At 36.7% G+C, this 72089-nt stretch overlaps 4 protein-coding genes and 1 long non-coding RNA gene across 5 annotated transcripts; 1 reads left to right on the forward strand and 4 right to left on the reverse strand.

Annotated features, from left to right (window-relative positions):
• Nucleotides 1-20239: 20239 nt before the first annotated feature.
• Nucleotides 20240-23320, reverse strand: LOC120009387 (SWI/SNF complex component SNF12 homolog). Its single transcript, XM_038859969.1, has 2 exons — nucleotides 21099-23320; nucleotides 20240-20621 (listed from the first exon to the last, which is right to left on the reverse strand). The coding sequence occupies exons 1-2, from the start codon at nucleotides 22643-22645 to the stop codon at nucleotides 20549-20551; spliced, it is 1620 nt and encodes a 539-aa protein (XP_038715897.1). The 5' UTR covers nucleotides 22646-23320; the 3' UTR covers nucleotides 20240-20548.
• Nucleotides 23321-24564: 1244 nt separating this feature from the next.
• On the reverse strand, nucleotides 24565-27379 carry LOC120009455 (F-box/kelch-repeat protein At3g27150). The gene is made up of 2 exons (XM_038860067.1): nucleotides 27023-27379; nucleotides 24565-26061 (listed from the first exon to the last, which is right to left on the reverse strand). Exon 2 carries the CDS (start codon nucleotides 26026-26028, stop codon nucleotides 24787-24789), a length of 1242 nt encoding a protein of 413 aa, XP_038715995.1. The 5' UTR covers nucleotides 26029-26061; nucleotides 27023-27379; the 3' UTR covers nucleotides 24565-24786.
• A 9846-nt stretch (nucleotides 27380-37225) lies between these two features.
• On the reverse strand, nucleotides 37226-39168 carry LOC120009929 (uncharacterized protein At4g15970). Its single transcript, XM_038860664.1, has 3 exons — nucleotides 38996-39168; nucleotides 38135-38479; nucleotides 37226-37886 (listed from the first exon to the last, which is right to left on the reverse strand). The coding sequence occupies exons 1-3, from the start codon at nucleotides 39128-39130 to the stop codon at nucleotides 37428-37430; spliced, it is 939 nt and encodes a 312-aa protein (XP_038716592.1). The 5' UTR covers nucleotides 39131-39168; the 3' UTR covers nucleotides 37226-37427.
• Nucleotides 39169-43512: 4344 nt separating this feature from the next.
• On the reverse strand, nucleotides 43513-47145 carry LOC120009601. The gene is made up of 2 exons (XR_005470707.1): nucleotides 46874-47145; nucleotides 43513-44324 (listed from the first exon to the last, which is right to left on the reverse strand). It is a non-coding gene; the product is annotated as an uncharacterized LOC120009601 (long non-coding RNA).
• Nucleotides 47146-63790: 16645 nt separating this feature from the next.
• On the forward strand, nucleotides 63791-64900 carry LOC120008721. The gene has a single exon (XM_038859101.1). It carries the CDS (start codon nucleotides 63791-63793, stop codon nucleotides 64898-64900), a length of 1110 nt encoding a protein of 369 aa, XP_038715029.1.
• The last annotated feature ends 7189 nt before the right edge of the window (nucleotides 64901-72089 follow it).

Consider the following 72089-nt stretch of genomic DNA (forward strand, 5'->3'; position numbering starts at 1 on the left):
GATTGAATACAACCCTCTTATTGTAATTTTTCCTCTCCCCCTTTATTATTTTGTGTGTCTTTGAAACAATGACAACGCTCTTGAAGCCTAGTGGAATACTCTTTGTGGACACAGAGTCACTATCGTGATGATTTTGGTCAAAACTTGTGGATGTGTCGTGTGTTTTGAGTATGGGCCGTATGTAGATATGGGCTATTATTAATCATCAAACCTATACTTAATAGCTCATCTTTTTTTTTCCTCAGGTCCATTATTAGAGCCTACAGGAAGCCCAACTCAATTTTTAGCTAAATCTCTTTCTTGGCCCACTCCTCCCTGAGCTTCCTCTTACAAGATTCCAGTGCCATTTAACCATATTTTAGGGATTACGGTCCCTAACAAGGTCTTTTCAGATGGATTCAAAATTTGAATTTTCCCCTCTACTAGGGCATGGTTGAATTTTGAATTTCAAGATCATTCCTCTATAGAGGTCGGCACCATCATGTTAACGTTTTGGGTTCCTACTTCGTTACAACTTTCAGAGGCGCTAGCTTCTTGCCTAGTCTTCTTCGTTTTATCCACCATAGGGATTATAGGTTCTTTATCGAGTGACAAGGAAAATAGATAGTGGTTGGGATCTTCAATTACTTTGATTGAGAATTCTTCTCCCTCAACTGTTAGCTTGATGGAATTGGTTATAAGGTCTTTGTCTGTGGTTGAGATTAAAACTCTACCGATGTTGAATCTTTTTTTGTAGGTTGTTTCCTCACTCGTTGTGATATAAATCCCTCATAGGCTGCCTAGTTCAATGAATAGTTCATTATTCCAAGCATGTAGCGGTACTCTTGAGAAATGTAGTCATGCAAATCTCTGATTGTTTGTTGCATCAGGTTGCCAAGGTTTAACCAGACATAACCATTCCCCTAACTACCCTGTTCAGTAGCATCTTGGTCATGACATCTTTTGATTCAAAATTTAATAGCACCTGATGTCTTCCCATGGGCCTAGAATCTATTCAATGTTTAATAAATCATCGAACTCTCGACATACCTAATTGCAGACCGACCAAGCCACTTTTTCTTCTCATCCTTGGCTTCTACTGTTAAAGTACGAGTGCTATCCATATTCGTACTTCATAGCACCTCTGCTGGGTGGGTACGGGCCATGGCCCTTTGTTGTTCTATTGCTTGGCAAACTTCGTAAAATTGGCCATGATCTTGTAGCTGCCAAACCATGTTTCATTAATGTCGACCAGCATATCTTCATCTCCATGGCCTTGGAATGTTATGAAACCGAAACGACAACCCCTTATGTTCAAACGTCGCAAAATATAGACATCTTGGACTGTTCCAAATTTGCTCATTACGTGTCGGATAATGTATTCGTCGATTCTTTTCAAAAAATTCTCAAAATATATATTGCAGCTAGTGGGGGTTTGTTTGAGGTTAGGTCTGGATTTGGGGACGTTGGGTGTATCTTTGGAGGTGGATGGTTGTAGGAGGCTTTTGCCATAGTGAGGATATGGCTGACTTTTGCTGATAATGGTGGTTGGGAAGGGATGCGATTTCGCATAGTGGGATTGGAGTGGGTATTTTTATTGGTTTTCGCAGTTGGTAGTGGTCGAAACGTGGTTTGGTTTGGGTAGACTAGGACAAAAAGGAGAGGGATAGAGAGGGGAGCCATTTGGTTATATATGTTTTCATTGTCACCATATCAGTAGTAGTTAGGTTATGACATGATCGCATAATCTGTTAGCAAGCGAAATCTGAAGTAAAAAAAATAGCACAACGACCATCAGACAAGTGATTGTAAATCAACAAAATAACACCAACTTTTTCAACAACATAAGTTCCAAAATTGAAAATCCATTACATTCACAACATTAAAAAGTTCATTCTTGCTTGTCAATCTCGCCTCAAGAAAAGTCACAACATGCATTGCAGAAGTTTCAACCAATTCAAATTCAAACTTAAAAGTAAAAATGCAAAATAAAACAATCTGTTATGTTCAACAGATACATAGGAGTTTTATAGGAGTGCAATTGCAATCATGGCGCAGCTAAACCACAACAATCTTATTTTGACGATTTCTTGGTCAGGGTGGAAAAGCATGATAAGGACAAAAGTAAAAGAAAGTGATGTTATATGCAACTAAAAATAAGAAAAAAAAGAACAGAGAATTAGAAAGCACAACTAATGAAGTAAGCAGAGGCACTAATAGAAATTTGAAGCCCATCATGAGATGAGCAAGACATTGATGTAGAATAAGTCAATAAGATCTAAACAAAAAATTAAGGAAGTAAAAAGAAACTGTTCCATTCGTGTTTGATGTAGAGGGAGAGACCAGAAGGGGCTGCGGGCTAAAGATTAACAGTCAATTTGGGTTGCAAGTGATGTAACAAGCGTGCACTGTATCGGCGACGATCAACTCCGTCGAAGAATCGAACGCCACTACAGGATGGTGATGAAGGCTATGGCTGAGAGTTTTTGAAAAGCATGTTCTTGAGAGTAGAGTCCTTTAGAATTTTAGTGATTTGAGTTCAATTTTTGGTAAAAAATTAGGTGTAATAATATCAACGATAGAGATCATTAGACATAAACTAAAATTAATGGTGTATATTAAAAGATATTAAATATAAAAAATATATATATATAACCGGTCTGGTCCGATAATCACTGGTTACAAGAATATAAAACAACTTATTGGATTGCCAGAGCTCGGTTTGATTCGATTTCTGAAACCGTTTGACTAGAAATGGTGAACCAATCGATTCGGGCCGACTGATCCGATTATCGATTTTGGTCCAATTTTTTGTTTAATTTGCACACCCCTAATTATTATAGTGATGCGTTTTTTCGACAATCTAATCTAATACATCAATGTAACTAAAGCTCAGAGAAATTTAAGACGAATTCTATGACGCCACATCAGCATAGTTATAGCATCACAACAAGACACGTGACATTATTATTTTTGTGAAAATAAGATATTATTTAATTTAATTTAATTTTTAAAGGCGGTTTAGTTGTGTGTATTTGTGATTTTGTAAATATAATGTGATAATTCATTTACCTATTCAAGACTGTTAAATTATCTAAAAGGTTATAAATTTATATTTAATATATTGGTTAATGCAATAGTTATAAAATGCTATTAAAGACGAAGAACATGGATATTTTAATGGTTTTAAAATGTTTTTATAATTATAAAATTTTAAATGGTCTTTAAAGGATATTTTAATCATAGCAATTTTTTGTCAATAGAAAGTTTGATGACTCACATCCTCTTTGGGTATAGTTAACATTAAATTCAATTGCATAAATTAGAAATGTGCAAAGACATGATTGCTCTAATCTTCATGGTGTTTATTTCAAATGTGTCTTGCAAACTATTTTTTAAAGGAGGAAAAAAAACAAAAGTCACAAACTAAACAACATGCCTCTCAATTACCTTGGGGAACCAAACTAATCTAGGCTTAACTTGCACATCCAAGTTAGGATTACACACATGTGGGATTCACTGAATGCAAAGAATAATGATGAGTTAATCAGCATTGACATGGTTCTCCTTGATGCAAAGGTAATTGTCCATAAGTTTGTTCAATAATATTAAGCATGTTGGGCCTTTTTAAATTTTTGATACGTTTTGTTTGAGGCACGCTCATGCATGCGGTTATATGGTATCAGCAAGAAAAAACATTTTGTAGCATATTGAATAAGTGACCACTTACCGAATTGAAAATTTCAGAGTTGTTGAAAGCAAAGTCGTATACAAGTGGCTAGGAGGTTCTCTATCGTGTTTTTGCCCACAAAAAAAGTGGAGATAACAGATCATGATATTGTAGTCATCGAAAAATACAAGTTCCAATTTCAATCAGCCAATGAAATCATTATCAGGATGAATAACAGTTGTATTTTGTCTAGTTTGTAATTTATGGATTTTTACCTTTACCGACTTTAAAATTAGCCAACAATATAGTAAACTAATTATGTCTACCTCTTCTAAATGTGTTGGATTTGCTAACAAGTATTGGTACAGTTGAGAATATATCTATTAATGATAATTTATTATTTTATGTTACATACCTGAATTTTTTTTTATTTTTTCTTAATTATAAGAATATAATTATTTATGTATCTCTCTTGATGCCTACGCGAGTGCGCTGCCGCATAGACTATAAGAAGCTTCATATGTACCATAACCACATGGATGATTGCTTTTTTGTCAAGTTCACATCATTCTATTTACAAGGTGAGGTGAATTATTACAATTTTTTGATCATGTCCTGTCAAATTAGCTAGACTTTCTTATGTATTTAGTTTTAAGATGATGGTTTTTGCAACGGATGATAGAAATGATGAAGAAGATGCGGTTGAGCTGTGGTGGTACGTAGAGATTTGGAGAAGCTTTTTCGGGACATCAACAATGTAGCAAAAATCAGTAAGGGTCATGAACAATAGTTCAAATTATTTTATGCTTTTTTGAACAATTTAGATTTCGGGTAAGTTATTTATAGGATTAATTATATTTTTCATCACTGAAAGATAGCGGTTGTTCGCTTCTAGCACTCGAAGATTTTTTGTTACAAAATCATCACCCATTGATTCAAAATGAGACAAATAAGGAACTCGATCAGATTTGCTTCAAAATCAGGCAGGGTTTCCGCTGATATGACATCTATTTAATTATTATTGGTCAAAAATGCTTATGTTGTAACAAACCTTATCTTTGACATATGACACGGAAATTCCAATTAGATAATTAATAAAAAAAATTTGCCATTAAAAAAATTCTCTGCAAGTCTCTCTCATCTCTCTCATAGAAGCGAGATCTTCAATAAAATCCCAGCTGTTCTTCATCTCCGCCGAAAATCTTACCCCAAGGAAAACTTTTCATCTCCGCCCGAAACCCCAATGGATTCATCATCTTCGTTCCTTTAATTTTCATTGAATTTGGTTTATTTTGGGAAGTTATTGTTGATGCCAATTTGTAAGTAAGCTTATTGAAGCCATGTCTAGCAAATAATTACCAATTGAGCATCGTTTTAGTGATTGCGTTGCCGAACAGTAAAGACAGATGAGAGGGTGGAAGGGAGGTAGATGAGAGAGAGGCAAAGAATTAATGATTTGTAATTAGGAAGATGGAAGTCAAGTGCCACATCATCATCCAATCATTGACTATTTGTCACCTAAGCATTGACCTTGCCCGTTATTGTAGCAATTCTGATCGAATTTCTTGAATGTCTCATTTTGAATCAATGGGTGATGACTTTGTAACAAAAAATGTTTCGGTGCTAAAAGTGAACGATGGTTATCTTTCAGTGACGAAAAATATAATTAACCCTTATTTATATCTATGTACTAAAATCTAAGGTAAAGGTGCCATGTATGGACAAATAGATATGCCAATGTGTAGACACACAAATTTTGATTTTATTGACCTAATTCGTAACCATTGAAATTGACAGTTAAAGAAAGTAAAAATCAGGTAGTTTAGTCTACGTGTCAGCTTCGTTGTCGTACTTTTCATTTGTTGGAACATTGTGAAATCGCTCATCCAAATAGGTTTTAAGTTGATCCGTGAATGTTTGTTTTACAATAGTTGGGAAGCAATTGGTTTAATCGGTTTAAGATAAATTTCAGTTTAGTGATTTGTATTAATTCAACATTATTTTCTACTATATTTTTTCATCCATGCTCATTAATGATTCAACTTAATTAAATCAATTGGTGTGAAGATGCACCTATATGCATGATCTATTAAAATTAATATTCTTTTGTGTTGCTGATCGATTTAACATATGGACCTTGAAAGTTGCTTATTTAGAAGATAATACTTCTTCATTAGTTGATTAAGTGCTAATAAATAAGGAACAAACAAAGTATTTCATATGTTCATTATTCATTTGTCTATACTGTGGATTTGTTCTTTAAAACAACATAGTATGTCGTTAATATTGGAAGTCATAAAAGGGTTATAAGGAAAATAAAAAAGTATATTGTGAACTTTGGTCAACAAACTTTACACATTGTTGATTGCTCAGTATGGTGTTTGTTAGTCCTTAAAATCAATTTACTTCATCTGAAAAATATAATAACGATAAGATGAGGTGCACAAAATTTTGAAAAACTTTTTCAAGACATCAATGAAAGTGCGGGAAGATTTTGAATAATAGTTCAAATTTTTTTATATTTTCGTGTACAATTTGGACTTTTTTTTATAAGTAATTGATTTGATAATAGTTGATTTGTTGATGGTTTTGATGAGAATCAACATTGTATTTTTTTGTTATAATGAAACAATCTTGAACCAGTTTCAAGAAATGTGATATTTTAAACAAAGGCACAACGAAAAAAAAATTATTTGTGCATTATTCCATTCCATTGAAGGCTTTAATGGTCGGATATATTATGAGGAGAGTGTCAAGACTTTTGCAGAGAATTGGAGGGAAATAATGAGAAGTGATCCTGGCTTGGAGTGCTATATGATACAAATGAGAATTTGTAACAACAAGGAAAATGAGAGAAATGTCAAGTATCATCATTTAGATCCTCGTGGTTGTGTAATGGGAAATGATTGAAGCATGGAAATTGAGAGAAAGGCTGACGTGGTACAATGTTTGACACGCATGAGAGACTTGTATGTACATGTTGTGAAGATAAAAGAAAAACCCTTGCATCGGGTAATTACTAGTATGTTTTGTTTTGTACAAGCAACTTCATTAGTACTTATTTTTATTAATTTATTTTTTTGTAGCCTACAGAGTTGAATGTGAAAAAGATTAACTCTATGGTGAACGTTTTCAACTGTATATTTCCAGGTCATATTGCCTATTTGGTGAAAGGATTTACGGCAAATTGTTAGCCTCTACTCATAGAATCATATAGGACTCCTTAGACTTGGGGGAAATCATTGTCCTCAAAGGATTATAAAAGTATTGTTCATAATAATAGAAATATTAAATATACTAGTCTATCAATTAATAAAAACAAAATCATCATTATCAAGGATCATCATTTTCTATGAAAAGAACTCCTATTCATCAAGGGAGAGGTTTGCAACCTCTAGGATATCTGGACCATCCATAAAAGTCAAAAGTATCTCCTCCAACATCCAACATCTTATGAAGATAAGTGTGCACAAATACTAAATCTTCAGCACGCTTTAACAATATTTTACTTCTATTTATGGAATGAATAAATAATATATGCTCCAATTTCTCTCCAAACAATATGAAGATAGGGTTTATCAAGTAATTTCAATGATAGTGTTTGTAAAGTAGAAGCGAAAGCCTCAAACATAACCCACCAAACTTTGTGATTAAGTGATGTATGATCTTTCAAAGAGTCATATGAAAAATAGTTATAAAACTATAGAAATTGACAAACTTCACAATTACATTCTTTTTTTCACAATTTCAACTACAGAAAGTAATTTCAATGCAATAAATTTGTTGGCCATTGCTAATCTCATAGAAAGATTAGTGATAAAATTCTTTACTAGCACCGCATCCTCTATAAGATCACTAATCCAATGACACTCTTAATCATAGTTTTTAAACCCGATCAACGCATCGAACCGTCAAGGCTGAAGGGTCAAGGGTTTCGAGGTCAACCGTTATGATGGAGGTTGAACCACGGGTTTTAAATAAATAATAAAATAATAAATATTTAGTTATATATTATATAATATATAAGTATATATATAGTTATATTTTCATTTAGCTATATTGTTTATAATACATTTCGTTTAACATTTCTACTATGGTATATAATTAAATAGTTATATACTATATCATATTATAATGGAGAGGTCCCAATAAGTACATGATATATTATAAAATATCTTAGATATTATAATGGAGTCTTCTAGACTCTAGATAGTAGAGAATCTCAAAGACCGAGAGGCGAGCCAAGCTTTCAGATCAAGTTGAAAGACAAAGATCAACAACTGGATCAATGGGAGCATGTTTCAAATCCTATCTCTACTAATTGAGTTAGTGCCCGAATCTGTGGCTTCTCTATTGCTTTCAATAGAAAAGGGTTCATACTCTTCTTTTTCTCCACCTTTCTACATGCCCAGATCTGTGGCTTCTCCATTGTCCATCTGCGGCTTTGGTTCGCCTCGCCTACCCACACGCTTATGCTTGCCCACCATCACTGAGTTGCACCCACCTTCGCCTACGCAGGTGGTTGCCTTGCAGGTTAGTGGTTGTAGCTGTGAGAAGTGGAGAGAGATCGGGAGAGGCATTGAGATGGCTTAGGACAATTTTGGGGTTGGAATTGAAGGTAAAATTACACATGGGGGCTTATAATTTCTTAACAAAAATAAAACGTCTTGTGTTTTTAAGTAATTTTACTGTCAAGCGGTTTTTCATTAAAACCGCCATGTCACGGGTTACACGGTTTCACAAGTTAATTTACGGTTCATCATGGGTCAATGCAAAAACAATCTTTTTCATACAAAAAACTGCGGAGGCTGCCAGTTCATGGGTTTCACGGTCGAACCAATGAGCCAGTTTGGGTTTAAAAACTATGCTCTTGATAAGCAATCTGGTTAGATTCAGAATTTTTGGCGGCACAAATATTCTTAACAGCAAAATTTAATGTGTGCACTACACAAGGTGTCCAAAACATGTGAGAAAATTGTGACTCAATAATCATACCTACAGCCTTGGCAATGTAAGACTTGTCCAACCTCTATAATAGCCTCTTTGAGCAGATTGGCAATGTAAGGCTTGTCCCTGATTTCACCTTCACAATTTACAGCTTTTAAAAATATTGGACCACTCTCTATACACAGATTATGTCATCTCGACGATAAAAGTCCTCCATAGGCACTTTCCTATCGGCACATCTCTTTGGCGACATACTGAAGGAACCGAGCAAAGCTCTGATACCAACTGATGCAGGGTAACAAAGTTAAAAGAACACTTACTTGAACCTGTTGATTCAACACACGAATATCAGGAACAAGTCTACTTAAATCCATTGATTCGACATACGAATACCATGTTTAAAGTTTCAATACTTTGTTAATTCAAATGAATACCAAAGAATTGGAAAAGAAGACTAGCCATCTCTTACTTTCATAAAATCCAAAAGCTTCTCTTTAATGAGAGTTTACATCCTTAAATAGTAGAAGTCAAACGAAAACCTAGGTTAAATCCTAATTTTAATAAAAGGAAACTCTAATTAAATAAAAAAATAAAAAATTAGAACAAAATCCTAATTAACGAAATAAAATAATAAATGAAATTCCAAATATATTGGTCTTCCTCGAGCTACCCTTGTAGCCTTCCTCTAGTAAGGGCAATCTGCCTTCAATGTACATCTTCCTTGAGGTACCCTGTGGTCTTCCTCCAAGAAAGGATATTGCCTTCCGCTCATATTTCTCCAAAAAGACACCAGCAATCTAATATGCATCACCAAATATTTGAAATCTTCACCAACCCCAATATGGCCATATCTTTGCAACATGAACCAGATTGTGGATTGAGCCAATACTTCTAAATAGCCTCATATAGTTGTGCTGGGTCCATTTTTTTGATAGGTTGGCCCATATGCCTAGATGGGCCCATATTTTTTAGATAGGATCATGTCTTCATCCCTACTGAACGAAAGGCGACTCTATACAAATTCATCGAGCCATTCATCAAAAGTTGCTACGCAACTCTGCTCCATGATTCTTTCTTGGGTTTTTGGAAAATTTAGAGTGCGTTTGGTTTGTTTTCTATTTTCATTTTCTATTTTCTATTTTCTATTTCTATTTTCTAAGGAAGAAAACATATTTGGTTTGAAGCTTTGAAAAACTGTTTCTATTTTCTGTTTTCATATCTGTTGTCACCAAAAAGTGGCCCAAAGTGGTGATGATTTGCAGGTGTGCCAAGGCTTATAGTTTCCCACACTAATTTGAATGAAATGCACCAAATGTAAATAAGACTTCTATCTAGACAATTGAACGAACTATCTTGGGACCTCAATAGTTCTAGGTTCCCCAACTCCACTGAAGTGCGCTTTGTTGAGATTGAAATGAAGAAACATAAATAGATACCAAGAACAATTTACACAACGACGGTTGGCATTGAAACTTGACAAGAAATAAATACAAGAGAATTTGGACTGAATGACATAATACTTGCTTGAAATTGACACGAATTTGGAAATGTAATTGAAATGCTAAGATGCTAGGAAGCTTGAAAGTGCCTTTAGGCTTGAGTTTTTGTTGTCAGTTTGATTGGTTGTGTGTGTGTGTCGATCTCTGTCTGTCTACCATCTTTGATACCTTCTGCTTTGCACGAAATCCTCCTCCATAAACCATGATCCTACTACAGTTATCCTTGATTTACTCCTTGTTCTGTAAGTTGGAAGTTACTACCACCTTCTCACAACAACTTGTCTCATCTCTCTCATGTGCTGCCACCTGGACCATCTTGTTATAACTGTCACCACTTCTTCCACTTTTCATGGGCCACTCTCAGCACAACTGCACCTGGGCAGTTACTCACCAACTGGGCTTCATTTTGTTCTCAATATAATGGGCTTATGGGCCGTGATAAAACATGATGGACCGTATGGGCTGCATCTTGGGCCTTGTATATGGACTAGGTTTATTAGGCCCAAGATATTTTTTGGTGCCAACAATTGCCCCCCGCCCCAGCTTGAATTTCAACTGTTCAAAGTTGAATTCCAAGCTTATTTTTCGGCCCTTCTCAACAATCCTTCAAAAATCAATTACTATCAAATAAAATTCATTTAAAATTCAAACTCTTCTCTTACCTCATTTAATTTGATCAGCTGCTGCTTCTAGGGCTTTTCCCACTCCCGCATGCCTTTTCATTCCTACAGTAGTTTGAGAAATCTCTCACATTTTCTTTTGTGTGTGGTCTTTGGCCATCTAATACTTTTATTCATAATATGCAGCCACTAAGGCCAGCTCATGGCTGTGGCTAAATAGCCTGCTTTTACATTCTTTATACCATTACAGATGTAGATTCCCAAATGCTTGGGAAATATGGTTTTAAGTATTTGCCATTAATAAATCTCTTATATGGTTGACCATCTAGGTCTGCCAACCAGTATGCATTGCCTTTGAGAATTCTGTGGACCTTGAAGGGTCCTTCCCAGTTTGGAGACCATTTGCCCAACTCTTTATCCTTGATTCCTGGTGGTAGGATCACCTTCCACACCATTTGACCTTCATGGAACACTTTCTTCTTTATTTTTTTGTTGTAGGCCTTTGCTATCTTCTTCTTTTGGATTATCATTTTGTTCAGAGCCTCCATCCTTCTTTCATCCAACTGTTCCAGCTCCATGTTCATTGCTTCTGAATATTATTCAGCAGATAGACCATGTTGTTTCATGATCCTCAAAGATGGAACTACCAACTCCATAGGTAGTACTGCATCATGCCCATAAGTGAGAGAAAAAGGACTGGTTGCAGTATTTGTTCTCTTGGATTTGCGGTAAGCCCATAATGTCTCTGGTAGTATCTTGTGTCATGCTCTAGGATTATCCTCAATAGTTTTCTGCAAGATAGAAATGATTACCTTATTTGAAGCCTCTGCCTGCTCATTGGCCTGAGCATAGTATGGAGTAGATGTGAGCAATTTGACTCCATAGTCTTCCAGACATGCTTTGACCTCCCCTCCAGTTAACATTGTCCCCTGGTCAGTTGTGATGGTTTCCGGAATGCCAAAACTGAAAATAAGGTGTTCTTTGATGAAATCTACCACCTCAGCTTGTTCGACCTTTTTCAGGGCTATTGCCTCTACCCATTTTGTAAAATAGTCAGTAGCCACCATGATAAAATGATGACCCTTAGATGAGGCAGGAAAGATTTTTCCAATGATATCAAGTGCCCACCCTCTGAATGGCCATGGTTTAATGATAGGCTGCATGTCCACCGTTAGTACTTTTTGAATGTTGCCAAATTTCTGGCATTGTTGACAGCCTTTTGCATATTTAATGCAATCTTTCAGGATGGTCGGCCAATAATAGCCATGCCTCCTAATTAACCATCTCATCTTTGGATCGGCTTGATGTGCACCACAGATACTTTCGTGTACCTGTTGCATTATTTTCACTTTCAATAAAACTAGGGCATCGAAGTAACAAACCATCAGCTCATTTTTTGAAGAGTTCACCCTCGATCATTACATAGCTCTGTGCCATCACTTTGACCTTTCTGGATGCTGGATCATTGAGATATGACAGATGGTTAATGATATCTCTCCTCCAATCTTCCATCTGATCGTCAAGAGCTAGGCATTCAACTGCCATGCTTCTTTCTCTGATAGATGGATGAGATCGTTTTTCCACTGTGATGATTTGTTGTATCAAACTTTCTGGAAGTATTAAACCAGAAGCTAGTTGGGCCAATCCATTGGCCTCATGATTTTGATCTCGTGGAACGTACTTCAACTCCACCTCCTGGAAGTCATCAAGCAATTGCAAGGCTGTACTGTAGTATGGTGCCAATGTAAAACTAGCACATTTGTATTCTCCAGCCAGTTGTTTTAGCACCAATTGAGAATCTCCAACCACCAGAATACTTTTGGCTTTTAATTCAAGCAAGATCTCCAAGCCAATGATGAACGCTTCATATTCTGCCTGGTTATTAGTGCAATCAAAATCCAAATTAAAAGCTAAGGTGGTTTTTGTACCTCTTCGTGATTGAATGACTACCCCAGCTCCAGCAGCCATCTCAGTGCTAGACCCATCGAATTTGAGCACCCATTCGCCTTCATCTTCAAAGTTTGGTGTAGTGTGCACATCTATCATGCCTTGTAAGGTCTCAGGAATTTCCAGACATGGGTGGTCAGCAAGGAAATTAGCAAGTACTTGCCATTTAACTGCCTGTTGTGGTCTCCATTTGAGGTTGAATTCTGTCAAGGCCAATGACCATCGACCTATCCTTCCTGTTAGCAATGGCTTGGTCAGCATGTGCTTGATCAAATCCATTTTTGAGATCACGTACACCTTAGTTTGAAGCAAGTAGTGTCTCAACTTGGTACATGCAAAATATAATGCAAGGCAGAGCTTCTCCATCACAGAATATCGTCCTTCAGTATCTGTCAGCAATCTACTCAGGTAGTAGACTACTCTTTCTCTTCCAACATCATCATCCTGGGCCAGTAAACACCCAATGGAATCATCAGTAGCTGATATATACAACTTCAATGGTTTGTGCCTGGTGGGTGGCATGAGAACTGAAGGCTTGCTTAGGTAGGCCTTGATGGTTTGAAAGACCTCTTCGTGTTTTGACTCTCATCTGAATGCCTCCTCCTTCTTTTACTTCAACAATTCTGAGAAGACCGTGGTCTTACCTGCAAGATTAGAAATAAATCTTCTAAGGTAATTTACCTTACCAAGGAAACTTTGGAGCTGTTGTTTGTTCTTCGGTGGTTAAGCTTGGCATATAGCTTTGGCTTTGTTTTGGTCAACCTCCATGCCTCTTTGATGGACCAAAAATCCCAGGAAGTTTCCAGCTTTAACTCCAAAGGCACATTTCAAAGGATTGAGCTTTAGTTGGTACTGCCTCATCCTTTCAAATGCAAGTTTGAGATCGGCCACATGGTCATTGGCCTTGACTGCCTTGACAATGATATCATCAATATAAACCTCTAGTTTCCTGCCTGTCATGTCATGGAAGATAGCATTCATTGCCCGTTGGTAGGTGGCTCCGACATTTTTTAGGCCAAAGGGCATCATTACCCATTCATAGGTACCCAATGCTCTTGGACATCTAAATGCCGTTTTTGAAACATCTTCTTCTACAATAAATATCTGGTTGTATCCAGAGTAACCATCCATCATAGATAGTATCTCATGTTGAGACACACTATCTATCAGCATATCAACAATTGGCATAACATGCACATCTTTAGATGTAGCAGTGTTTAAATCACGAAAATCTACACAAATACGAATTTTGCCATTTTTCTTAACTACCGGTACAATATTGGATAACCATTCAGTATACCTAGTTGGCCGTATGAAGCCGACCTTAACCAACTTCTGTGTTTCTTCTTTGACACACAACTCCACCTCTGAAGACATTCTTCTAGATGGTCGTTGGTATGATTTGTATCCTGGCTCAATAGGCAGTCTGTGTTCTACCACCTTTCTATTCAATCCTGGCATTTCCTGATAATCCCAAGCAAAACAATCACGAAACTCGTGAAGTAAAGCTATTAGTTTTACCTTGATAGATGGATCCAAGGTAGAACTTATATAGGTAACTCTGGACTCTTCTTGCCCTCCCCCCCCAAGTTCACTTCTTCCAAAGGATCTTGGGTTTCGGCCTTCAAATAATCTAATTTGGCCGGTGCTATTTGCAAATCATTCCAATTCAACTCCTCTTTATTATTCAAGGCTAAACAACCATCATCTTCTACTATCATCTCTTTTTCATTAATTTCTTCTGTTACAATTCTATCAATGGCAGCTTGTACTACAATCTTATTTATTGCGGCCGCCACTATCTTCTCTTCATCCTTCGACCACATCATGGAACTTCTTCAATGATTGGTTCTAACCCCCTCGGCCGTAAGGAGCAATGGCCGTTGGTTGCAATAATTGTCTTGCAATTTTCTGCATCTCTTCTTTCTTGGTTTCGAACTGGATTGGTCCACATTGAGCATGGTAATAGCGAGCTTCCACCTGGTCTGATGTAGTCTTGAATGGTTGGTTGTCTGCCCAAATGATTTCTACATCATTTCCTCTCCGGCACACCAAGAGCTGATGTAGTGAAAATGGAATGCACCAATTGGAATGAATTCAATCTCTTCCTAATAAAGCTTGATATTTGGCCTGACTGTCAATGACAAAGAAGGCAGTCATGGAAGATTTTTGCCCAACAGTCAGCTCCATTGGCAGTATACCAACTGCCTTAGTAACTTCACCTGTAAAACCTGCCATAGTCACGTCAGTTGGAAATAAATCATCTTCTTTCTTACCCAGCAGCCTGAGAACCGATAGTGGAATGGTATTGACTGCAGAGCCGTTGTCCACCAAGACTCTGTCAATCGGTTTTCCTTTCATTTGTGCTCTGACATACAGTGGCTTGATGTGCTGTGACATTTGGATTGAAGGTTTCTCCAAGATAACCCTTTTGGGGGTCTCTTCATCCACTATCTGCACCGTCACTGAACTGAAAGGTTGATCGCCCTTCCCTAGCCGATCAAGCTTTGGCATTTGATTTTCCTTTATGTGCTTCTTAGCCTGCCAAGTAGCTGGCAAAACTAAAGTAGTAGTAGAACATTCATATGATACCTGAATTGCTCCCACCATGAATTCCTTTGCAGGTAAATGATCTTTTTTCACTTGGTGGTTGTCCTCTTGCTTCTTTTCTTTGCGAACCCATGTCCAGTTTCTACGTTGAACCACTGGAGACTTGTAATAACTCTTCATATATGCAGCATACTGCCTCTGCTTTCTCCTCAATTGAGTTCTGATTAGAGGTGTTGGAAGCTTCTTTTGTTTCACCAATTGCCATCTGCTGTAACGGTGCTAGCTAGTGGTTGCACATAGCGCGGTTTCCATCCCTTCTTCTCCTTGTGGACCTGACAATTTTGAGAATTATGAGCTTTTGGTTCCCATACCCGAGATTTTTCCTTCAATTTCCTTTTAAGCTCCAGGTAGTCACGAAGATCTACGTCAATTGCATGCATTGTGGTTGCCACCGGAGGGAATGGATCTTCATCTACCAGCATTGACTCCTTATCAGGGAATCGTAAGACACCTTTGTTTATTTTCTCCTGAATCATGTTCTTCAGAGTCCAGCAGTTGTTGGCGGTATGGGACCATAGGTCATGGTATTTGCAATACTCCTTCCCTTTCATATCCTCCTGAGATGGTATTTTGTGTCCAGCTGGAAATGTAACAAACTTTTCCTGCCATAAAAAATCAAAAATCTCCTCCGTTTTGGTCATATCAAAAGTGTAATTGATGTTACCACCCATGGACTGCTTCTTTGTTGGCTCAGTTGCTTTTGGTTTCGATAATGCGGGACAAACCCACACTTTCTTTTCTGAATTCACCTCCGCAGCAGCCATCTCCATCTCCTGGTAATAAGTTCCCATAGAAGGTTTATTTCTCCTACTTTCTTCTTTCAACAATTCTTGATACTCTGCTACATTTGCTGTCATCTCATAAAAGTCATAAAATTTCATACCTTGAAACTTTTAGCGCAATTTAATGTCCAATCCTCGTTGGGCCATTTTGACAAATTCTGACTCAGGCAGATAGATGCGACATCTATTTCTCAGCCTTTTAAAACAAGCAATATAAGCATCGGTGGTTTCTCCTACCTTCTGCACCAATCTGGATAATTCAGCGACAAACACCTCTGGTTCAACTCTAAAGGACTGAGTATGAAATGATCGTTCCATCTCCCACCATGTGTTGATGGAATTTCTTGGTAATGTGGAATACCAAGTAAAAGCAGCTCCTGTCAAAGAGTTTGGAAATAATCTGAGACGAAGGTTGTCCAAGTTGTCATAGTTCGCTAATTCGCCACATTGCACAATGAAACGACCAATATGTTCCACGGTGGACAACTCTTCTTCTCCAGTGAATAAAGTGAAATCAGGTACTCTAAATCCTCTTGCGTAAGGATTCTCCCTATCCATAATAGCTGGATAAGGTTCGTGATACTCTGGCCGACCAACCTGTCTATGGTCGTAGCCATATAAATCTTGAACTAACTGTTTGAGAGTCTCCAGATCAACAGGTGGTGTTTGTGGTGGAATAATAGGTTGAACCCTATGAGCAGTACCCACCCCTGCAGCGACGTTGCCTCCTGGTCCAGCAGGTTCAGTGGTTGCATAGGCAATTGGATTGTTCATAGGATTAGTATTCCCATATGCAACAGGCTTGAAATTTTGACCATTACCAGATGGAGAGCGCATTGGGGGAGGAGTGTACTTGCTGTAACCACCATCAGCCTGGTAGTTTGCTCCTTTCTGTGATGGGAATTGCCCCCCATAGTCATATCTTCAAACTTCTGCTCCAACTTTCGCTCGACCTGCTTCATGGCATCTTCAATTGTTTGGCTAGAACATACCTCCAGATTTTTGATGGTTTTGACCAAACGTTCAAACAAAATGGCGGCTTCATCAGATAGGCCAGCTGGTCGTTCAATGAGCTCTTGCTTTTCTTTAGTGCTACCATCATTGGTAGCCTCTTCCATTTCTACCAGTGGGTTTTCCTCTTGCGAATTCTCCCCAGCAATTGGTTCTTTTCCTGACAAGCGAGTGCGCGGAGCCATGGTAGCTTTCAGATGCTTCTAAAAAGGTTGTCACCAAAAAGTGGCCCAAAGTGGTGATGATTTGCAGGTGTGTCAAGGCTTATAGTTTCCTACACTAATTTGAATGAAATGCACCAAATGTAAATAAGACTTCTATCTAGATAATTGAACGAACTATCTTGGGACCTCAATAGTTCTAGGTTCCCCAACTCCACTGAAGTGCGCTTTGTTGAGATTGAAATGAAGAAACATAAATCGACACCAAGAACAATTTACACAACGACGGTTGGCATTGAAACTTGACAAGAAATAAATACAAGAGAATTTGGACTGAATGACATAATACTTGCTTGAAATTGACACGAATTTGGAAATGTAATTGAAATGCTAAGATGCTAGGAAGCTTCAAAGTGCCTTTAGGCTTGAGTTTTTGTTGTCTGTTTGACTGGTTGTGTGTGTGTCGATCTCTGTCTGTCTACCATCTTTTATACCTTCTGCTTTGCACGAAATCCTCCTCCATAAACCATGATCCTACTGCAGTTATCCTTGATTTACTCCATGTTCTGTAAGTTGGAAGTTACTACCACCTTCTCACAACAACTTGTCTCATCTCTCTCATGTGCTGCCACCTGGACCATCTTGTTATAACTGTCATCACTTCTTCCACTTTTCATGGGCCACTCTCAGCACAACTGCACCTGGGCAATTACTCACCAACTGGGCTTCATTTTCTTCTCAATATAATGGGCTCATGGGCTGTGATAAAACATGATGGACCGTATGGGCTGCATCTTAGGCCTTGTACATGAACTAGGCTTATTAGGCCCAAGATATTTTTTGGTGCCAACAATATCAAAAAACCAACATTTCTTTATCAGCTCTTGTTGAATACACAAATCCCTCTTCTTTCTTGTCTTCTTTTTTACTTCTTCTTCTCCAATATGAACTTTCTTCAGTGCTGCTCTTCCTCATCCTCCACAACCATCACTATCTTATTCATCTTCATTGTGATTATAATTCTTGAAATCATCATCACCACCATGAATGGAGGCAATATGCATTGTCCACCCAAATTCACTCCAATGTCTATAACAAATTCATGGTTCAACTCCATCTTGATAAAACAAATTAAAATAAACCAAAGTCTTAGGGCATAAAAACATAAAAACAGAATGTGCATCATCATAGAGAATGCAAACAGAATCATGATGTATAATATATATATATATATATATATATATATATATATATATGTCTACATATCAAGTACCCATTCAGCGATTCTCCAAGTCTGAAGTCTCCAACATCGCAGTCTCATCAAACGCACTGAGTCAGAGCAATCCCTCTGTCAAAACTCAGTTGGATTTGCCAAGATAAACTGATAAACTATGTCCAATTGGGTCAAGGAGATGGTGCACCTAATTCACATGGTGCACAATGGGTTTGAATTTTTTTTCCTCACAGGGCTAGGGTGCACCTAATTCACAAGGTGCACAATGGGTTTGACTTTTTTTTCCTCACAGGTTTTCATCTTGGCTAGGGTCCCATCGGAGACCATCTCGCTGGAGATCATCTCGCCGTACTTGTCGATTACAGTTTTCTCTTCAGCCTTGGTCCATTTCTTTTTCCTTGGTGGTACCATTGAGCCCCCACAACAACAAAAATCGAAAATAATAGGCATGAAACAACAAATACCCACATTTGAAAGCTTACCTGGTTTCAAAAATTACAACACCACCTCCGGATCACATCTTGAGATTGGATTCCTCGATCGTGTTGCTCGTTTATAGCCGCAATTGCTTCTCAGATCCCACCTCCGGATCGATCTCGCAAGACAAGAAGCAGAGGATCGCAAGAGTGGAACACGAAAGACGGATCCGAAGACGGAAGAGTTTTCTACAAATAGAAAATGACTTTACTTCGTTTTCTGTTTTCCAGCCATTTTCCATTTCTGTATTTTCAAAAATGACTAACCAAACACGTTTGCTCGAAGATGTTTTCTGTTTTTCAGAAAATGAAATAGAAAACACTTGAAAAACACTGAAACCAAACGCACTCATATTTTCTATTTTGATGGCGTCAGCTTTCATGCCTCTTTGCTGCTTTTTTTTTACTTCTTTCATTATTTCGGACTCTGCTTCTTACTTCGTTACTGGGATTCGAGTACGCAATGTTGAGTTACTTGGTTTCTGCAAATCATGACGAGTCCGATCATGTGTTGACCGTGTCAGACTCGTTTTAACCAAATGCAACAGAACTTGGTTGAGTCGAGCCCGAGTCCGCATTGAGTGCGCGTCAAACCTGGACTCGACACCAAATCCACCAGGTCGGTGCTTCCTAACACCCAAGAATCTAATGGAGATGCTTAAGCAACAATAAAAGCGGAAAAACTAATCATTTCTTATCAATGCAAAATTGGAGGAAAGACGATCACAAAATTTCACATACCTACAAGTGCATGTGACTCTACATAAAAACTAATACCACCACCATCACACATTTACACCTAGATACCAAAGCAATTCTCACAAACAAACAGAGCATAAAATCAAACCCAAAATAAATATTATTTTCATTATTCCCCTGCCTTTCTTCCCACCATTATCCAAGAATGACTCTAGGAACGACCCACATTTACGCTCCCGTGCTTTATCCAAGGGACACTAGAAAATTTGTCAGATTTAAACAAAAGGATTATACTAACCATTTCTGCATGCCACTTTTTTCAGGCATTCTCTGTTCTGTAAAAAAGGAAGAGAGCAAGATAAAACCATACTAGCCCGAGAAAGCCAGAGATAAAAATAAGCTGCTTGTGTGAAAAAGGTAATTCCCAGCACTTCCTTGAGCATTGTCTTGTTTGACAAATTTAAGTTTCACAATCTCTAGTTCTTTAGTATACTCATCCTAGCCCATGCTTCCAAGTGTAATCATAACAAACTTCACAACGATATTGCTATATTATCAGACTATTCTCTTCTATGCTCCTCAAGTTCAAATGGAATAAAAAACGTTGGCACACAACACAACCATATCTAATCTTTGAGATCCATGATACGGGGATTGGCACACCAGATACGGAGGTGGTCACTAGCAAGAACAAATAAATTAAAACAAACTGATACCAGAACTTTTCACCACCCATAATGGTATGGTGTACTTATACCAAAACAAGGTACAGAGGGCCATTGCTTCTTTTTCCCTTGCCATTCAACAATATAGCACTCCACTGAGCTAATTCATAATAGAAGGCAAAATAACCTATGTATACTCCATGGAAGAATAACATGGCACCCAAACAAACTTGCTAAGCAACACCAACTCATGTACTTCCAGGGGCATCGCTTCCCGCAGCTGGCTTCCGATTCAAATAGCGGATGACAGCATCTTCAACCCTGTTCATGTCCCCAAAATGAAACTCACTTACAACAGTGCCCTCAAAATAATGTAAAAATTTGTCTGACATTAACAGCAATCACTCAAATCTATGATGCCCATCAGTTGGAAGAATTGAAGATACAATATTAAAAAGAATGAGAAGATTTTGATCAAATTGAAAGTACATATATCCATTAAATATCACTCCATTGGTTTTGCGTTAGTGCTCATGCAAAAGAACTAGTGGCCTTGCAAACTGTAAATGGATGAGTACGTCATGGAAACTATTCACCCATCTACTTGTTCAATCATCCAGTATTAATGAAAGTAAATATTTGGAAGAATCATAATGCATCATTGAACTGAAACTAAGAAGAGGATTCTAAGAATTTTCATTGAGCCCTGCCATTTGCAGATGACATTCCAATATGATAGAATTAATTTAAGTTTATAAGTAGCAAAAGATTCTGAAAACAAAAGATGTATGATCATACCATGGTTGATTGAAGATATCAGATTGTCGCTCTTTCTCAGCACTTCGACTAGCTTCTCCCGCCACAATCTTCAAATCTCTGCTTTGAGATTCAATGAGTGCATCAATAAATTCCACAGGTGATTGACTGAATCCAAGAAAGAATGCACGTCTCCTCCGGTGCTCATGGATTTTCCTTATAGAACTGCATATTGCTTCATCACAGGTATCTATCTCTTTATTTTTCTCTGCATTTGCCAACAAGGCAGACAATTCCCTTTGTATTGGGAAGGGGACATCAACCAACACATCATAGCAGGCAGTACCTGCTGGATTATTCCCTGAAACCTTAATCAGATGCTCTAAATGTATTGACTGTGGAGGAAATAAATGCTGTGAGATCTTCTGTGAAACCATAGTGAATTTCATTTTCTCTTCCCCAAATACCCTCTGAAGAGGAGGATCACAATTAAAAAAAGCCGGGTCATTTGGATTTTGCAGTTTCCTAGCCTTGACATAGTGCCAAATTGCGGCAATTATTCTTGTTCGGGTATCAACCTCAATGCCGAGAACTTCCATCAAAGCTGGAGAAAGCTTAAATTTCTCAGGGGCATAATTCATTTCTAACCGAATGCTCACAGTAAATTCCTTATCCCCTTTCCTCTTCACCTCAAAACCCTCGTGTGGAGCAGGGGATCGAGCATTCTCCCATATGATCATATGGTTATCGGGATATAATCTCTGATCCAGGGAAATGGTCACTCTCTTAAAGAAAGATGAGAACTTTGGGTACAATGGATTTGATTTCTGAACTACCCCAGGTTGATCAGGATCTACCCCTTCTTCCAAAATCCTTCCAATTATCTTGAGGGTCCATGAAGGTGGCTCAGCATTCGGCTTCTGAGGAATTGTTTTAATCTGATTAGCAAAAGTATTGAAAACATAAATCCGGAGTGTTTTTTGTATGCAAGGAGGGTTCTTTAGGGCCTCCTGGATGTCAATCTTCTTCCTGGCCATGGCAGCATCAACACGAGCCTCAAACTCAAGCAGTTGTGTATATAGCGCCGACTCAGGCAGTATTGCTGCCACTCTTTCCTGTAACTGTTTCTCTGGAAGCTTCAGCTTTTTTCTTCGAGCAGCAGGTGTAAGCTCCAATGTTCTCAAAGGTGAAACTGTGTTTGTCATGGGAACACCAGGAGGACGTACTGGAGGTTTCAGTGGCAATCCCCTCTTTACATTAGCATTGCCCGGAGTCGCAAATGAGGGCGGAGAAGCGCCCAAGTTCCCGATGCCAGCATTCTGAGAAAGACCCTGTGCTTGTAAGTGTGCTTGGAATTGGGCTTGAACAGCTTGAGCTTGAGCCTGAGCCTGGGCATGAGCTGCCGCTTTTGAATGTGCCTGGGCAAGGGCCTGGGCTGGGGAAAGCTGGAACTGACCCTGAAATCCAGCCCCAATTTGTGATTGAGATTGGGGCTGCGAGAATGTTGGGTTTGGAGGCATCCCAACATTGCCAAAGGGCGAAGACGACCCCCCAAGGCTCTTTGGTGGGTTATTATTATTCACAGACATCTGTAACTAAAAATAAACCCACCTAGGGAGATCTAGCAAGTCAAAAAACAAAACCCAGTACACTAGCCTCAAAAATTCGTTCCGAAACCTAACACCCAGCAAAAATAAGAAAATTCAGCCAACTCCGACCTGAATCCCAAAACCCGGCAACAGAGAACGAGCACAACCTTAGCTCTTGTCTACGCAGAGCCTCCAGTAGCAGTTATAGAACCTAAACCAAACTTCTTCTATTTTGTAAGTACCCCTAAACCCAACAATATTATAGAAACCAAAGCAATTTCCTCCTAAAACCTCAAAACCCCAACGACACCAGAAACATCAAAATCGCTCAAAACTAAACCTTTGAGATTAGATCCAAAGCTCGATAGATATCATTACAAAATTGAATATAGCTAGCGAGGATTGCAAAACGCCGGTACTAAAGGCCATGATTTTGAAGAGAAATAGAAAACTGTGGCTTCCAAGAAAAACCCTAACTCTGTTACTATGCAGTAATCGATGAGGAGGAATTCCAGATCAATGAAGTAGAAGAAATATCTGTATCAGTAAATGCAAATTAAAAATGAACACGTCTCAAGCTTACCCCAGCAACCCGGCATCCAGTGCTATTTGCTTTCCTCCACCGGAGAAAACACAGTCAGAGAGAGAAGGCCAGGATTGTGATTGGAGAGAGAAGGGCGTTCCGTTTGCTTTTATTCATTCAAACGTCTCGCGTGGGCTTTTGGATTTGTACCAGGAACCAAACCATTATTGTCTTTCGGCCCAGCCCGGACCAGGTCAGCCCATGCTTTAGTCAATAATAGAACGAGAATTACACCTGGACTAGTAAATAGGGATGACAAAAAAAATCCAACCCAAACACGATCTACAAAGTATTCAATCCGTTTAAAATCCAAAACTTGATCTTATAGGGTTTGAAAATAATTTTGATTTTAATTTTCAAACCCGTCATGATTTTGAGTCGGTTTTAGTTTTTGATACTAGGTTTAGGGTATCCAAACCGTTTAATAAATAAATTTACTTACACTAGTAGGAGAATATATCATACTAATATATCATAAAATAGAAGTGAATTATATTAATAATATTCTAAATCCTACTATACAGAGTACACCACTATATTTTTAAATTTAACACGATAAATCATATTAAATAAAATAACATAATAAAATGATAGATTTTACTATGATAACATGATAAATCAAACTATATTAAAATATGTGAATTGGGTTATATATTTTTGTTTAGTAACAAATCATATTGTTTTTGTTGGTGATTGTAATTTAAATGTTACTAACTAGCTGTAGACTTGTTTGATATTTTTGATTTGTTGCGGACTTATTTTAGATTTTTTTTAGAACAACTTGTTTTAGATTGTTGATTATGTTATTTTATTCTATTTTTAATGCATGATTCGGATTTTGAGTTCAAGTTTGGGACCGCTTAAGGTTAGGATTTTCTGACATGGAAACGGTTATCCAATCATTTACGAAAAAGATATTAAAAGTTAAATGATAAAGGGTACCCAATGATAAACGTTTATGAAACGGTTCCGGTTTTGAAAAATTAAATGGTTTTTTTAAAACATTTTTGGTATACGATATCTTAAATGGAAACAATTTTGATATTCTCTAATTGGAAGGGTATCCGACCCACCATCCCTACTACCACATGAATTTATTCAGCCACTTATATGATAGAATAACAATGGGGGGATATTATGGACGTGATGGTTTTAGGTTGAAGGGTATTTTTAAAAAAAAAAAGGACAATGTGGTAGTGGTAAGTTACAAAAGCAAATTCAAAGATTTTAGTTATCTTCAGAATCAATTGCATTGATGTTTTAGTGCAACTGACAGACCAGGATAAGTGTGAGAAAGAAAAAAAGAAGAAAAAAGAACAGAATATCCAGTAGAAAATAGCAGAAGAGCATACAGAAAACACAAACTATACAATCGCCAATCTTCAGAACAATACAGCTGTATTTCCAGTTCCAGCATAGTATAGCTTTCATATGGATTTCCTTGTACCAATGTAAATAATGAAAACATAAACCAAATCATCTAGCCTTTCCAAGGCGTTTCGAAATGTGATTTATCAAACAACTCTGCATAAACTTGTTTATTAGGAAAGATAAAAATTCAAGCAGACATAACAGAACAATTGAGAATGAAGTGACTAAGCTGGTTCTTGCCGCAATCCAGAGGCTTCCATTTCAACTCCCTACCATCGGCATTGGGGCAGCAAGTGTATATAGCCATGCCTTCGCTTGAGGAAGCCATTGATGAACCTATTACGAGCAGCTCGTCCCCCAGGGACTTGAATGCCACGCCCCAACCTCTATTAAAATCAGCTCGTACTGGAACTGGTCCTAACATTTTCCATTTGTTGCTTTTCTTCAAGTATACTCTCAGCTCATTTGAAAATGTTTCGAGTGAGTACAGCTCATTGTTGACGACTGCCACAAGAGGTGGAGATTGAAACGTCGCAAAGGGAGTGTCTTTCAACATGTCGTCAATCAATTCCCATGCCCCTCTTTCTACATCGAAGGCTTCTCCGTAGGTGATATTGTTCCCCTCCTCATCTTGTCCTCCAATCACGTAGAATTTATTATCCATGAAGCAGCCTGAGCAAAGTTTCCTGGGCTGATTCATCCTTGGAAGAGAGACCCACGACTTATTATCTGGATTATACTTCTCGGCAGAATTCAAGACCTCCATAGTGGAGCCCATCCCAATCCCACCAGCTACAAAAGCAAGGCTACCACAAGAAGCAGATGCAAACAGACACCGAGGAGTGATCATGGAAGGACCCTTTTTCCAACTATTTGTTTCATATTCATACCTCCAAACAACAACACCTTCAATCTCCTTGCCTGAGACAATCAGATGAGAACCTGCACAAAGGGACTCCTTGTCCCCTAAAGAAAAACAAGGGTCTGATGGTATATCTGGAAGTTTTCTATGAGACTTGAATTGCCTATCAAATACCCACCACCTGCTGTCTCCACTTGCCAGCATAAAAACAGATGATTCTCTAACTCCAATTGCTCTCCTAATCTTATAGATATCACCACTCTCCAAAAGTTGTTTAAAGTCTTGGTTTACAAAAGAAAATTTCAAGTACTCTGATCTCGGAACCCTTGCCAAAATCAGAGGCTCTAACTCGTAACTGAGTGAGGGAATGTAATCTGCATCCTGAGGTACCAAACTAGAGGAACTGCCAACTGTGTCTACTTTGGAAGAATTTCCATCTGTTTTTTGCTTCTTCATCTCTTGAGGTTGTGGACAAGCAGAAGTCTCGTCTGGCTTACCAGGATGATAATCATTTTTGCACAAATCATCGAGATCATCTTTACTCTCCAGTTCATTTTCTTCCGCCATGGATTAATTACCTTTTATATCGTAAGTTTTTCTCTGTGAAAGAAAGATCAAGATATAGTTATTTACTGTCAGAAGTCCTTAAAAAATGTTTAGACACAGAGATTCTAGTAAATATATACATTTATGAAAACAGGAAAAGAATAAAATATGGATCTAGATGAAAGAGTGAAGAGTCAATCATTACACAACAGAGAACTTCTATGCAATAGATTGATCAAGAATCAAGAGTGACCAGTTCTTGAACATGCCCATACAAACTATTACACAATTGAGGATCGAAAAGCGTCTTTTGATCTGGATTCTTGCAAATAAGCAAATATGGATCCCAATAAAAAGTCTTCAAACTGTAGGCATAACCAGAAATCAAAGGACGAGAAAAATACAGAACACATCCAAAGCAAAAAAATAAGAGCAGGACAGAGACCCAAAAACATTTCCATTTCCTAGATGAAGATTCTAAGATAGACCTTCAAAATAATATAGATGTAGGTAACCAAGATCACAAATTGGGATAAACACACCACTTGTAACTTATTAAATATTCAAACCCAGGAAACAACATTTTTTTTATAGTGGGTTAATCCAAATTTTATGAGATCCAAGTAAGATAAAAGAGCTATTCAAGCAATTAATTTATCAGTATTCAGAAGAATAGCTAACACATAGTATATATGTACAACTGTACTAAAAATTGTAACAAGACTGATCATCGAATGCAGACAGTAACACATAAGAACAACAAACACATAAACATAACCAGCTGATAATCCACTGAAAGGAATGATTTCTTCTTTGCTTTGAAGAATCAAGATCTGAAATAAGCAAGAACCCGGTCACAAATCTAAAACCCAGAAAGTGGTTTCACAGTTAACCAATAGATGATCCAAAACAAGAATCACTGACAGAAAACAGAAACCCAACAAATCAAAAGATGATATAACAGAAACCCATATGTACAAACATATAATGGACGAAGATAGGAAAGGAGGGATACCTGGGAAATCAAGTAAGGTCAAGATGTGAAGCGACGGAGAACAATCAAATTTCACTCTCCAAACCTTAAACTAAGACAAAACAAACCCATAAATTTAGATTAAAAAGAGAAGCATTCGATGCATAAACTTTGGAGAGAAAAGCCATTAAAGCAGGGTAGAGGATTTCATTTTTCCTTTCAAGATCCCCCATTAGTTGGGGGACTTTTACCTTGCAGAATTTGATGCTACTTCTCTATTATTTATTATTAACAATCACCAGCAGCAAACAATAAAAACAAAAATATGTTTTGTTTTCAGAAAAGGCAGGTGTAGTGGTGATTCTAGAACTTAGCGCCTTGTTGTTACGTTTCTTTTTTCCTTCTCAGTGACATTGAGTGCGTTTTGTAAAGAATATAAATATTTGTAAATTTGTTTCTGTACACATGCATGATGAGAGAGAAAACTGGGTATACAGATTACAGTTAATCTGGTAAAAAATAATAATAATAATTTTGGAGTAAATTTTTGGTTTTAAAGCTATTAACAACGATTAATAACAAATCTTATTTTGGTGTTTGACAAATCTTTTTATTACTATTCTAAAAACTGTTACCATTTGGGCTCTAAAATAGTTTTTGCACATATGGAATCGGAGGAGCTCTAATTTCTGGCACCAATTTCGGCTACAATTCTCCCCAAAAATCATGTTAAATCATGAATTTTTTTGAAAATAACATATTAGAGTTTAGGAATTAGAAATTGGTGTTTAGGGTTTAGGATTTAAAACTTAATTTTTAGTGTTTAGAGTTTAGAATTTAGGGTTTAAATTTTTTACCCAAAAAGTATTATATTTTAACATTATGAACGTCAAAATATCATAATTTTTAATTCAAGATTTAACATAATTTAGAGGGAGAATTGCAGCCCCTAATCCCCTGCACATACTTACATCTCAAATTGTTTGTTTATGTGTGGAATTCTTGAATATTGTGATTGTAAATGGAATCTCTTATTAATATTTATTAGCTCTAAATACTTTTGCTTTATTGAAAGGGAAAAAAGTTCCAATAATAATTGTAAATAAGAAAATTAATTGTTTGGGGGTTGGGGCCAGAGATTCGATCCCATCACTCTTAATGAAGGGAAGTGAGTTTACGACTTAGCCAAATGAATTAAAAATAAAATGAATAAATTGGATTACCTTAATTTTACGATCCCACCATTCATTGTCAGTAACCACTTTCACGTGTTTTATCTCATCCTAAACCAGTATCTCATATAACTAACTTCTCCCAAACTCATCAATCTTTCTTGAGATTGTCCAATTTGTTTTTGAATTGTGGCTGGTCGTATAGCTTACCAGTCTTCTCAAAGAAAGAAGAAATGATTTTCTTCCGCCCATCACGAGTAAAGTGAGTGTTAGGTCTATCATCGGCCTTCACTTGTTCAACACAAATTTCCAAAAAAAATGGCAATTAAAGCTTGATCCCAATTTGCCTTCTCTGTTTGGGGGATTCATCACATACCTCATTCGTTGATTGAGTCATTTCTGCCTAATCTAAAATATTGCATAAACCAAAGACAAAGATAAATAGTATATAATCACTAGCATTGCAGCCAAATGGTGTATGATATAATGGATTAACCCATACTCTCTAATTGAAGGAACACAGCTAAACCAGCATGACCACACTACCCTAATTCCATCAGCAAAAAAATGAAAGAAATTCATCGAACGTATTGACTACACATCCACTATTATTTAGCAGCATACAAGTTCAATAAATAAAACACAAGCCAAATACAATATTATTATCAAAGAATGGATACAAGAGAAAATGAAATTGCAAGTTATCAACAAGATTACCCATGTAAAAAATAGTAACAAGAAGCCAAATCGAACAGATATCAACCGAAAATTTTAAGAACCTAGATTTAATATCTAACAGAGTAGAAAATCAAACACTCACCCAACTACTCCTCTGTTGTAGTTTAGAAAGAGATCCAACTACTTTGGTTGCTGAAACGAACCCGACAATCCTAAACTAATGTCATATTTCTAGCGCTATCTTCGTCGATAAAAACGAAACTTATGTTAAGAGAATGGATATGAAGACTTGATGAACAAAAAAACCAATAAACAAGATAAAACTCTTTGGAAAGTACCTGAATCATGCCATTGATAGGAGGATCGACGTGCTTGATGGAGAGAACAAAGAAGGAGCGGCGGAACTCGTTGCAAGTGATAAAAGGGTAGTTGTTAGGGTTGAGGGTAGAGTTGTAATAATCAAAAAAAATTAGAGGACAAAACTGAAATTTCATTAACGTAAATGTCGAAAATACACGTGTTTTGAGTGTTCTGCGTGCGTTGAGTTTTTCACGTTTTTCGGTGGTGATGAAGACCAAGTTTCTCATATATTTCATGGAGGATGGTCTAGCATGTGAATACTACTTAGTTAAGGACTCTACATGGTAGTTACTATTTTAATTAGTGTTTGCTTTCAATTAGCTTAGCTTAGTAGCCAAGGAATAGTTTGATTAAGGATCCAGTAGTTTACTTCCTATTATTATTAGTATTTGTTTTCCATAATTGTTGCTTATTACTAGGTTTGGTTAAAGTGGTTTTCTAGTAGTCTACGGACTTGAATTATAGTAGGATTTGGATAGTTGGCACGGCTATATAAGATGTTAGAAGCTTTAGTTTGTTATTCATTCAATTAATCAAAAAACCGAGAATTTATTCTCAAAAACTCCTTGTTCTTTACTTCGGTTTAGACCAAGTTCTATCAAGTGGCCACAACTTTGATCTGCTTCTAGCAAAAACTCAATGAGGTGTGGTGAGGTAACTGCATACCACACACCCAAACAACAATTTCACAAACGCAGCCATAGAAAACGCAATGAGGTGCATTTTTTTGTGTCTGAACTCACTGCCAAACAGACACTATATAGTTTTTAGTGAAGGGTGTGAATCGAACCTTGACCGCTTCGACCAATTACTGTATCTTTTACCACTTGAACATAATAATTATTGTTGGAGAATTAAAATGGACTGATTTAAAAACCGACTGGTTAAGAGGGCAAATACATAAAGTTTTTCATCTAGTGATGACCTTCCTTTTTTTAACCATTTGGGTGATAGTTTAGTGACTAAATTCTTGGGATAAATACCACTAAGTTCATAATTGAAAAGACATGCTCCGATAAGGATAACTGGGAAAAAAATATTAATAATGACACAACTCATTAAATTATCTATATGCCCATTTTCATCTAATAAAATTACATATTTCTAATGTGTGGCACTTTTCCTAATTTCTCATCCTATATTTTCTCCATACATGATTTCATCAGTTTTGACATTTTTTCTTCGAGTAAACGATTCTTCAAAATGATTTATCTCTCAAAATACATGATGAATTTTGAAAAAAATTATATATTCTAAATCAGTATAGAAAACTCTTTCAAACAAGATTTATTATCGATATATTCTAAGATGAAAAAAGTCTTGCATATAAACTTAATGCACATAAATTTTATATAGTGCACATAAATTTATCTGTAGTGTACATAATTCAATACATACCAATTATAACAAAATCACAATAAACAATGCACATAAATTTACTGCAAATAAATTTCAATATATACTAATTACAACAAAATCACAACAAATAATGTAGATAAACTAAAATAGATAAATTTCAATATACAGTAACTATAACAAAACCCAAGAACCCAAGAACTCTAGAGATTTTTCATAAACCCCAATTCAACTTATTCCCTCTAAGATTCTATATCTTGAACTTCTTACAGTCTCACACCCTTGAACCCATATTTGAACCCTCAAGAGGTGAACCAAGAAGTTTTACCCCATCTTTCTCACTAGAAAACAAGCCTACTATTTATAAACATGTACAAAACATAATTCTAGTCAAACTCGAATTACTAATTCTAATCTAATTAGAGTCTAATTTTATTCATCAATTCCAACAGTTTCATTTGTATTACCAAAAAGAAAAAGAAAAAGAAAAATCTATTTTTTAAATTTGAACCAAATCAAAGTTCGGAGTTATGAACAAAGTTTTGGACAACATTGTTAAAAAAAAAAACTCTCTTTGTGATTGGCCACTTGAACATGGAATGTGAATCCACCCAATCCATAGAAGGAATATATCAATAAGTGAGTCTATAATTTAGAAAAGAAATGTTTTTAGAAAAAGAGTTCATTGTTGAATAATGTGATCTATCTTTTGGATGCTTGTAAACAAAGCATGGTGTCTAGAACAAAGAGCTAGCAAAAAAACAAGATGGCCCCATTTGCACACCCTAGAAGAACATTGGACAATATTATAATACATATATATATATACACACTTACAGTGCCATTACACATGTCCTATTCAGGTTGTAATTAATAATCAAAGAATATAACAACAACCAATTAAACAATTATAAGCATCTTAGTTTAGTGGAAGTCCAATTGGATAATGCTTTTCTTTATTCAAAAGTTGTTGTGCATTTGTTGGCTCTCCACTCATGGACTTGCCTTTTATAACCCAATTTGTTTCACCATCTCATCTCTGCATAAGCTTAGCATATTTGTGTTAGGCAAGTATGTTATTTTAATCATTAATTTAAGATTTTCTTGAAGAAATCTAACTCAGCACGGAATCGGCTATCAGACAAATGCAGCCCATTGATTAGGGAATAAATAAAGTAAAGAACGGGAAACCCACTAATTATCTTCTTTTGATTGGTTACTATTAATTTGAGGATGAAAACTACAGGTGCTGCTAGTTTCTGTACAGCGTGATGTATTTCATTTTAAATTTCGAGAAAAATGTATTTGTATTTTCATTGATTTTACGAATTCAATGATATAGTTTTTTTTTTTCAAAATAAAAAGAAAATTTAACTTGACAAAGATGTAATTGTTGGATATAAACTGAAAATGTTTTGCATCTTTTTTGCAATAAATTTGATTTTATTTTCGGATAAAAAGTATATTTGGTTTTTTTAACTGAATACTACATACTTTTTTTAAAAAAAAGAAGATATTGATCACCAAATTGGCTATAGGGCCCGGGCACCTTAATTTGAAGCCCTACCTACATCTTTCATGGAGATCTTGAAGAGGGTTGAATTGAATACTAAAGAAATAAAAAGAGCCATTTTTACCTAAATTGGTCACTTTTTGGATAAGAGGAGCATGAGAAAGACAAGTGCCATGCCTTTAGAGAGTTTGAAAATGGCCCTCCCACACACATGCTTAAGTGCACACTTTGAGTGTCCTTTCTACCCAACTAATTACTTATGACTGGTCCATATGTATGTAGCCCATCAATGTCATCTCTAAAGTAGTTGGGAAGATTGTGTGGCTTTCCCTTTTATTAATTGTGTCCTTTGATATATTTTTATCATTATATGCTAACCAATTCAAAATGTTTTTTTTTTTTAAATGATGGTTGTTGAACAATTAGAATTGAGTTGTCAAAGTGAGTGCCATATAACACTTAGAAAAAAGATGGGAGAAATATCATAGAGGGCATATAATTAAGTTGATTCCAATTGCACCTTTAGGGGTTTTACACATCTACCATAACTATAGAATCATGAATCAAGCTATTAATTAAAGTGGAACTTGATCTTTTGAATTAGTAAATCATCCCAATGACTCAAAAATTAATAATAATGATTGTTATTATTATTAGTATGAGACAATTTGAATCATGAAGTTAAGAGTCTTCAAAACTCCTTATTTAAAGATGAACACACCTTCACCTTCACTCCTTATTTGTAGAAGGGAGAAACTAGCTGTCTAGCTAGAAACTAACAATATTCTTGAGAATGACAATATAGGCAAAGAGAGAGAGAGGTGGGAATGGAGTGGATATTCATGAACTATCCTTTTGCATCGCAAGGTGCAAAGGAGTATAACGTGAAGATTTTAAGTTAAAACTTAAAAGTGGAGAGGATACTTCAGAATTTTCTTAAAATTTAAGAATTTTTTTCTACGTATTTTACTTTCGAGTAAACTTTTAAGTATTTGCATGGTTGCTTTCTCTGTAATCACATCCAAGGAAGTTGCTAGGCTTTTTTTCGGTAAATGGAATCCACTCAATCGTTCATGAGACAACTAGTTGGTAAATCTCCAAACTATGTGAAAGATCGCACAACCCCATGAACTAATTAAGACCTGGGCCAATGCCCAATGCAGGAGATAACGTAGGGTGATACAACATTGATGGACATGGACGAGTACCGTCTACATTACCCAAAAGATTGCATGCCCGTAAGAGAGATGATAATTGTAACCTCTATGAAGTGAAATTAGTATTGGTTAGTTTGAGAGATATTAGAAATTCCATGAACAGTTATACTAGAGTTAGAGTTAGAAAGGGGCAGTGAGATTGTAGCTGTAAGTGACTGCGAAATAGTAGAAGAGGTAGCCATGGTGGAGACAGAGGATGATTTGTTGGAGTCTTTCAGTGCTACGATACCATAAAAAGGATTGGATGAAATAATCTTTATTAATTTACTTGAAGAATTACATGAAGTATATATATAGCTCCATTACGCGATGATGAACAAGATAGGGCATGTACATCTCTAATACTACCAAAATGATATGTGTTCATAATTTGATGTCCATAATCTAGGTGGTATAAGGAGAAGTATGGGAGATCACTTAACACAAAATGGTCTCTCACACTTCTCCTTATGCCACCTAGATTATGAACAATTATAAACATCAAAGTTATGGACATGTAATGTTTCCGCTAATACTAACAGGTAATCATTGTAGATATTACAATCATCGGACGAGAAATAGAGATATACAAATACAATTAAAATTTTGGGCTTGGCTTTATTATTTTTCTGGATTTGGGCTTTCATTGTATGCCGTTGAGAATTTTTGCCTGTTGTGTTATGAGGCCTTTGATACATGTCTTGCTTTTTAATTATCATATTATGAAAGCGTATATATCACTATCTAGAAGACAACTTGAGGTCATATATCAATTTTAGTAGTCGACACACTTTGTTTTATTGGCATTTTTTTTATGAAACCATATGGTTGTTCTATATAAAATTTCTCTTTTAATTCTCCATTGAGAAAAATATTTTACATCCATTTGATGTAATTCAAGATCCATATTTGCCATCATAGCCAAAATTAGGCGAATTGAAGTAAATATCACTACAAGAGAAAAAAATTCATAATCAATTCCTTCCTGTTGAATATATATATTCAATGAGATAGAAAAGTAATCAAATGAAATCTGATATCAGCACCTGAATCAAACCCAAATCAAACGATTTGGGAACCCTGCTTTTGGTTTCTCCTCGATTTGAAAGAAGGCAACTTTGATTGATGTGAGAAGGCACGTTTTATGGTAGATAAGGTGCGTCTTTGGCTAAAAATTTTGTTTCGTGCAATTTTAATGTTCATAGCGGTGACTGATACAATATAAAATAATATAAAATTTGATCTAGAGTTAAAAAAATGTATTTAAAAATATAGTTTTAAGTGGTAACAATAACCCTCGCCACATAACATTGTATATATTTATGGCGATAACTAAATTCGTCACATAATGAAAATCTATTTGTGGCTACATTGATGGGTCGCCGTTTAATGTTACAGATATATACGGCGACAAACTGTGTCGCCGGTAATGTTGCTATATTTAACAACAATTTCAGTCGCCGACATAGGTTTACATTTTACGGCAACATATTCCAGTCACCGTTAATAGTACCGTAAAATAGTAAATCCCTTGTAGTGATACCCTTTCGCCACAATGAGAGACTTATGTCTTTTGATTGACTCATCAGCCTTTCGCTTAATTTTGAGAACATATTTGTTCTTGATAATTTTGTGCCCTCTTGGTAGATCAACCAATTCCCAAACTTAGTTTGATCTCATGGAATACATCTCCTCTTCTATTGTTTGTATTCATTTTTCTTTAGTAGAGCATGAGCTAGCCTCGTTTACATTCATTGGCTCATCTTCTTTCTTGTGGAGTATTCATAAAAGCTTCCCATTTGATTTCGAAGTATTGATGGAGAATGCTTTTGGGGACGTGCTCGTCGTAATTGAGATTGTTCATTATTATCTTCTTTACTCTCCCTCATATTAAGATGCACTCCTATTGACTAATCGAGTTGATCTAATTTAGACTTATTTAAGATGTTCTCATAAATATATTTTTTCGCTTCTTATACTGCGCCCACTAGGATGAGATGATGGTTGATCTTGCATTGTAGAACCAACCATATTATTTTTTCCCTAAGTTTCGAATAGAGAGATAAGTCTTGATTTACCTCATCATTTTTGGAAAGATTTATCCTCCAAGAATGTAACGTTTCTTGATTTAAATTAAGATATACTCCCACTTTCTTGCTAATCTCACCTATAAATACATATCCTTTGAATGTTCAAAGTATCTTATGAAGATTTTTTTTCCTCTTGGACCAAACTTTCTATCTTTATTGGAATGATCATGAGTATAGGCATCAAATCCCAAGATTTAAGTAAATTTAATTTAGTTTATATTGTTCATAACTCATATAGTGTGGAGGACACTGAGTTTGAAGGTACTATATATAGGTTGCTGTCAATAAGACATCCCAAAAGGAGATTGATAAAGTCTTTTGTGCCATCATAGACCAAACAATTTTAAGTGAGGTTCTATTGTGCCTTCTGCAACATCATTAATGTATAGCAGATAAATATTTTATTCCTCGATTAGTTCTTAATGCTTTTATCTTCTTTTCTAATTTATTTTTCAATGAGTTTATATGCCTTTTGAAACCATTTCTTGCCTCAAATTTATGAAAATTCAAATAGACAACACAAAATTGAGTGTAATTGTCTATGAATATAATGAAATATACAATCATATGCCTTGTTTTTACATTCATTGAACCACAAAATATCAAAATGGATCAACTCCAATGGAATCAATGCTCACAAGAGGGCAAATCGACCTTGTCAATATTATTGGGTTGGATCACCTAAGATGGGCTTCAGCCAAATATGTCCGTAAGAGGCTCAATTGATTAGTCTCATTGGATAGAGACAAAATCATATCCTTGTTATGATATGGCTAATTTTTTGGGATGGCAGTCAAATCCATCTAAAATATTATGGCTTCATTCGACATATAATTTCTTCAGTAGCATATGTAATAGTAGATATGCTGGTAAAAAATGATAGCATATATACTGTGACAAATTACGTGTAGGAGTATTATGAATTGTAGTGGTAAAATATGAAAAAAATAGTAAAAAAATAAAAAACAAATAATTTAAAAAATAACCACTGGTCTAATGCCGTTGCAGATGTAGGCAATGACATTAGACCAGTGGTTGAAGAAGAAGCTTGTTCAAGATGAAGTGAGGAGTATTTTGAAAAATTCAAAATAAATGGAGGATAGTTTGGTAAAAAAAAAGTAGAATTGTGATGAAATGGTTCGTTGAAGAACAAGTTTGGAATGACAATAAAATGTTACTTTTATTGTCACAAAATACATGCCTCAATGGTTGATTTCTTTGGACAATAACATATATGTTACTAGGCCTCACTATTTGACCCGTAGGCCTAGGCCCAACCCAATGAGAGATGCAAATGGCTAACTATCATTTTGCTCCCTCAAACCACCAAATCAAGCCTATATCAGGAGATGCAAAACTTTGGATCAATTTTTTGGAAGCAAAAATTGATCCAAAGTAGAGAAAAAAGTAGAAGATGCAAAATGATAGTTAGGATACATGACTTGAGTTAATTTAAACATATTTGAGAAATAGTTATTCATTTGGTTACTTGAGTTGTAATAAGTGATTTTATTGAGAAATCAAATAACGTATCAAAGTATTCGAGCAACAATAACCTTAGAGATTGTCTAAGGCTCACAATGGATGATAAAATCGAGCTTATGAAGGTGCTATTCCTATCTCCTATGTTCTCTCTATTGGAATCCACTTCTTTTGTATGTATAAACTTTCAGTGGCCGTCTAATGGTTCGTCCGTGGCTTCGTTGGAATTTTCAGGGGAGCAGTTCACATCTGGTGGTTTTTGTTTAACTATGTGATTGTGTATACTCTTGCACTGAACTAGGCATAGATGCTTGAACCAACTTCTTTTACTTCTTCACATACTTCATGCACTATGTCCTCCTCTGTTGATAGTACTTGTAATTTTGGGTACTCTTGTCCCTATGCAATTAACTTTTATCATACTATTGCATACAAGCTGTTCGCGCTTAATCTAGCTTCACAATTGATATATATACAACTCAAATTTTTTTCCAATATGAGCAGGCACCCCATGTCTAGAACTACGTTTCAAGACAAACATGAACCCTCTACAAAGAAGAAGGACGATGATGATGAAGATAAAACATAAATATAGTCTGATCACGTTTTACATTTATCGGGAGCTCTAAACAAACTGTTAGTCCTCTCCGGACCGGCTGTGAAGTTTCTCCAATCATCAAGAACAAGTTTAAGGTCGTGGATCTTGCTTTCAACGCTGTCACAACAATTCGCACGGATGGTACACACTCTGCTCATATCCTTGGTTGCTGCACAGAATCCACCATAATATTCCCTATCTATGAAGGTAATGCTCGCGCCAGGTGGTTTCTCTTCTACGATTGCTTGACATAGAGAGAGGTTTTGAAGATTAGTATACAGAACCCTAACCATGTTCAGGGTTGGGAAGAATTCCATTGATATATCATCTGATTTCATGAAAAAGTATCCTCCATCCTCCAACACCATTTTTGTTGTCATGTCAGGATGACATGCTATGGTCATTTGGTGGTTTGGAATAAAGTTTGGTATTGGATTTCTAAGCCACATAACATCTGCTTCCTGCCATCCAAATTGACATGAATAAGTTAACCATGAAAATTATCATCCTAGCTAGGAATCACAGATTGAGATTACCTACAATCATCAATTAATGTCCCTTGTGATTCCTTGAAAATTCCTTGTTTCGGTAACGGCGGGAAAATTATAGGCTCAAAAACTAACAGAGAGTCCCATAAACTATCATATTGGAATTACAGGAGATCTCAATCTGTGTAAGGTATGCTCAATCGACGAACAAAGAAACTTACTGTGAAAATGACATTGTAAGCCAATTTAATCACTCCATGGACGACGTCGTTCCTAACACGATCAAACGTCTGGCGATCCAGTCTCTTGAATGGTTTGATCTTGTCAAAGTGGAAGCAATGAGGATGTATGGACTTGCAATATTGAAAAGCTTGAGTGTCCAGAGCAACAATCACCAAATGGTTCAAGAGGTATGTGGTTCCATGGCCAATGTGAAGGCTCTCTAGGAAGAGATCAAGAATTGAGCCTGGACTTGCCCATGATTTGTCAACAATGGTTAGAATTACTGTTCTGTCTTGCATTGTTGCTCTTCTCAACACTTGAACTAAATTGTTGCTATCTTGTACCTAGAAAAAGCCAACGAAATTATTAGGAATTGAATTAATCACGGTTTCATATATTAACATAATTAAACGAATCCTCTTCCACGTTAAAAACAATCAACTAAACGATTACTTTCGAATTTTGTGGCGGATATTTGTTTATGGGAATTCCCTAGCCACTACCTTTTTTAGTGCCCATAAAAAATATTAACCACATATATCAAAAAAGCACAAAAAAATTCTAGTAGGAATCAAATCCACATCCTCTATAAAGGAAAACTCTCTTCTATTGCTTGCACCGGTCACCAATTGTCAAAGATCGATCCTGATCACTCAAAGGAATCATTCACAATTTTCAACTATGGAGATCGCTGGTTAATTTCATAGTTAAAGTGATTGATAGAAAGCACAAGATCCCAGAACAATATCATCCCCTTACATTTTCTCTCCCCAACAAATCTGTTTGTCTCAAACAACACCATTGATTCTAGTTAACATCTAATTCAACAAAAAAAAAAAAAAAAGCACTAGTAAACTTACAGGTTGAGTAGTCTTCAGAATCCTTATACTGTAAAACCCAGAATCTGGGTTATGAGAGCAATACCAAAGCAAGCAAATGATGATCACAAAAACTAGTAAGCAATAAGAAGACTTGATGGGTCTCAATACTTCCATCTCTATATGTGAAGAACACAACCAACTCCTCAAGTGCTAATGCTAATGCTGCTGCTGATCACGTAATAGAGCAAAAGAGGAGATCACAAAAGGCCAATGGAATTATAATTAAAGGAAGATATTGGAAATCTTTCTTGTTCGACTTTAGTTTATATAAAATCTGTTTGTCCTAAAAAAGGTATACTTTTATTCTTATCATTTGGAGGTAAATATGTGAATTTATGTACTTTCCTAGCTTGAAATTATTACTAATTAGGTGTCTTTATTAGTGGTTACTTTTTGGGATTTATTTCCATAATTATTATTATTCAAATCATTTTGGATTGTGCTAAAGATGTTTTCACCAAAAAAGACAAAAAAAAAAAAAAAAGCAAAGAAAAAGAAGGGGGGAACGAAAAATAAAACCAAACCAGGCACCAGCCAACCCAATGAGTCCATTTGTGGTTAAACAATTATGATACAAATAGAGCTAATTTTACTTTTGTTTGAAGAGAATACCTTATTCGGGACGCCAATTAATAGTATGAAAAACCATCCAAAAGTGTTGTTTAACACTCAACCTTTATTAGGCACAATTTAAAATCTTCAAGTTACAATTTGTACAGTTTTATATGTTGATGTAAGTATGTAACGACATGTTTTCGAAGGGGTTTACAAAATGATTAAATTATCTTGAACTTCCAAAATTTTTTTGCCAAAATTATAAAATGTATTTATTATTAAAATAGATACTATAAATGTTCAAAATAACACAGACAAAATTAACTGGTCGCTCTCTACGAACTTACTTGAAAGTGGAAAAACAAAGAAAGGAACCAGGAATTGATGGTGGGATGGACTGCAATATATTGATTTGTTCGAAAAAAAAAGTTAGCGGGGTTCAGGGGCAGCTGCCTTGAAATTTTTTTTTCGTTATTTTACAACAATAAAACTTATTGAAATGATATTATCGATGAACATTCATCTTAATTAATATTTGGTCTCATAAAGTAACCCAAAATGTTAACATAAATATAGATTAAAATTAAGATGAAATAATATATAAATGTATAAATAGAACACATATGTATTGTTGTTTAATATGAACAATAATAAAATGGATATTACTATTCTTATGTTTATGTATTGTTGATTTTAATGGTTGCTTAACATGGGGTCAGATCGATTAGCTTGGGAGCTGGGATTCAATCATCTAATTTTAGAAGGTGACCCATCTATTATTACTGTTGATGGTAGTGCTGCATGTGGGCCTCCAATAATCACACATGCATGATGATGGAGAGTTCCTAGTGCTTCCAGAGCTACCCCAATTGAGCTTAGGTACATAGGTTCTGATAAATTGGGTCAGTGGCACAACCACAAACCCAGGTCTCCCCACCATCTCGACCCTTTTGGGCCGTGGCAGTTCCCAGGTCCACCCAGGTCTCCCAACCATCTCGACCCTTTTGGGCCGTGGCAGTTCCCAGGCCCCTCCATAAGGAAAAGACCTAGGCAGGTATGCTGGATACAAGACCCCTCAACAACCGATGTAGGATTTTATCCCTTAACACTCCCCCGCACTCGTGGATTGGGCTTTGCCCAAGACCAACGAGTGGACTTCTTATCGGGGACGAGCACACCTGCTCCGATACCATCTGATAAATTGGGTCAGTGGCACAACCACAAACTCGGGTCTCCCCACCATCTCGGCCCTTTTGGGCCGTGGCAGTTCCCAGGTCCCTCCATAAGAAAAAGACCTAGGCAAGTGGTTGAAGGCCTGCACCAGCTTATATGCTGGATACAAAACCTCTCAACAACCGATGTGTGATTTTATCCCTTAACATAGGTTCCTCACAAGCTACACCGCTACTCAAAACCCAATCGATATCCATACACTCCAGATATTCCTCCAGACTAACCTGGACCAGCTGCAATGCAAAAGCAGGTGGGACAGAGGCTCTTCATCTGACTTGCATAGAGGCCAGAGCTCAACACTGGAGTCACTTTAGCCATAGAGGGATACACCTTCAGTTCATTCGTTTCATAAATAAATTACTTTTTAAGTGTTTAAGTGGCATCATTGCAATATTAAAGTGTGTAGAGGACGACTGAATCTCAGACCATGATGACCAAGTGATTTAACTAGGAGGCCATGCCTTGGGAGCCACCTTTCTTTTTTTGGAATGCAAAAAGAAAAAAAAATCTATTGAGAACGCACAAAGGGGATGAAACCCATAGATTACAAAGTCAAGAATGTTGAAGTACGTGAGCTAAAATATTACGAAGTATTCTAGGATGTTATATATGATGCCATCTAGTTGACAAGAAAACCACAATGTTAGTTTCAAACCACTTAGAGCAACCATAATAGCAACAATATATTAGGGTATGGATGTGTTTTAATGTCTCTTATGTGGGGTCATGAAAAAATTTGTGTTACAATGGAGCAGCTTCTGTTGGTTTTTTTGTTTTTTTTGATGGCCCAAGCATTGGAGAACAATTTTTGACTTGCCCATGCATTCGTTTAAAATGGTCACACTACACCAAACAAAACAAAGAAAATTAGGTTTGTTTTATAATCTATTGGGCCCCACTACAAAATATAGGCAAAATCAAAGATAACAATTTTACACCATTGTAGAGACACACATCCATTCCCTATTAAACCCCACAAATCATAATTCCCCAAAAAATTTGACGACCCATTACATACTCTTGGCACCAAAAAATATCTTGGGCCTAATAAGCTTAGTTCATGTACAAGGCCCAAGATGCAGCCCATACGGTCCATCATGTTTTATCACAGCCCATGAGCCCATTATATTGAGAAGAAAATGAAGCCCAGTTGGTGAGTAACTGCCCAGGTGTAGTTGTGCTGAGAGTGGCCCATGAAAAGTGGAAGAAGTGGTGACAGTTATAACAAGATGGTCTAGGTGGCAGCACATGAGAGAGATGAGGCAAGTTGTTGTGAGAATGTGGTAGTAGCTTCCAACTTACAGAACATAGAGTAAATCAAGGATAACTGTAGTAAGATCATGGTTTATGGAGGAGGATTTCGTGCAAAGCAGAAGGTATAAAAGATGGTAGACAGACAGAGATCGACACACACATAACCAGTCAAACAGACAACAAAAACTCAAGCCTAAATGCACTTTCAAGCTTCCTAGCATCTTAGCATTTCAATTACATTTCCAAATTCGTGTCAATTTCAAGCAAGTATTATGTCATTCAGTCCAAATTCTCTTGTATTTATTTCTTGTCAAGTTTCAATGCCAACCATCGTTGTGTAAATTGTTCTTGGTGTCTATTTATGTTTGTTCATTTCAATCTCAACAAAGCGCACTTCAGTGGAGTTGGGGAACCTAGAACTATTGAGGTCCCACGATAGTTCGTTCAATTGTCTAGATAGAAGTCTTATTTACATTTGGTGCATTTCATTCAAATTAGTGTAGGAAACTATAAGTCTTGGCACACCTGCAAATCATCACCACTTTGGGCCACTTTTTGGTGACAACACATACCCATTACAGCATTCAGATACTTGGGATTATAAGAATTTAAAGAGTCACTTCCACCTTCAAGACAACAGAAGTGTCCTGCAGAAAAGGACAAGCCATATGTATCTCTCTTGTTACTATAATTCTTGATCACCACGAGGTAAGAGTAAGACCTCACAACATGACTTGAGATAATAAAGGCTCTAACATGATGTGGTAAACAGAAAATAGAATTGAGAATAAATTCGGAAGCTAAACAAACTTCAATATCCCACAAAATAAAAATAAAATAAAATAAGGAGTTGTACGTCCATCTGTTGTAATTTAACCATCCATTCCAAAATCAACATCCAAAATAACAGATAAAACATATTTATCATAATAACATAAGAAATGCTACCACCAATCACATGCCATATATGGTCCTAACAGCAGCAGTGAAATGGTGAGTGACATATATTGTGGGTGTTTGGCAGTGCATTCGCACTGCGTTCAGTTGCACCACACCTCACAACACCATAATTTTTTGTGACACGCCAAACAGCTTTTGCGTTCCAACTCACCTCACAACACCACAGCTTTTTATCTCACAGCATCTCACCACACCTCACAGCACTCCCAAACGCTTACAATATATATTGAATTGTCCTACGTAATCAAATTAGGTCAATTATTTTATTTTAGATTAATGTACAATGTAAACATTAAGTGATTTTATATTAATATTATTAGTCATCTAATATAACCGTAATTTAGATACGTCAAACGCACCTCATAGCACCGCACCATAGTTTTGAAAGTGATGCGTCAAACAGTTTTTTGCGTTCCAACTCACCTCACATCACCACAGTTTTATAACTCACAGCGCCTCGCCGCAGTTTACAGCACTCCCAAACAGACCCATTATAATGAAAATGCAAGTAATAAAATAAATATATGAACTGTTTGAATTATAATAATAGATGAAATTTCAGTGGCAATTAATAAGATGGCTTAGAGTGGCTTAGACTCCTGGCTCTCCTTCTTAGTCTTCTTGGATGACTACCATGCCTCCTTAATCTCATGGGATGCTTTAACATCCTCATATGTCTGAGTTGGGAATAAGACACTCAGCTCTTTCTGAATCTCCTCGTTTGCCTCTGGATCAAAGTCATCCTCAATGTTTAATGTCATTCGGATCTCTTCTGGACTCTTCTCCTTGATTAGTTTGTCAGAAACAGTTTTTCAGGTCAGGTCCAACAAGCCATCCATCCCAAGATGTTTTGAGGCAATAAGAAGCTCATAGAGAATATCCTTGTCTGCTTCTTTCAGGAACTTGGCTTCAAAATCTCCTGTTTTCTTGTCATCCACGTCCAAATGATTCTTGTAGTATTGGATTATTGTCACGACCCAAAAATGGGCATGTGACCGGCGCAAGACCCCAATGAACCCAAGGGTCCACTAAGGCAAGGCAAGTCTCAGAGCATATAACCGTCTATTCAAATTGAACAAAAGTGCATAGGTACAAACTGTCCAAAACTCCAAATTTATGTCACAAAGTGTCATTTGCACATACTAGGATCCTAACTATGTTCAAACGGAGCTACTATAAACATAGTTTAGTAATAACTAGACTGTACAAGATAGATATTACCCACCCAAACAGTTGGCGGATTTACAAAAAAAGAACAGAACCTCCATGTAGCTGAGGACGGTCCAGGATCTGCTGGATCCTCTATCTGGAAAAAAATGTCAACATATAAAGCGTGAGTTACAGGACTCAGTGAATGAATAGCAACTTAAGCAATACAACGGAGTTATGTAGCAAGCTAAAAGAGTAGATAAGGAACACTATTCGAATCACAAGGTAACCAAGTCATGTAAAGAAAGAGAGCTACAAATCTCAAGTAGTCGGGCGGGAGAAGTCTAAACAGAATCAACAGGCAGCACACGAAGTGCTGTAACAGGTGAAGCAACAGGCATGAAAAACAATGAAGTCGCCACCAATTGATTTTTAGGATGCAATTGGACATCCGTTCTGGTCTACGAGAAAAATGGGCAAGGGGGTCTATTGGGCATGGGGAAGGTGTTAGGCACCCCACAACTCCCGAAAACGGTTACCTTTGAATGTTTTCCTATTTGGCTCTAATTTGTTTTTGAAAATCTCATTGTGAATGTGATGAAAAATCCACTTGGAGTGGTTTAAAGAAAAAAGGTGCATGGGATCACTGCGGCCATTCCCGGCTTGGCCAAAGATTAAAAAATTCCACTTGGAGTGGATTTGGATGATTTGAAAAGAGGGTGCACGGGATCATTGGGGCCATTCTCGGCTTGGCCAAAGATGAATAAAAATTCCACTTGGAGTGGATTTGGATGATTTGAAAAAGGTGTGCACGGGATCATTGGAGCCATTCCCGGCTTGACCAAAGATGAATAAAAATTCCACTTGAAGTGGATTTGGATGATTTAAAAAAGGTCTGCACGGGATCATTGGGACCATTCCCGGCTTGGCCAAAGATGAATAAAAATTCCACTTGGAGTGGATTTTGATGATTTGAAAAAAGGTCTGCACGGGATCATTGGGGTCATTCCCGGCTTGGCCAAAGATGAATAAAAATTCCACTTGGAGTGGATTTGAATGATTTGAAGAAAGGTGTGCACGGGATCATTGGAGCCATTCCCGGCTTGGCCAAAAATGTTTGTTTTGCTTAGTCTGGATGAAAATTTCCACTTTGAGTGGGTTTCGACATTTTTGGAAAAGGGACTTTTTGGGGACTTGGTTGATGTACCAAAAGAGCCCACAATCAAGGAAAAAAGTTCAATTTAAGTCTTACTCACAATTATGCTCTTCATGAGAAAAGAAAGAATCCATTTAAGGCTCATTGAATGAACCAAATATCTTTAAACCCACCTTTGAGTCCTTAAATAAATTCTCCTCATCCCTAAAAACTTATTTGCTTTCCGGGTCCACGAAATCCAAATGTTTTGTATGAATGCCAATGAAACCCCAATATCTTGAAGGTTCCTTGGTATTTTAACGAAACATAAGGGTTCCATAATTTCGTCTTGGTGTATTTATTAAAGTGAGACGGCTTGGATTAATTCTAATGACTAACGCGTTGCATTTATTTTCATGGCATTCAAACAATCCTAGTATGCATCTAAGGCATCATGGCATAATGTGAGAAATCAAAGTCCTAAGCATGCATTCTAATGCAATCATCATTCACAAAATCAATCCCTAGTTTCTATATGTTTCTAGCATCCTACAATATCATGTATGCATTTCTATTTTACATCCACTATTTTTCTATCCTATTACAAGGCTTACATTTTACAATTATGTACAAAAGACAAATATAAAATGAGAAATACAAATATTACACAACAATTGGAATATTGCCCATGGGGCCCATTGCTCAAATTCGGTCCAAATCTTCTAAGTATGTCTTCCGGTCCAAATGGTCCCAAGCCCAACAAGCACAAAGAATGGTCAAAATAGAATACTCAAATGTAAATCAAGATTTAAATCAAATTAAGACCACATTATGAGCAATCCCACACAATCTCAAATCAACGCACAAACCAGATAATTTAACTAGGATTTTTCCATTTCGTTTCACATAGCAGCCACCAGCTCAAACCAATTACAAGTAAACTCCATACAGAATATCATACAATGTAACAAACACAATAAAGGTCATTAACCATCACAAACCTAAGGTAATCAAGGTAAACCAAATCAAGGCACCAACGAAAAATCAAGTTTCATTCTCGGTGAATCAATATTCATGCTATATATCCAATACAAGACCTAACACAATACAAACACCAATAAACTCCTGGAAACCCGAATAATTGTATAGAACTAACCATGAATCAGTGCCATTTTTCCCAAGAAACCAACCCATCCCTCATTATTTCGATATCAAGACCCAGAAAAATAAAAAAACAGATATCACAATCAGCCATCAACACCAGTGAGTAAAACCAGATTTCAACTCGGTGAGCAAATAAGATCCAAGCCCCAGAAAACCAGAACTGAGTACCAACAACAGACCTTACCACAGGGAGTAATCGGAGACCTCAAAACCAGATATCAGAAACATCAAAACCAGATATAGCAAGCCAAACATCAGCACAATATGTGAATCGGATGTATATCATACATTAACACAGCATGAAAATCAGAGAATATACATCATCGTCTTCTTCAAAAATAAGACTAAGAAAATGTAGAGATGGAATCAGAGATGCATAACCAGAGAAATAAGGCTAATGTTGTTACCTTCCCAGAAATGGAGAAAACGAAACCCTCCTATACTCCCTTTTTCTCTCGGTTTTCCTCTCCTTTTTTCTCTAAATCTCACGCTTCCCCTTCAACTTCTCCCTTCTATTCTGGTGCGGCTGCTCTTCTCTGGGCTTCCTCACCAAAATCCCTCTTTCTTTTTCACGAAAAACCCTGCTTTCTTTTCTTTCTTGGTCTCGTCTCTTTTTCTTTCCTTTCCCACGAAAACCTTTCTTTTTTCCTTTTGGTGTGTTGTGCGGCTGCCTCTTTCTCTCTCTCCCTTCTTTCTCAAAACCCTATGGTGTGCTCTTTATATTGTGCAACCTCTCCCCATTAAAACCCTATCTCTTTCAATTTTCCCTTTTTCCCCCTACTTTTTCTTTCCTTTTAACCAAGATGACTATTCTTTTTGATCTTTTCCACTTTCTAATTTTCTATTTAATTTATTCATTCTTTTTATTCTCTAGATATTTTCTAGGGTTTTGTTTTTAGCAATTGGGCCAAAACTTAGGAATTGTGCCCTAAATTTTGAGTTTATGAATCCACGGGCTTTTAAGTAAAAACGAGTTTGAATTTCATTTTTCCTCCTTTATTTTTTATTTTGGATTTCATATTTTTATTTTTCTTTTATTAACATTGTTTGCCGGACGAAAACCGGTTACTAAAACAGGCAGCACACACAGTGCCGTAATATACTTGGTGCACCAAGGCTAACGAGTACTGTCGTTGGCAAGTAGTATCCTGTTAGACAGTCACTCCCAGAATCCGAGAATCACCAATCAATAATACTTCTCAAACCGAGTAAAACAGGTTCCTCAAAGAAACGTTGAACAAGCAAGGTCTCAGTAATATTCGACTTCCAAGGACAATCATGCATAAGCAAGATAGTCACAAATCTCGTCTCAGGACAATAGTCGAATCGAAGAGTAAACCGAGGTTCAATGAACCATGACAGAATCTTTTACGGCAAAGCATTAGCAAACAGGTTAACATATCACAATGACTGAGAGTCATGCCAAGTCCTAGATGAGCGTGGGTCTTGACTCTTGTGTACCGAGAAAGTTATCTATTCACTCACCTGGGGTACTGTTAGCACACACCCCGCTTCCTTGGGTTTCCATATAATTTCCTTGATAGCTATTTATTCACCACCTAAAATATACAATCCATCATTAAATACTTACCTAATGCCCAAATTATAGCCAATATAATGTACAAAAATTCGGCAGCATAGCAGCGCTTGATCTCATAACCCCAATTTTATAAATACCCTGTCAGTTCAAGAAAAGCAAACACTTCCACATCTACTAGTCCACATCCATACCCCCAGTTATATGCTAAGTATTAATTAAATTAATTCAAGAAACCTGTAAATTCAAATCGGTTCTCAAATGTGCACATTGACATCACCACACCAATTCCAAGTCAAATCCCCACTTAAATATCAACAAGTTACTAAACACAATCCAATCCAAATCTTACGTAACAGGCCACAAAATCACAAGTTAAATCTTTAACCCATGTCCACCATGAAGTAAACCCACGGGCACTTCCCCCTTCAAATACGTTCCTGAATTTGCAAGAAATTCGAAAGTTATCATAAATTGAACACTTCTAAACGTTGTTTCTACTTGTCCTTAAATAATTTTATACGACCACATACTAAACTGACACGTGCTTGCTTGCACGTATGCCAGGAGTGGTTTGGCACATCCATAAGTCTACGGTCATCATGGGAGAGGTGTCCCACTTCTATTTTATTATCTTATCCTACTTATGTGTTTCCCATGTATTTAGTTCTTATGCAATTGTCAGTTCATGTGTAAATAATGTGTAACTCCTTCCTAGGTAGTAGGAATAGAAGAGTCGTGTGTTTCCCTTATTTAAAGTCCTCCAGTTGTATTTTGTTTTTATGTTGAATATATATCCAGAAAAGACTGTCTTTCAGTCACCATAGGAGATCAAGCTTCTCTCGACTAAACGAAGCTACTTATTAACTCTTCCATTGTTCAATCCACACTCTCTCTAATCAAACAGCCATCACGGTTCGTAAGACTAGAAACAGTTTGAAGTCGATTCAACTCGACATGGGTGATCGTAACATAAACAGAGTTCTCAATTTACTTTAATCCCATAAAACATATCCATACACGTTAATCTCATGAACTAGAATTCTTAAATTACCTTCTTTGATTTTTACTTCAACTTGAAGCTTCAGGTATTACTCTCTAGTCCTTCTCCATCCCGTTGAGCTCCAAAGAAGTGCTCAGCGATTTCCCCTCTTCAACAGGAGAAGTAGAGGCAATAAGAAGAATTGATTTAGTAACTTTAACGATAGAGTCCTTCACTTCCTATCACCCCTGTCTCTTCTATGGCTCTGTTTGGTAGAGCGGATAGTTTGATTTTCAATACTAGCAAAAATACTGTAGAAAAAATGCTGAGCTTAAACCTGTGAAATATACTATGAGGCGTTTGGTGAAGTAAGAGTTGATGCCAGCGGAAAAATTATTGAAATAATATTAGTTTTTATTTTTATATTAAAATTAATCTAATAAATATAATTCTTATTAAAATTAATTTTAAGTATTAATTAATAAATATTTGTAATTATTAATTAATAAAATATTAATATTTCTTTATTTTAAGTATTATAACTGTTAAAATATTTTTATAGTATTAAAACTGTTAAAAATAATTTTAAGTATTAAAATTATATTTAAGCTAATAAATATAATTTATTATTAAAATTAATTATGAATTGTTTTTATATCAAAACTGAAATTAATGTTGTAAATATTAATAAAAAATAAAAGAAATTAATGTTGTAAATATTAATAAAATGTTATCATTTTGTAGGACCCACATTATTAAAAAATAATAAAATGTAATCATAATGTGGGGTCCACATTATTAAAAAAAAACAGAATAAGGGAGGTTAAATGCCTCCCACTGTGAGGAGCTTCTTTTCCTCCAACGGATCCGCTGGTTCCGCTTCACTATTTGGTGCAACGGAACATAACAACGGTTGGTGTAGTGGATCTGCTCCCGGATCCGCTGCACCAAACAGGTAGTATATTTCTTTTCCCACTTCCTCTCTCCAGATGCTTCTCGATGTGGCTTCCACGAGAAGCCATTTTGTTTATTTATCTTTTGTTTATAACTTTAAATATTAGCAAATGACTATAATGTCCTAAGTTTCCAACAAATCCCAGATATGTCTTTTTTTCGTTTACAAATGCTAATTTAATTTTTTTAAAACTTAAGGTGTTAGAATTATGAGCGAGAGGATCTCGCTAGTGACATCCAAGGGAATCACTGAATCATCACAAACAACTTCCTCCTCCTCCTCTTCTGGGATAGCAGAATCATCTGAGCCTACCTCCTCCTCCTCCAAATCCGGTATTACATAATCATCAAAAACTACCTCCTCTTCCTCCTCCTGCTTCAGTATCAAACCTTTGATGGCTTGCGATTGCATCACCACAGCCTCTGTTGGAAACGTGCGACGCAGCGGAAGCGTATAGGGACCTCATAGACATAAACGATAGCTAGACAAGTTTCAAAAATTTCTTATCAAATACTAATCACCATAGCACAAACCATAGATCAATTAATTGCAAGAAGATTATATACCTTGAGATCTCTCTGATTTGATCTTTAATAATCAGGAACGAAGGATGGAGTCAGCGAGTTTGATACTAAGCTCAAACCTGCGGATCTTCCACCGTATGCACCAATTCCCAAACTTGGATTGAGAGGGTGGTCTCTTTTCTCCAAGAACCTGAAGAACACAAACCAAAAACTAGTGGAAACGATTAGAGAGTAGAGAGGTCAACTGGTGTCTCAAAACTTGTGTTAACAAAACACACACTATGTGTGTATTTATAGGGTTTGGCCACACCTAGGGTTTTCTCCCTAGGTGGGCCGGCCCCTAAGCCTCTCCCTCTCCTAATTCCGGTCCGTTTTGGTTTTCCTGTATCTTCTAGTATTGGGCTTCTGGGCTACAGTGTGGACCAACTAGGAAAAATAAAACATGGGCTTCCTATGAATTTAATTATCAGCCCAAACCCATGGACATAATTATAATTCATAAATTATAATATATTCCACTAAAATATTATAATTGCACTTCCCGTTTTATCTCAAATTAAATCTGAGCCTTTCGTTATATTTGTTCATAAATTCCTCACGTTAAGTTACAGATACCCGTCAATTAAATATGCCACTGACATATAATATTTAATTGACATCTTTAATAGTTCCTTGAGCTTACCACTTAACTTATTTGAATGTGTCGGATTAATTAAAATCCACCTGCAGGGTTTTGACACAATCTCAAATCCTATAAGCATTCTCAAGAGGGTATCATCAATCCATAATTGGACGTGAATTTTATTAACAGATTATTTTCCATCGTACATTTAATGCGGTGACCCAACTCACTTGGTGTTTGTTGGCCTGTACAAAAAGACCTCACCCTTTAGTAAATCAAAGTCTCGTACATTAAATGCACATGTACCAATAATCTTTAATAAATTAAGAATATGAACAATTTTATAACGTCTGTGTGAGTGTACAATTTTCCATATAGTCAGACTGGGAAAATTGACTCACACTAGTCCTGATCAATACACTCCAAGTGTACCGGTATAGCAAGTTCAAGCTTTGCCGCTCTCCGTAACCAAGATAGGTATACTGAAATACTATACCACAGCCAAGCCGACGGTTTGTCCAATTCCGTCTTAGCTGTGATCGCTTACTTATATTCGATAGGAACTTATGAATTGATCTTCCGTGTGCAAGCTTAGACTCTACACACCAACTACGAGCTGAAGGATCTCACTCTGGATCCTCAAGGGGAACGCTTCTCGAATTTCATCACCTAATTAAAGACTTCATCTTTTCAATCTGCCTTAATGCATGTTCGAAGCGCATAACCTTCGCCGCCTCCACTTCAAACCTCTCCCCAGTCCAACTCATCAAGACCATCTTCATTCTGTTCGATATGGGATCGTATAACCCTAACCCTAACTGGTTTGTTGATTCTGATAGTTTGTTTTCCAATGCTTTTTTGACAATATATATCCAAACCAAAACTAGTTTTCTTTCACATCATATTATATTGATTTTAAATTAATATTCCAAAAACATTTGTATAATTTTGTAAGAAAATTTTGTATAATCTTAAAACCGATAACTTTTTTTTTTTTCAGTTGAAATCGAACTATGGGTATACATATACCTAACTCAGTCAATTATCAACCGAGCCATCACTTGTTGGTATCGTGTTCTTATACTAAACTTGTCTTGTTGTACTTTATAAAACTTCTCATGTTGGATTCCTCACAAAGAGAAAATAAAAAAAAGACATAATAAATTAACTTTAAAACACTATGCAATCAGGTATTTTGATTTCTCTTCTATGAGATAATGACCCCCACGTGAATAGGGGATATTTTTTTAAAAAAATGGAGAGGAGGGATTCGAATCCTAATCATTAAGGTGATATTGATGGACATGAATGACCTGACCTTGAAGATACAAGGCATGAGAATTGAGCCCATGAAGATACAAGGCCCTACGAGAGCGAGAGATGGAATTGTGGCATTAAATCCAGCAACGAATTAGGAATGATGGAGATCGTGTTTTAAAGGCAGCACAATTTAAGGGGGAGTCAACTGCAAAAATTATGGGAGGTGATAAAAGCAGCATATTGAAACGTGACTGGAGGCATGATGAAAGTCAGCTAATGAAGGTAGATTGCAATCCTATTTATAATTATGTTGCAGTAACTAGTTTCCGTCAGGCTAAAAAAATATAAAATAGAAAAAAAAAACACAAAAATTCAAAAGGCTGTTCTTGAGTTCACAAGCCCACAAAAATTTAAAAACCCGTTCTTAGACCCACAAACCTATAAAAGTAATTACCTTGACCCATGAGCCCATAACTACCAATAAATAAAAACCCTAGAAAATATCTGAAATTTTAAGAGAATTAAAAATTTTGAAAATAAAATCTTAAGAGGGAAAATGTGACACCTTTTAGGGTTTTATAAAAAGAATGAAAAATACAAAAAGGGATAGTTTCTTAGAGTTTCTAAACAGAGAAGAAATAGGGTTTAAGGGGGTAAAAAGGGTAAAAGAAGGAAAAGAGAAAAAGATAGAAAAAGGAGGAGATTTTTGGTGAAAAAGGGGAGAGGCGTGAGAGTTGGCGAAATAGGGAGGTAGAAGAAAAGAAAAGAGGTCTTTCGGTGGAAAGAGGGCAGCCGACAATACAAGAAGAAAGAAGAAAAAAAAGAAAAGGAACAATAATCTGTATATGTTCTTGTTATTTTGATTCTTTCTCTTATCTTTGTGTTTGTTGAAATTCCTCTTTGAAAGAACAATAATCCGTATATGTTCTTGTTATTTTGATGGTTCCATTTCTTTGGCAATAATCTGTTCTCCCTAGTTCCATTTCCTTAGTTCAATCTCTTCATTCCACCTTTGCATTTCGGGTTCTTGGTCTCTAATTCTATTTTTCTGGATTTATTTCTGATATACCCATGAGTGCATTTCCATGCCATTGGGCTTAAATCTGGTTCATATCATGAGTTTATGTTTTGTTCAATGTTGATGATGAATGTGATGGACCTAGGTTACACAAGAGGGGGGGTGAATTGTGTCCCCAAATTCCGAATAGGAATCTCCTTATATCAATTTCACAAATCAAGCACCACACCAAGCACACAAATGGACCTATATGAGCAATATGAATAAATTGCACAATAGGAACTAATTGAAGCAAAGCTTTTAACAAGATAAGCACTAGAAAGTACTTAACTTGCAATTTTACAGAACAATAGCAATATGAACAGAATAAACAATAATGTAAAGTAAATAAAATAAAACAAGTTATGTTAAATTAGAAGAGTTAATGAAAGCTGTAAAAGTAAAGCAAGTAAAGAACACACAAGTAATTTATAGTAGTTCGGAGACCCTTCTCCTACGTCTACTATCTAGGTTCACCACCTAGGATTTTCAAACCTCCACTAAGGTGTGGCTTTTCAAGAGCTCCACAAAACTCTTACATAAGGGTTTCAAAATTACCCTAACTCTTCCAAAATCTCACAAATATAGTACCCGGTTTGGGTTTTACAAAGATAGGCTCAATGATTCACTCACTCAGTGTTTGCACTCAACAAACTAGGAGGAACTCTCAAGAGATTTTAAAGTGAGGCTCACGAATAGAAAATCGGATTTGAGTTTAGAAGAGCTCACAAGAAGAGAAGATTCTTCACACCTGGAATTGCAATAGCAATCGGTGAAGATGAACAATGAAGATTTAGTTCTTCACACCTGTGTTTGCACTAAGCAAACGGTGAAGTAAGATAGAAGAATATTATATGAGCTTGGGTGAGAAATTGAGAGCAAGTAGCTTTGATAATTCTAACTCTTTCTTGTGTGTTTTCTCTTGTGCTAAGGAGCTGCTTATATAGGCCAAGAAAAATCATGTTCCCACGATTTTAGTTCTTGAGATAATCATCCATAAAGTCAGCAATAATGTCTTGATTCTTCTCTTTCAATTATGAGATTTTGCCTTGTAAAAGTCTTCGGAACATGTGATAGGACCAACTTCTTTTGACTTGTATAAAAAGCTCCATGATTTTCTCTCAATTAGACGCATTAATTTGACACGTCAAACTATGTATTCAGCTTTGAATTTTGCACTTGTAACATAATCAACTTCAAATGTCAAAGTCTTCCCTCCAATTTTGAAAACATCCTTGAATTTGCCCCTTCTTTATTCATAGAAGAATCAGCTGCAAGATCTTCTCAATTTATTGTGATTTTGGTAAGTCAAAAAGAGAACTCCTTTATTTGATTTCCTTCTCCATAATTCATGGCTTAATGGCTTCAATCAAATATGGTAAGTCTTTCTTTATTTGAAATCAAATCCCAGCCAACTCTCTCTCCAAATATCTTTGCATAGATAGGCTAATGTGTATGTAAGTTTCCAGCTCAAATAAATATCATATAGTCATATAATAAGTCACATAAATCAATTGAATAATAACATTTCGTAGCAATTTCAAACAGATATTTGGGCAACGATTTTGAGTAAGAAGAAGTCAACATTTCTTAGTCATGTCTTCATAAAAAATGTTTATTATGATGTAAATAATGTCTCTACCAAATTTCAGATTAATCCGAATTCATTTGATATAAAAATGATCAATGAGTTCACAAGTAGGTTTAAACCTTATCAATAAAAACCAATTTCAAATTCAATCTTAAATTCATTACATAGTGCATGTAATCAAATAGCACAATAATATTGAATCATCAAAATTAAAATGTAGGACCTTTGGTCCAACAGAATGATCCCAATTCTGTCAAGTCTGCTTTGATGCATGTATGAACTCTCTGGTTGTATATGGTTCATTGGTTTGTATTGGGTTTAATGATGCCAATGTTTGTCATGGATAAGTGTTTTGATTTGAATGAAAACGGGTATGGTCTCTGTTTGCTTGTGGTTGGATAATTACTTCGGGAAGAATTGTGCAGAGTCATTGGTAATGGGAGGAACTTCTGTTTGACTATGAATTTCGCATTAGGATGATTCAGATCTGATTTGAATTGAAAATTATGCTTGTGTAAAAATAAAAATAGTGATTATATGGGACATGAAATTGTGTTTACGTGAGTGAATCATGGAATATGAATTTAATATGGGCTTGATTAAATCTTGAGTTACATTTGAGTACTCAATGTTGACCACTTTCTTGTTCTATTTTCGGATGTGGACCGCGCTGGACCTTACTTGGGCCGGAGTGTGCATTTGGAGATTGGACTAGATTTGAGCAATATAAGGGCTCCATGGGTCATATTTGTATTTTTATTTTATTTTTATATATTTTTATCTTGTTTTTATTTGGCATGTATATCCTTGTAAATGTAAAATGTAATAGGGTAGTGGAAATAATGAAAAAGTAGTGTAGAGTAGTGTAGTTTAGTTTTATGCATGTTTAATATGATTAGTATGCATGTTTAGGGGTTGGTAAATTTAGAATATAAAATATGCATGAGTAGGAGTAGTTGATAAATTATGTAGAATGCATTGCTTAATTATATGTTAGGTTGTATGCTTAGTTTTTGCAAATTCGTCAATTCAACAACCACATATTCACTAAATTTTCATTTTTAACAAAATTACGGAAAACAATAGATACCTAAATTAAAGTCAATTAGGAGGAGGACTTGATGACATTCAGCTCATGCTTAGGTTTTAATTATGATATCTTCATTTAAACGAAAAGCAAATGATAAATAAATTTACTAGATATCTAAATTAAAGTTCATTAGGAGGATTTGATGACATTCAGCTCCTGCCTAGGCTTTAATTATGTTATCTCTTCAAATTAAAGTATCATTTGTATTCGTAAAAATAATGATAATTTAATTAAAGTTAATTAGGAGGAGGACTTGATGCCATTCAGCTCCTGCCTAGGCTTTAATTATGTTATCTTTTCAAATTAAAATACCATATGTATTCATCAAAAAAAATTAGACCACCTTTATTTTGCGATTGTGAAAGTCCCCTTGGTATAATACCCAATGCCCTTTTTGCAAATTCCACCAAATATTTTTCAAAATCAAAACAATATTTTTGGTTAAGCCGGGAATGGTCACAGTGATCCTGTGCACCCTTTCTTAAAATTTCAAAACCCACTCCAAGTGGGATTTTTTTTATCAATTTCCAATAAAACCCATCAAAATGGGATTTTCAAAATAAAACTTCGTGAGGATTATTTACACCCCATACTTAACTAAGTTCACCACATTCTAAATAAACCCCACCCTAAAACATAGCATTTCTGAGTACACCCCAATTTTAGTATTTTTCAAATTTTAAAGTCTGCACCCCATGATGAACAGTAAAACCATAACAGAAAATCTCAAAAAACGAGCAATCATTTGCAATACATGAAATCAAATAGGAACCATGCACATATATATATATATATATAATCAACAGAAGTTAAGGGTTGCTATACAAAAGGAATATTCAACATGTTCAACAAAATACATATCAAAATCTGGCAGCTCATGGAAGCTTCAAATCTGGCAGCTCATGGCCCTAACTGCATCTAATACATAAGCATCAAATCTGACTATCAATCTATTAACTCCACAGTGGCTATGTTACGTGGCTTTGAACTTGAAAGTGCCTTGAATTTTTCAATCCTAGAAGCATACATGTCTGGCCATCCTCTTGCATTGGGATGATGATTATCTGACCACATCTTTGACACAGGATGGATGGGACTATCTAGCCCTACCTCCATTCTAATGAAGTGAGAGTCATTGACATACCCGAAAACCATGATCTTTTGGTTGTAATCCTGTGGCATTGGATCCCTTAGTGGGAAAAATGTCAGGCATTGCTCTTTTGAAATGAGGGCAACCACAACATTGTAACATGTTGATACCACATTTCCCATGTACGGCCTGATCATCCAATTGTGAGCATCTATCATGACTGAAGAACATTCTACACTAGACAACAGCTCGGATGTGCTTGAGAAAAGACATAATAGCTTGTCATATTGAGCTGCATTCATTTGCAATTCTCTTGCAAGATCTTTTCGCACTATTTTCCAACCATCCTCTGCCCAACCATAGAATGATACAACAACCCTGAAACCACAGTGGCCATCTCCAGGGACATCAACAATATTATCAATGTATGGCTGCAGGAAGTTTGGAAACAGAGTCACCCAATTCTGTGTGTTTGCCTTTCTAGTTCTATGCACTTTCAACTTGGCCTTTTTTTTTAAACTCTGAGTTGATGTCTGGCTTGGCTTAACATTATCGAAGACATGGTTCTCAAGTGCATGTTCAAAACCAGAAGGATCACGCTTTGTTGTTTGTCCTCAACCTGACTTGTTCTAATCCCTTTCTGCCCCTTCTTCCTTCCCCTCAAATTCACCTTTGTCTTTGGCTCTAATATGCTAGTGCTGCTTGCCTTGCCTATTGCCTGAAGCTGTCTTTTGATTTCTAGTTTCTGAGGTACAGTAGCTAAATCAAATGTCTTTCACACAATATCCATCTCAGTATCAATTCTGACTTCATCATTAGCTTCTTGACTAAATGGTTGGATGCACAATTTCCTCCAATAACTATGAACATCACTTAGTGGGATGCTTTTACCTTCATTCCTGTAATTGGTCAGCATATGAGCACATGGAAGACCATAGCACTTGGCAGCAGTGTGAATACATTTATCTACAGTTACACCTTCATTGCCAATGGAAGCTAATTCAGTCCCAATCTTCACAAATGCAGCAGTAGATACCATATTGATCAATTCCTTATAAAAAGACACCCTAAAACAAATTGGCACCCTAGTTAGACTGTCTTCAAAGGAAGCCTTAATGTCAATAACTTGTCTTTGTAGCAACAAGTTAATTTTGTTGAAAGACTGCACAAATCCACCAACAGAGTTGGAGAGGTACTTTTTCAGTTTAGAATGGCTGCTCTCAACTCTGTTAGTAGTTGTGTTCCTTAGATGCAGATACTGATCCACCCAAGCAGCCACAAAGTACGTCTTGTATTTACTCAACCATGAGTTATTCACATAATTCAAAGCTTTTGGATGGTCTTTAAACTTACATTGCATATTCTTCACTGCCTCCTCATATTCTGCAACTGTACTAGCATGCACCACAGTTGACCAATAGCTCATAAAATCATCAAACTCTGTCTTTAGATGAAATAGCCCCACACAGTTGCTCAAGACATTCCTAGATATGTGAACTCTACAGAGCAGATTCTTTGAACCTGGGAAAACAATCTTCAGAGCATTCATCAATGCAATTTCCCTATCGCAAATGAAAACACCTGCCAACATTGTGTCAAACAAGTCCTTGAAGCAATTCAGACCCCAAACATAGTTGTCTTCTTTCTCAGCACTCATATAACAAAATGCTATAGAGAAAGTTTTCTTTGTAGATATCACTCCAACAATCTGCATTAGAGGAAGTCTATACTTGTTGGTTTTGTAAGTGCAGTCCAGCATGAACACTAAAGGAAAAGATCTGGCTCGCTGAACTGAAGTAGAGTTACAGAAGAACAAATCTGAAACCACCTCACTTGTTGTGTCTGAACGATGTCTTGTAACATAACCATTCTCAATTAATAAATTGAACAATTGCTGCATATGTGTCTTGCCAACTATCTCAGTAATCCTCAAAGCAGTCCTTGCATTGTATAATGTCTTCATAGTTGATGCATTTGTTGGATCTTTGAGCTTGATGTGATTTAGTATTTCCCTTGTCTTCACCCCTGACTTGCTTAACCTCTCCACTGTCTCCTTTTCTTCTATACTTAGTCTCCCAACATATGAATGGCCTTCAAAAGCTTTCACCAAAGCATGATTGTGCTTTCCATTCACAACAACCAAGCTCCAAAATCCAATTGCAGCATCTGACACATAAGCTTTTAGAGAAAATGGGCAGCCACATTTCTTTGTGGATGATTTCCTCTTCAAAGGCTTGCATTTTGCCCTGTATCCACCACTCCGCTCACATCCAAATAAAATCGTAGGGTTTCTCTTCTGATCTTTCACGTCTGATCGCTTGACAACCATAACAATCCTATGCCTACGGCCACATTTCCTTGCATACTCAACAACAACCTCTTTACTATGGAATTCCTACACAACCCACACAAACAGGAACAAAATTAACGAGGTTCCCTATACAATCCATAAAAACAGTAATAAAATTAACAAGCAATCAACACAATACCATATCATTTTGAAAATACTCTGTAGTGTCCACTTCAATCATCAACGGCGTATGAGACTCAACAACATTGCCCTGTAAACCACAACGACACATGCAGTGTCGCCTCAACAGTGAGAAAAGGTGTCTCAACTAAACACCATCAAAAGCCCCATCTTTGTTAGGTTAGGGTTAAAGAAACCTGTAGATCGTCAATGTTCTCATCTTTGTTGAATGATGGTTCTTCATCATCAACTGCTGGGTTGTAGTCCATGTCGTCTCCGGTCGATGTCCCCATTACTCAGACGAAGCCTCCGTCGAACTCTCCGTCCTCCACAAGAGTGATGGGTCTGGTTTGGTAAGGAGATGGAGAGTGAAGTGAAGAAGGAGAAGGAGAAAGACGGGATGGAGGGAAATGATACGTGGATTTTTTGTGATTTTGGGGTGTACTTAGTCATCTCTGGGGTGCAAATAGTCCTGATCATAAAACTTTGGTCTGATATTAACGGAACAATTCCACCCATTTTACAATACATGATTTTTTGGACATGAAAAATTCATTAAAACAAATTGGGACAAACAAATTTTCTGGAAAAACACTTAGATCATATAGGTAACATTTTTAGGGAGTTGTGGGGTGCCTAACACCTTCCCCACATTCAATAGACCTTCTTACCCATTTTTTTGGTTCGCAGACCATTTTGAGTGTCCAATTGCACTCAAATCAATTGGTGACGGCTCTAAACATTTTTCATCCTTTTTTTATCGATCTCCTTTTTAAATACTTTTATCGCCGGTTTGCTTCGTGACCCCGGTTGCGACATATGTCTTTTATTGTGACAATTACATTACTTTGATTTCAAGAGATTATTTGTAATAGGAGAGATTTTTAGGAGTTGCCTGAAACAAATGTCGGTAAATGGTTGTAGTTTTAATGACAATTGCAATAGTTGATAAAGCTCATAATCACAGATAGACTAAACCATTATTTGGTGGCAATAAAAAATGCCAAAAATGGTCCAAGTTTTAACGACAATTGGAATGGTCGGTAAAACTCTTGAATACATGCAGAATTGAGTCGGCACTTGGTGGCAATTGAAAATGTGGGAAATGGTTTAACTTATGCCGACGATTCTAATGGTATTTACCAGCAATCAGAGGAATCGCTGGTAAAACCTTTATCGACGAAACCTTCATCGACGAAAGGCTATTCGCCGGTAAAACTTTTCACGGCTATGACAATTGCCATAAAAGAACAAAATAAACGCCAGTAAATACCTATTATGGTGTAGTGACATCTCATTCCAGCATGTATAGCGCCAAAAAACTTTCACATCCAATCAACAGTCCAGATTCCTTCTCAGAGGTCGTGCCGCTCAAATACCCAGAACAATCAATGGGTAATAGGTAAGAGGACAACTCTTCGATAGTGATACCCTGAACAACCAAATGGGTAACTGATAAAAGGATAAATCCCAAACAGTAATCAAATACCTTGTACTATCAAATGGGTAACATATATGGGGATAAATCCCAAACAATTATCAAGTCTCATGATGGTGTCATGAACACAACCACCGCACAAGCCAGACAACAAAAAAAACAACAACAAGGCTATCACTCCACCCATACAATTCCAAATCACAATCCATTCCATCCAAACGCACAATCAACCACATTTCATGATGCATGTATAGAGTGATTCAATGAATGGAAATCAAGCAACAATCCATGATGTGAGTATTTAACACACAAGGAATGTAACACTGAATATCCAAACAATAGGTATCGGGCACTAGAGGCCAATAAATGAGGAACCCTTAAATGTCATGAAAGGATAAAAAACTAGTAGTACAACAGAGTCCAATCAGATAGAACATGATACTAACCATTCCTAATGTAGATGACATTAACAAATTTAGCAAGCAAACAAATAATAAATGAATATTATTTGCACCCGGTTTTTTACTAAATACACCCTATTAACCCTTTTAAAACACACTAAAGTGGGGTGTACTTAGTAAAAAATGGGATGCAAATAATGTTCATCCAAATAATAGAGAAATTAATATCCCAGAATTTTTCTGAAACGAAAGGTCAGATATTTAGAACCAAAAAGATCAAAACCCCTACCCAGATAGCAGTGCCCAAAAACTATGTGTCTTAAGTGGCGGACCCACTGCATAGTCACTGGGGGCACGGGCCCCCAGTCAGTTAAAATTTTTTTCACTAAATATACCCTACATTCTTAACAATTTGACACTAAGGCCCCCAACAAAAAAATAAAAGGCCCCCATTACACACACTTAACCCACTAACTAAGACCCAACCCAACTCTCATTCACACACTTAGCCCATTAATTAAGACCCAACCCAACTCTCATTCACACACTTAGCCCATTAACTAAGATCCAGCCCAACCCAACCCTCATTCAACCCAAATAGAAAAATCCCAAAAATCAGAACCCTCATTCTCGACTGCTAGTGTCTACAAGGAAGCATATTTCGTATCCTTTGGTGTATCGACTTCTGAAGTTAGTATTGGTTTTGCCTATAACAATAGCAAGTGTTGAAAGATGCTTTTCTGGAATGAATATTGTCAAGACAGATTTGCGCAACCGGATCAGTGATCAATTTATGAATGACTGTCTAGTATGTTACATAGAAAAGGAGTTGCTCGGAACTATTACTAATGATGTTCTAATATCGCACTTTCAAAATATGAAAACTCGTAGAGAACAATTGTAATAAATTATAATGTAGTTTCTTATGTGTTTAAAATATTATTAATGTATATTTATATTTATCGTTTATATTTGTAAGTCAATTACATAAAGAACCCAAAAAAAATTCCGGGGGCGCTGCCCCCGGACCCCCAGGTCATTTTTGTGCCCCCGGTAACTTCAATTCCTAGGTCCGCCACTGTGTGTCTACATCATCAACTCGATCCTCTCTAGAAGCTTTTCACTTGCCCAGTAGTTAATCAACCAGCCATTTACCAGGTGATCCTCAAATCGCGACATCAAATCCATAGCATGAACTTCCCAGACATCTCATAGCTAGCCTGATTGAACACTAATTTAATTACATTAAAACCACCACACCATGCATAAAACATATTCTAAGTAGTCAAATTAATAATCTGCACACTACCAGACTATTAATCTTCAATCCCCGCATGCTCTAAATTGCCATCGAGTCACTTCAATACATTGCCAACACCGGAATCCTCATCAACAGTGTCACTATGAACACTCTCCAACATCTTACCGCTGCCGCTAATTCTGGTAAACCAAAACATGGCTACAAAGCACCAAATTTCATGGAGGACCTCATAATTCATGCATCATTACTCAACCACTATAAACCTCACAACTGCCCGGCACCAAGTAGTACGTTAATTCCCCAAGTAAACACGCTTAGCTCGACTCCCTTGGATCTACTATAGTCGTGCAACCCAACACCTTCACAATCCCATCACTATTCCCTAAATATATATATATATATATATATATATATTGCTAGCACAAGACCCCAAGCCACAGTTAAAACAAGGCCACCGACTCTATGCTATGATTTCTTATATAAGAACACATCTTCACTTTCACTACTCATAGCGTCGTCATTTCCAATGTTACTATTTAAAAACCCTTTCTAAAATTCTGGGACTTGGGCTTCGTGCCCACTTGGTGCAACATTATAATATGCGACAACCATATGCCAAATTGAGACCTAGTAGACTCTAATAGACTTTGCCACATCCAGTGCCACCATAACGTTCAAGGGGCCTACGAGTCCGCTCCTCATCGCCACCTTTCAATTACTGAAACCACCATGGTGATCACCTCGATCGGTGAGGACCACGAGGTCTACCATTGCCAAACCTATAACCAAGTCAAGCTCCACGAACTTCACCTCCTCGATACGCCACCTCCGACATCTCCGAAGACTGATAGCACCTTTCAAACCTTAGTCGGACAAGAGAAATGGCTATGGTGATGGATAGAGAAATGGATTACAGAGAACACAGGAAGGAAGAACAAGAAGAAGAAACAGTTTCCATATCAATTTCGTTAAACTTCCTTCAGTAACAAACGACACTAATAAACGGATCTCTATCTTCCACCAATTTGGCTCAATCTCAACCTTTCATGGACGACTCTGAAGTCCTTGGGAAAGAACCCCCACCACCGGTGGAGGATGATCGGTCAACAAAAAAGGCCAGATTTAGGGAGGAAGTGGATGATGCAGGACCCTCACGCTCTCAAGTATCATTTAGAGACAAGCTAATGGAATCTAACGTGAATCGGGAAGAAGAGCTGACAGGAAACTCAAAGGACTTGGAGATGACAACAGATGATGTTATGGTTATAAGGGAAGGATATATGCCATCCATTGCTTTTTCTCAGAAAGTCCACGAACAATTGATCAAACCATGGAAGAATACAGTGGTGGTTAAGTTGTTAGGCCGTTCCATTGGGTACAAGACTTTATGCACAAGATTGGAGTCTTTATGGAGTATGATGTCGGAATATACGGTCATTGATTTGGAGAATGACTATTTTCTGATTAAATTCAAAAATGAGGACGACACTATTCAGGCCCTCACCAAAGGTCCTTGGACGATTTTGGGTCACTACCTCACAGTCCAATCCTGGACTCCAGATTTCGATTGCATGGAGGAAAAGATTAGGTCTGTTACTGCTTGGATAAGGCTACCCGGAATGCCCCTGCACTATTATCATAAGAGAATTTTGAGGTTTATGGGGCAATTGATAGGCAAGGTTGTGAAGATCGACTATAATACGGATTCGGCTGCTGGAGGAAAGTTTGCTAGAATAGCAGTCCAGATCGAACTTGATAAGCCATTATGTTCGCAATTTAAACGTGATGGTAAAATACAAAATGTGGAATATGAATGCTTGCCAAAGATTTGCTTCGTCTGTGGTTGTTTTGGCCACATGAGTGGGTCTTGTCCGACAAGAAGTTCCATGGAAAATGAAGGGGAAAAGTCTAATGCAGAAGAAACTCATGGTGGTGCCGGTGATACGGAGGTGGCGACGGAGGAGAACCCCAATTTCGGGCCCTGGATGCTTGCGTCTAGAAAGGGAAAGCCGAGGAAATCAAGGGAGGTGTATCAATCACGGGAAAATGGGAGTCTGATTGGGGAAAGGAATCAGAGAGAATCACGGTTTAATGTTTTGGAGGAAATTGAAGTCAACGAGGGAACCACTTTGAATGCAAATAATGGGTTTCTATAAATGCAGTTATACCCAGCCCCACCTTCCATTATAACCAAGCCCATCTCAAAAAGCCCAAGATGAAGTCTATTCTGTCGAGCACAACCCAATCCTTCCACAAACAGTGGCCCAAAACGTGACCCAGCCGTGCAGAGCCATGATGCCACATGCAAGTCCAATGACCGTATTGCTAATCGTAGGTATACCACTGTTATCCCATCCAGCTCAACCCTTGATCCAACCAAACATACCGTTGTCACCATAAACAATACCAAGAAACAAAAGACCGTAGCCAGACAAATCCCTGCTCTTAAACCCAATGAACCTTTAACTCATGATGATAATGTTGTTGGTGAAGGTGGTTTTATTAAAGAGCCTCCTGATTTACATGATATGAATATAGATGATTGTGGTAAGGTTAATGGTTTTGAAGATAATGAGAATGACGTCTTTGAGAGTGAAGATGAGATGGATGCTTCAAATGTGGATAATGTTGGAAACATGCAACTCGCGGAAGCGTATAAGAACCTCATAGACATAAACGATAGCTAGACAAGTTTCAAAAATTTCTTATCAAATACTAATCACCATAGCATAAACTATATATCAATTAATTGCAAGTAGATTATATACCTTGGGATCTATCTGATTTGATCTCTAATAATCAGGAACGAAGGATGGAGTCAGCAAGTTTGATACTAAGCTCAAACCTGCGGATCTTCCACCGTATGCACCAATTCCCAAACTTGGATTGAGAGGGTGGTCTCTTTTCTCCAAGAACCTGAAGAACAGAAAGCAAAACTAGTGGAAACGATTAGAGAGTAAAGAGGCAAACTGGTGTCTCAAAACTTATGTTAACAAAACACACACTATGTGTGTATTTATAGGGTTCGCCCACGCCTAGGGTTTTCTCCCTAGGTGGGCCGGCCCCTAAGCCTCTCCCTCTCCTAATTTCGGTCTGTTTTGGTTTTCCTGTATCTTCTAGTATTGGGCTTCTGGGCTACAGTGGGGACCAACTAGGAAAAATAAAACATGGGCTTCCTATGAATTTAATTATCAGCCCAAACCCATGGACATAATTATAATTCATAAATGATAATATATTCCACTAAAATATTATAATTGCACTCCCCGTTTTATCTCAAATTAAATCTGAGCCTTTCGTTATACATGTTCACAAAATTCCTCACGTTTAGTTGCAGTTACCAGTCAATTAAATATGCCACTGACATATAATATTTAATTGACATCTTTAAATATTTCCTTGATCTTACCGCTTAACTTATTTGAATGTGTCGGATTAATTAAAATCCACCTGCAGGGTTTTGACACAATCTCAAATCCTATAAGCATTCTCAAGAGGGTATCATCAATCCATAATTGGACGTGAATTTTATTAACAGATTATTTTTCATCGTACAATTAATGCGGTGACCCAACTCAGTTGGTGTTTGTTGGCCTGTACAAAAAGACCTCACCCTTTAGTAAATCAAAGTCCCGTACATTAAATGCACATGTACTAATAATCTTTAATAAATTAAGAATATGAACAATTCTATAATGTCTGTGTGAGTGTACAATTTTTCATATAGTCAGACTGAGAAAATTGACTCACAAGTAGTCCTGATCAATACACTCCAAGTGTACTGGTATAGTAAGTTCAAGCTTTGCCGCTCTCCGTAACCAAGATAGGTATATTGAAATATTATACCACAGCCAAGCCGACGGTTTGTCCAATTCCGTCTTAGCTGTGATCGCTTACTTATATTCGATAGGAACTTATGAATTGATCTTCCGTGTGCAAGCTTAGACTCTACACATCAATTCATATACCATATAGAATAAAAGACACTGATGTCAATATGTCTTTTCTCATTTTAAATGCTAAATATATTTTATTCAAATAAATAAATCGAGTTTGAATATTACATAAAATAATGGCCTTTAACATACTATTCCTATCAATCTCCCACTTCTGCTCAAGGCCATGACGACGTCACCTCTCCGTACGATCTCTCGTATCAAGTGATACTTGCGTTCAATATGTTTTCCTTTTGAATGAGCCCTTTGTTCCTTTGAATTTGCAACTGCTCCGCTATTATCACAGTAAAGTGTAATAGGCGACAGAGCTATAGGCACCACATTCAAGTCTATAAGAAAGTTTCGGAGCCATACTTATTCTTTAGCTACCTCAGAGGATGCTACATATTAAGCTTCCATAGTGGAGTCAGCAATACAAGATTGCTTGACACTTCTCCAACTAATGGCTCCACCTCCCAATGTGAAAACATACCCTGAAGTTGATTTCTGGGAATCTTTGTCTAACTGAAAATCTGAATCTGTATACCCAGTGGGTATAAGCTCATCAGACTTGTAAACTAGCACATAATCTCTCGTTCTCCTTAGGTACTTGAGTATGTGCTTTACAGCAATCCAATGTTCCATACCTGGATTAGACTGATATCTGCTAACTAGACCAACCATATAACATATGTCCGGTCTAGTACACATCATGGCATACATGAGGCTTCCCACTGCCGAAACATATGGTACTTGACTCAATTTCTTTATCTTATCAGCATCCTTAGGACACTGATCTCGAGATAAAGTGACTCCATATCTGTAAGGAAGAAATCCTTTCTTGGAATCTTTCACGTCGAATCTTGCCAAGATGGTGTCAATGTAGACTCCCTGAGATAGGCCCAACATTCTTTGTTTATGATTTCTCAGTAGTTTGATCCCAAGAATGTGGTCGGCTTCTCCCAAATCTTTCATTTTGAATTGACTACTCAACCATACTTTAACAGTGGATAATATAGCTATATTGTTTTGAATGAGTAATATATCATCTACATAAAGTACTAAAAATACCACCACACTTCCATTGCTCCTCCGATAGACACAAGGTTCATCAGGACATTACTCAAATCCGTAGGATTTTATGGCCTTGTCGAATCTTATATTCCAAGACCTAGATGCCTGCTTGAGTCCATAAATGGATCTCTTAAGCTTGCACAACAGGCGCTCTTGGTATCTAGCTACAAATCTATCTGGTTGCACCATATAGATGCTTTAGTCAAGACTTCCATTTAGGAAAGCTGTCTTGACATCCATTTGCCATATTTCATAATCATAATATGCTGCAATGGATAAAAGTATCCGGATAGATTTAAGCATTGCTACCGGCGAAAAGGTTTCCTCATAATCGATCCCTTCTTTCTGAGTGTACCCTTTCACAACAAGCCTAGCTTTGAAGGTTTCAACCTTCCCATCCACCCCCTTCTTTCTCTTGTAGATCCACTTGCAACCAATGGGTTTTACACCATTCGGTGGTTCTACAAGTTCCCAGACCTGATTTGAGTACATGGACTCCATGTCAAATTTCATAGCTTTCTTCCAAGATATTGCATCTTTATCTTGGAGAGCTTCTTTGTAGTTACTGGGATCAGTATCTTGTTCAGTTGGGATCATTTCATACACTTCACCCAATAGAGCATACCGACTAGGTAATCTAGTTACACTCCAACTATGACGAGGCTCAATTTGTTCATTTGGAGTATTTTGGTGTGATGATTATGTTCGATTTGTATCAGGATCTTCACGCTGATCTGCTTGATTCCCCAGCATGTCCTGATCATCCCTCTGAACAGAATCAATTTGGGATTCCACAATCCTCCCACTGTTATGTGGTACTGGATCGTTATCCTCAACTGGTGTTTCTTGAGTCATTTGGTTTCCTTGTGTTTCCCCTCTTAATTCTTCAAGTACAATCTTATTTTTGGGTTTGTGATTCATCATATAGTCTTCTTCTAAGAATCGGGAATTCGCCACCACGATCAGATGGTAGTGTTTTGATACTCTTTCCTAAACGCTTCTCCGTAACTGCCTTATAGCTTTTGAACATCTCAAAAGTTTCAAACTTACGGTGCATTAGAAAAATCTATCCATACCTGAAGTAATCGTTTATGAAAGTGACGAAGTACTCATATCCTCCTCTCGCTTGGATAGTCATTGAACCACACATATCAGAATGTACCAACTCCAAACATTCTTTGGCTCTATACCCCTTGACGGAAAATGGCCTCTTAGTCATCTTACCTTCCAAACATGATTCATCGACTGGAAGTTCCTCAAATTCTAATGAACTCAAAGGTCCATCTCGTACCAGTCTAGTAATCCTGTTTAGATTTATATGACCTAAACGTAGATGCCAAAGATAAGTTTGATTTGGTTTCGAAGGTTCCTTTCTCTTAGATGGCAAAATTGTTGAGTTATTCAATTCATTACATATAGTAGAATTTGGACTTATAATGTAAAGATTATCTACCAAAGTACCAGAACAGATAAAACATTTATTGTACTTGATAACAATAGAGTTATTGTCGCAACCGGGGTCACGACGTGGACCGGCGTGGGAGGATGAAAATGTTTAGAGTCGCCACCAATTGATTTAAGGTGCAATTGGACACCGTAAAGACCTGCGAACCAGAGAAAAGGGTACGGGGATCGATTGAGTGTGGGGAAGGTGTTAGGCGCCCCACAACTCCAGTTTGAGAACGGTTACCCTAATTAATTTCATGGCTATCTTATGGATACTTGCTATTTACAAGATATAATTGTTAAAGTTTGAATTATTACTTTCAACACACTTATCAACTTATGATAGTGTTTATTTGGAGACACACTACCAACTTTTGGTAGATTTAATTTAAAACACCAACTTATGGTGTTAATGATAAAATGTCCTACCAACTTTTGGTAGGTTTAATTTTAAATACCAACTTATGGCATAAATGATAAAATGACCTACCAACTTTTAGTAGGTTTAATTTTAAATACCAACTTATGGCATAAATGATAAAATGACCTACCAACTTTTGGTAGGTTTAATTTTAAATACCAACTTATGGTATAAATGATTATTTGGAAAAGTGTCATCTATCAATTTAACCTATTATTGCCAACTTATGGCAAATTCATAAATGAAATCAAATAAGGTTCATAATTCAAATAAAGGAAATCAACTTATGATTTCTTTAATTGAAATGACCTATATTCAACTTTAAGTTTATATATTCATAATCCACACTTGTACAAATAATCCAAATAATAAATGTCGAAATTATACAAATCGACATGAATAAAATAAATTACACAATATGGGGGGCCAAATATACACAAATTGCAATAAACCAAACAAAATCTTGAAATTGCTCAAGCCTCCATCAACTCGTCCAAATAATATCCAAGCCCGAGTCTCGTCCAACAAAACAAACATAAAGAGAGGGAAAAATAGAATATTCAAATGTAAATCAAGATTTAAATCGAGTCAAGACCACATTATGAGATTCACACGTATCCAAACCAAGAAAATCAAATCCAAATATGGTCTCTCCCGCTTTTTCCAACAAGAAATAGAAGAAAGAAAATGCAAAGAGAAAGGGCTCAACATGTTAGTATCGAAAACACTCCCAAGCATCACATATGTCCAAGGTGAATGCAAGAAACACCATGTCTATTCTTAGTCAACATCCGAGGATGCTAAAAATGAATCAAACATTGAAATCAAGTGTAAATAGAGCAATACTTGAGTGAAAGATATGAGGGGTATGAAGCTTCTACCAAAAAAATCCAAAGAATCGGTTTTCCCCCTCTCTCCTTCTCTCCTTCTCTTCTTCTCTTCTTCCTCTCCCCTCTCTTCCTCTCTTCCTCTCTTCTTTTTTTTGTTTTTCTTCACCAAAAGCCAAAGCCTCTCCCCTCTCTCTCTCACGCCTCCTCTCTTCTTCTCTTCTTTTTTGTTCTTGCTTCACCAAAAGCCAAAGTCTCCTTCTTTCTTCCTCTCTCTCACGCCTCCTCTCTTCCTCTCTTCTTTTTTTTGTTTTGTTTCCTCTCCCCAAAACCAAAGTCTCTTCTCCCCTCTTCTTATTCTTTTTCTTTCCCCAATTTGTGCCACATTTCTCTCTTTGTCTCATTCTTTTTATTCTTTTTCTTTCCCCAATTTGTGCCACATGTCTCTCTTTGTCTCCTTCTTTTTATTCTTTTTCTTTCCCCAATTTGTGCCACATTTCTCTCTTTGTCTCCTTCTTTTTATTCTTGGCTTTTTCTTTCTTATTTTTTACTTTTCCATTCTTCTAGCAAAAATCATAAAAAGATGTGACATTTTTTAAAACAATTCTCTTATTTTTAGATATTTTCTAAGATTTGATCTTATTGGGTCAAGATTTGAGTATTTAAGGATCCAAGAAAGGGATTATGAATATCTATGGGCTTATAGGTCAAAGAAATGAGCTTTTGCATTTTTTGTGTTCTTTTTTCTATTTTTTCTTTTTCGGATCGGACGAAATCCGGTTACTACAGTTATCAAACTCAAAACAATATCCATTCAAAGCTAAAGATGGAACTGAAAGTAAATTTCGTCTCATAGCTGGTACGTAAAGACAATCGTTCAAAATTAAAGTCCTATCACTACTAAAACTCAAATGAAAAACGCCTACTGCTTCTACTCTTAGTTTTGTCGCATCTCCCAAAAGCACGTAACTCACTTCCTTATTTGGTCGCCTGGTTTCTTGGAACCCCTGCAACGAATTGCAAACATGATTAGTGGCTCCAGTGTCTACACACCAAGATCCAGTAGACACAACCGCTAATTGTGTTTCGACAACAAATAAAAGATAGTTACCTTGAGTATTCTTGCTTAGCCATGTTTGACATTGCTTTTTCCAATGTCCCTTTTGGCCACAGTGAAAACACTTGCCTTTCGGCTTTTTTACTCCACCTTGAATCCCCTTGGAGTTGACTGACTTATTCTTCTTTTGTGTCTTTTTCTTCTTCTTACCTTTCGGTATAGTAGAAGATCCTTTCTCATTCAGATTGACCTTAGCTTGCTTAGGTTGAAGTTTTTCTGCTCTTTTAAGCTCATTGAGAAGTTCCGACAAGGTATATAGCCTTTTTGTTCATTTATAGTTCAGCCAAAAATTCTCATAGCTATCAGGAAGAGATTGAAGTACGATATCAATATGGCTTTCACCATCAATATCAGCACCAAGTACTTCGAGCTCATTCAAAAGACTCATCATCTTAAGAGTGTGCTCACTTACATTGGCTTTTTCCTTCATCTGGGTGTTTAGGAGTGTTTTCATGACAGTCTGCCTTGCGGCTATGCCTTGATCACCAAACATCTCCTTTAGGCTATAAATGATGTCATAGGCAC

This window comes from Tripterygium wilfordii, chromosome 11, assembly GCF_013401445.1.
Source record: "Tripterygium wilfordii isolate XIE 37 chromosome 11, ASM1340144v1, whole genome shotgun sequence".
Classification (NCBI taxonomy): domain Eukaryota; kingdom Viridiplantae; phylum Streptophyta; class Magnoliopsida; order Celastrales; family Celastraceae; genus Tripterygium; species Tripterygium wilfordii.

Excerpts from the sequence above, each read along its gene's own strand:
- LOC120009387 (XM_038859969.1), bottom strand. The coding sequence starts at position 22,645 with ATGTCTGTGAATAATAATAACCCACCAAAGAGCCTTGGGGGGTCGTCT. Across the intron at positions 20,622-21,098 it reads GATATCTTCAATCAACCATG|GGTTGAAGATGCTGTCATCC; the intron begins GTATGATCATAC and ends GGACATGAACAG.
- LOC120009455 (XM_038860067.1), bottom strand. The coding sequence starts at position 26,028 with ATGGCGGAAGAAAATGAACTGGAGAGTAAAGATGATCTCGATGATTTG.
- LOC120009929 (XM_038860664.1), bottom strand. The coding sequence starts at position 39,130 with ATGGAAGTATTGAGACCCATCAAGTCTTCTTATTGCTTACTAGTTTTT. Across the intron at positions 38,480-38,995 it reads TTCTGAAGACTACTCAACCT|GTACAAGATAGCAACAATTT; the intron begins GTAAGTTTACTA and ends GGCTTTTTCTAG. Across the intron at positions 37,887-38,134 it reads CTTACAATGTCATTTTCACA|GAAGCAGATGTTATGTGGCT; the intron begins GTAAGTTTCTTT and ends TTTGGATGGCAG.
- LOC120008721 (XM_038859101.1), top strand. The coding sequence starts at position 63,791 with ATGGACGACTCTGAAGTCCTTGGGAAAGAACCCCCACCACCGGTGGAG.